Source organism: Pleurodeles waltl, chromosome 5 (genome assembly GCF_031143425.1).
Source record: "Pleurodeles waltl isolate 20211129_DDA chromosome 5, aPleWal1.hap1.20221129, whole genome shotgun sequence".
Lineage (NCBI taxonomy): Eukaryota > Metazoa > Chordata > Amphibia > Caudata > Salamandridae > Pleurodeles > Pleurodeles waltl.
In genome coordinates, this window is record NC_090444.1 from 1,621,430,322 (window position 1) to 1,621,502,410 (window position 72,089).

Genomic DNA, 72,089 nt, shown 5'->3' on the forward strand with positions numbered 1-72,089 from the left:
CCTAAATTAGGGGGTGAGGATGACATCTGCAACAATCCCCAGAAACAAGACAAAGGCCCCAGTACTCTCAGATGTCAATGCCCATAGTTGTCACAAACATCAACCAAAGTAAACAACAATAGGAGCGACACAGCACTAAGGACACACCCATGCTGCATATGTCAGGGTCCATCCTGTGCCTGGGTAACAAGGCAACATCCCAAATGTCATACTGCTCAGACAACAGCATTGAGGAGGGGACACATGTAACTGGTCACTGAAATTCACCTGCACAGTCAGAGGATGAAATAGGACACTCCCATGACTATCAGGGCAATCCAATGTAACACACATTACCCAACATCAGCAGGACCCACTAACAATGTCAACATCCATATCGGATCATAACATTGCCATGCATAGGATATGCCACATGCCAATCACATTTAAGTCTTAGTATTCCAGCGACCTCTTCCGACAGGTGGGTTGTGACCAGGTGCATGGGTGTGTCAGGAGTTAGGAAATGGGCTGACATGTGCATGGAATGTCACGTGCGCAATGCATGTCATATGTGTGGCACTTGTGCTGTCTATGTTCTGCTTCTATGGAACTCTAGTCACAGATATTCCTTGCAAATATTGGATGCAGTTGGACTAACTGCTGTCAAGGGTCTGGTCAGACATTCCTGTTAGTGATGACAAAGCACATTGACTGCCTCATGTATGAGGCTTGTTTTCCCCTTATTGAGTGATGGTGTCATAGTTGTGTGCCATATGCTGCGTTGGACCTTGCTTTCAACATGTATGTGTGAAATAGTTGTGGTCCTCTGCTATTGGCCTTCAAAGGAGATATGTACATGATATATGTCATTAAGAGTGTGTGTGTATGTGACCATTGTATATTAGGCATCACATTAGCTCTATGATGTTCCTTGTCCTACTCAGTATCTCAGCAATGCTCCATGAGGCAACACTCTTATTCTGATAAGTAGAGATGAAGGTGTGCAAAAAGGAATAGCCAGACCATGATATGGTGATTAGAATAGGTGTTTATTTAAATTAGTTAACTAAAGTGGTGAAGGTGATCATATTCAGAAGAAATTATTTACAATCTGTTGCCGCCTGCGTATACCAGCAGCTGTGTTCTGTAGTTCCCCCTCCTGTTGCAGGCCAGCTTCCTCCTCTTCCTCTGCTTCAGGCATGTGTGGCTCTGGTTCCAGGAGGGGAATGTTTCTTTTGATACAAATGTTGTGCAATATTTCACATGTGAGGATGATCCTACAGACCATCTCCGGGGAATATAGGAGGCTACCACCAGTGATGTCGAGGCATCGGAACCTTGACTTGAGGATGCCGAAGGTCCGCTCGACAATGCTGCGTGTCCTCCTATGGGCCTCGTTGCATGCACGCTCTGCAGCTGTACTTGGGTTGCCAAATGGTGTCATAATCCATGGCTGGATGCCATACCCCTGATCAGCTGCAAGATAAAATAAATGGGATCATGTTGATGTAGCTGGCACTATTGAAAAGACCTTTAATGGCAGTAGTTGTCTTGTGTTGTCTGTGACTCTTTTGTGTACTAATGTGACATCCTATGCTTGTAGGCTGTACCATCTGCATTATGTTGTTTCCTTGGCTGAACGAGTGTTTGTCTGCTAACCGTTTGTCAGCAGTATGTTTTGGGATTTGCAGTACAGTGTGCCATCCCTAGCATTGTGACTTGTGATACAGGTGTCCGTGTGTCTTCACTGGGGGTGAGATGATAGTTCCATGCAGAGTTAAAATTGAAAGTGTTGTTAACACGTTCATATCAAAGTACCCTGGACATCCCAAACCTTGAAACTTATGCAATGTATTAATGTAAAGGTTATTGGGACACTTACAATTTGCAAGGTGACATTTAGGCAACCACACTCATTGACGTCTTCACATTAGGCTGTATAGTAATGTCCAATGTGTGACAGGTTCAATGGTGACTTAAGAAACATGGCTATTGATGTCACGACCTTAGTGTGTTCCTGTTCACATGTTGCTGTTGTGGTGTATGTGTTGTGTGTCCTAGAGGGTTGCTATGCAGTGAGTATATAAGTAGGTTTTTGTACTTACCAACAAGTAGTCCATTGCCATACCGTCCATCCTGGAAGTGTTGATTGATGGTGCAGTGACGGAAGATTTATGAGTCATGTACACTCCCAGGATATTTAGCCACAATGTTGGTGATCAATCCCTGGTGATCGACTATGACCTGCACGTTGATGGAATGTGTGTGCTTCCTGTTGCGGTAGAGGTGTTCAGTTGCAGCAGGTGGCACAAGGCGTACATGTGTGCAGTCGATTGCACCAAGGACGTGTGGGAAACCACTGATTGCGTAGAACCCCTGTTTTGTTTCCTGCTGCTTCTGCAGTGTGTTAGGGAAGCAGATGTGGCGGGTGTCAGTCGAATGATGGCATCCAGTACTTTGGGCAAAAAGGCAGAGAATGATGGTTGTGATATTAAGCCAACCAGGGCACCAGTTGTTTGGAAAGAGCCACTTGCCAGCATGTGAAGTACGGCAAGCAGCTTTGTTTCTGTTGGGATGGTGCGGGGTGTCACCAAAGTGGGGGCCAACTGCTGTTCAATGTTGTGCAGCCGCTGCTGAATGGCCTGCCAGTTCAACCGGTACCTCTGTATGATGTCGTGTTTCCTGAGGCCCTGAAGGGTTGTTCTTGGGCGGAATATCCTCTCCTGCCTTCTGCGCTGCCTTTGGGGTCCCTGCTGGTGTTGTTGTAGCTGCTGTTGTTGCTGCTGGGCTCTGCGTCTGCGTACACGCTGGATTAGAATCACCTCCATGGCTCCCTGTTGCTGCTCTGCTGCTCTGCTGTTTGTTCTGTGTGTTCTGAATAAATACAGGTGTGTTTGCCCCATTTTAACGCCTGCCCTGACCCAGGCGTTATTTTTTGATGCAAATCGGGCTGTGCGTTATTTTCTAGCTCCGCCTCCTGGCCATGCGTCATTTTTGCCCGAAAACATAAATACGACGCATGGCCCTTTGAGCCATTTTTTGGACGGGAACGCCTACCTTGCATATAATCAACGCAAGGCGGGTTGCCACATCCAAAAAATGACACACACAGTGGAATTTTGTCGTCCGCGGGCTTGGGCGTCAAAGTTTAAATACGGGGCAACGTTTGCGCTGATTGTGCATCAAAACTTTTGAGTATAAATATGCCCCTAAATTTGCTTGAGCTAAGCATGCGTGTCCTCTTATCTTGTCATCTGAGAGAAATTTTATATGTGAAATCATTAATTATCCTTATGTTTCAGGGTCCTTCACCATGTCATCTTCATTTGAACATTTCAAAGTTGTGACATTTGAAGTAATATGTTGCTGCTGGACAGTTCAAAGTGAACATGTGTTGATCCTGATACAAACACTCATTTGGGATGGACAGACCTTGTACAGAGACATCTTACACTCTGATAGAATAGAAGTTCAGGAGATTATATCAGACCTGTTTTTAGTGTGATGGTGTCATCAATGCACTATGTGCCAATTAAGTTGATCAAACCACATTGTATGTCAAGCCCTGGCATACTGTTCTTCCTTCACATTGGCTAAATCTTCAAATTCTGCTCAGTGGAGGTAGTGAGGTCGTTGTTGATGTGTCTCCTCATAGGTGATAGCAATTTTATTAGCATACCACTGAATGGTGGTTGTGTAATAGCACCAAATACTGCCACAGTGTCCTGTAATTATCATGTGACCTTAAAGTTTGTTACTGTCATGATGTTGACTATTGGTGTTATTGATGCAGGATTCCTATTGTGAGGGCAGGATGTATGGCTCCATCTGAGGTCATGCCTATTTAATTTGATTCCATGCAATATTCCCTTTTTTCCATGATGTCAATGTCGTGGAACGTCCACACCTGAATGGCACAGACTATTAGAGTTATGCATGGTTTGTGAAACTCAGCTCAGATTTCTTCAAGCTTTGTTAGCTAAATAAGTATATTCACACGTTATGGATTGTTTCTGTTTTGTTTGAATGAAATGGGTAACACATTACCTCTTTGTCGTTTCTAATTTCCCTTAGCAACGTCAAATGTTTTGACAACATGATGGTGTAAGACAGACATGACAAATTAAATGCCACAATAAATCCAATGAGATTCTTGCAGTTTGTGTCTATATCATTTATTTAAATGAAACAAAAGAACACAAAGGTGGATCACAAAATTAGGAAATTAACAAAAAGGTTTGTCATGGTGGGTGAAAGTGTGGTAGTAGAGCCAAAAACAGTTTGGAGTCCAAAGTACAAAAGACATCTGTCCTCAGAATAAGGTAAATGTGTTCCTGAAATAATCCACAGAGTGAATGGTAGAGGAAATTAGGATCTGCGTCTCTTGGATGTGGAAGTGGTCATCTTGCCATCTGCTCCTGGTGGTCCGAATGACCATTCCCTCTGGGGAGAAGGGGGGCACAGGTGCAGGGACTGGGTTGGGAGGAGCTGGCTCCTCATGTGGCAGGGCCTCGCTGTCTGTGGCTAGCAGTGGTGTACTTGGCTCAGATGCAGAGGGGACACAGACAGGGGCAGATGGAATGGGAAAAGCCCTGCTCAGATGGTGGTATATATGTCAAACAGCACCCTAGTCAGGGAGCTTATATTTTTATTGTGATTGGGCATTTCAGAGATGAGCTCCCTCTGCAGCTCCTTGTTCTCTTGGAGCTCAGGTATTACCTGGCCCATCATGTCTTGAAACTGTTGTACTGCTCCCAAGACTTAGCCAGTGGTGGTCTGGCTGACAAAGACCCCAGTGGCCTCACTTTGCTGGTCCACAGATCCCTCCTATGAACCTGATCCCCACTACCCTGTGCCTTTGAGGAACTGTGCCACTGGGTCCTAGCAACACTGGAGGCAGGGTTGGTATTGTCTCAACAGAAGCCAGGTGTTAGAAAGTTAATTATTGGTAATGGTTAATAGGTACCTACACCCAGCAATAGGCCACAAATACACACTATGTCCATTCAAGGTCTCTAAATTTGACCTTACTCAACACTTGGAGGCATATTTATACTCTGCTTGCGCCGAATGTGCGTCAAAAATTTTGACTCACATTCGGCGCAAACCCTGCCCCATATTTTTACTTTGACACCCGACCCCGCGGACGTCAAAATCCCACCATGTACGTAATTTTTTGCAAGGGGGAACCTTCCTTGCGTTAATTATATGCAAGGTAGGCATTCCCTTCCAAAAAATGACATTAAGGCCTGTGCGCCTTATTTATTCTCTGGTGTCATTTTGACACACAGGAGGGGGCGGGCCTTAAAAAACAGCGCCCATTTTTTAACGCCTGGGTCAGGGCAGGCGTTAAGGGACCTGTGGGTTCGGAAGGAGCCCAGAGGTGCCCTCCCATGCCCCCATGGACTCTCCCTGCCACCCTTGCCAACCCCAGGAGGACACCCAAGGATGGAGGGACCCATCCCAGGGAAGGAAAGATAAGTTCTGGTAAGTATATTTTTTTACTTTTTTTAAGTGGCATGGGGGGCCTGATTTGGGCCCCCCTACATGCCACTATGCCCAATGACCATGCCCAGGGGACATAAGTCATGTCAATGGGGATTGTGCATTAAAAAAGATGGCGCACGTCAGGTGTGAGGCCTGATTTTTGCCTCAAACCTGACTTGCACCATTTTTTGACGCACAACCCCCATTTTCCCATACGCCGGCGCTGCCTGGTGCGAGTCATTTTTGTTGTACGCGTACCAGTCCGCAGCGCCGGCTAACGTCATTCCATAAATAAGGCGCCAGCATAACGCATTGGAATGGCGTTAACCAGCTGTAAAATTTTTGACGCAGTTGTGCATCAAAAAGTATAAATATGACTCTTGGTATCTTGGCCATGAGCAGTTATTCTCAATGTAGGAGACAGGTGTGTACAGCATTTAATATCAACACAACAGTAAATAAGTAGAACACTAAACACAAAAAAGATCCAACACCAATTTATAAAATTAGATTACATTTTTACCTTTAAAATGACACCAAAACAACAAAAAATCAATGTAGGGACCTGGAGATATGCATTTTTAAAGATTTAGGCCCTCATAAAGAACATGGCGGTTTGGACCGCCACGCTGGGGGTGGTGGTCATTGCTGCCAACGGCATGGCGGTCCAGACCTCCATATTCTGAATGTGGCTGAACCACCACGGTTGAAACGCCACCAACGCCAGGCTCCCGCTACCAGGCAGCCTGGTGGTGGCAGTGTTTCAGATCTGCCAGATGAGTGCAGTGACCAGGTGCAGGCCAGGGGTGCAGGAGGGCAGTCCTTCTACTTCTTGTCTTCTTCCAGTAGGAATCTGAAATGTGGGGTAGCCTGCAATATTTATCCTTGCTCCTGAGTTCGCAAGCAGTGGGCGCTCCCATCCATTCATGTGCAGGTCACCGTCCTCTTGAGTGACCAATTCCTGGAAAGTGTGGCAAAAAACAATCTCAGGGAGCAACAATCCTCCAAAATCCAAGCTGGCAAAAATTCAATCTTAGAGCTTAGATCCGGCTGAGTCCGCCCATTGGTGTGGCTGAATTTCCCTTAACAGAGCTCTTTCCAGCCCTCTCTTAATCTGGGGACACCTGTTTGTCTGGGGCTGTATAAAATGAGGGAGGCGTAGTTGCTGTTCCAAATGTTCTTCCCTCCTTTGAAGTCGAGTTTGGCTGCTTTTGCCCCATCCTGTTTTACCATCTGCTGGGGCAGTTCCCCTCCCATTAGATGCTTCATTTGTTCCAGCTCAGGCCACTCCACACCTCATCAAGGCAGCCTGGCGCAAGCTGCCAGAGTCTGACCGATCAGAGAAGGGCACTGCAGGGCTGAAGCTGGCACCATATAGCAACAATTCTAAAACTCTTTCTCTGTCCATGTTATAGCCCATTCAACAGTGACAAGTTGTTGGATTTATTATAACTTTTAATTTGAAATTACAATTTCTATAGTCAACTTCTTCCAATGGAAAGTAAGACTTTACTATTTTAAAACAAAGTCTCTTCATGTTAGCCTATGGAGCCATTTCACTACAATGGGGAAAATGAATCTGGCAATTTTTCCCACACCACAGCTTATAAAACAACTTTTACAAAGCCTCTGCTTAAGTCTCTGCTTATAGTTATACTGCATCCAACCCTGGGAGCACTTAGGGCATACCTCAGGGTGCTATGCGTAAAAATAAGGCAGCTTGGGAATTTGGAAGTACTTTTAATTCCAAAGTCAAATTTGGGGTTAATCATGACAGACTTTCTTTTAAAATGATACTGGGCACCACAGCAGTTTACTTATGGATGTACTACCTATGCCCCTAAACCTACTTGCCCTAAAATATACTAGGGACTTATAGGTAGGTTGGTTCAGCCAACTATAATTAGCCTAATTTGCATACAGTACATTTTAATCAGAGCACAGGCTCTGGGACTGTTTAGCAGTGCCCAGGGCACCATCAGAGGCAGGAAAACACCAGTATGAGAGACAAATGGGGGCAAAAAGTGAGGGGGCTTCTGCAATCATACCAGTTTTCCCACACAGGCCCCCAGCCAACACACCCAGGAGACTCAGCCCAACCCTGGGAGAGTCTGCCTTGCTTGTCAGGCAAGAAAGACAATGAGAAAAACTGGCTATACTTCTGCAGGGCCTACTCTACCATACATCCTCCTGTCAGGGTCACTCCCTCTGGGCAGTGAACCCATCCCAACAGTGAAGGGACCCATTCTAAACTGGAACCTCTCTCCAAGGGGTCTTCCTCCTCTCTCTCAGCCAGTTAGACTATCAAGGTGCCCAACTCCCCTATCACTAACTTTGCTAGGGTAACACCTATCTTACCCACAGAGATTATCCAGCACTTGAGCAATCCCACCATGACCAACAGGGCCAAGGAGCCTACTTTGCTTTTGACCATGGGGTCTGCCTCCCAGGCCAAGTGCAGTGCTGCAGCTGTCAGAACCCAGAACCATGCTCTAAGCTCTCCACTCACAGGTTGGTGAGCTGCTTTAGGGGCAACTGTGGGATCCTAGTGCATCTCATGCTATTTATAGTGGGGGGATTATCACATCCTGAGGCAGACACCCGTCCTCCACTCTCTCTTCTGTCAGTGCAGGAGTAATACCCTGCAGCTGGACAGCAGCCTGACTACTCAGGTCTTCCTTGGAGTCAGGTGGGGCCTTAACAGTGCCATCTCTGAGCTCCCCCTACTGGGGCAGGCCTTTGGCTCACTGGACCTCTTTTTAAGAGTGGCCTACCCTTCCTTTTCTTTTTCCCTTTTCTTGGGGACCCCTCCCTCCAACCTGTAGGGGCTGGCTCCCCAGGAACTTTAGTTGGTGGGGTGCCATGGGCGACCACTCCCTCTGGGACCAGACCAACGTCTGGGAAGTCATTGCCCAGGATGCAATCTAAGGGGAGTCCAACTCTGACTACCACCTTAAACCAGTTTAGGGTACCCTCCCTCTCAAGGGGCACTAAGGCTATAGGTTTGGTTGTGACCTCACCTGTGGCTACCCTAACTCTCTTTTGTCTCCCCTGGGATATACATATCTGGGGACACAACCGGTCACTCACCATGGTGTGGTTGGCACATGTGTCTCATAGGCCCGTGGTAGGGACCCCATTCACCTGTCTCCCAGCACAATGCTATGAGGGCTTCTTCATCTGAGGAATCCTCCTCTATGGCTACACTGGACAGCCCAGTACTAAACACCTTCTTGAAACATGCTGCATCACGAGTGAAGTGACAAGTCTTCTTATAGTCAAAGCAGGCGCTGATATCCAGGAGGTTTTTAACCCTGGGTCCCTCTGCCTCTGCTTATCAGAGTAGGGGTGGGATTTACTCTCCTGCTTTTTAGTATTCTGGGGTACAGAGGGAATCTCCGAGGTAGGCTTACCACCCCGTACCTTAGGCTTTTGTGGACCTGACGTCCCCTTTTTAGAGTCTCCCCCTGAGACTTGGTAATAACTCTGATCCTTAACCACTCATCAGCTGCCTCCCCCAGCTCTCTGGGTCTGGATAGTTTAGGGTCCACTAGATACTGGTGTGACTTCTCTGAGATACAGTTGGTCAAGATGTGCTCTTTCGTGATCAAATTGTGTAGCCCCTCATAAGTACTTACTTTGTTACCCTGTATCCAGCCCTCTAGTGCCTCAAGTGAGGTATCTACAAAGTCAACCCAAGACTGGGTATTGACATTCTGGGTGCCCCTAAGCTTTTTCCTGTACTGCTCTGGGGTGGGACCAAACTTCTGAATGAGGCACTTCTTCATATTGTGATAGGACTGAGATGTCTCATCCTCCTCTAGGGTCAGATACTGGGACCAGCTCCCATAGGAATGAACCCCAGCACTGAGGTCTAACCTTCCTCATCCTGAGAGCCCTCTCAAAGGCTGTCATCCACTTGTCTATATTATCACCCTCCTGGTAGTTAGGGACAATCCCCCTGGATAGTCTGGGGCACCACACACCACCCCTGGTCACCTCAACATCTATATCACTGCTGCCATTTCTTCAACAAATCTTTGCCCAATTATTCTTCTATAGGGCCAACTTCTCGGCTTCCAAATCTATGAAGGCTAACTGGGCCTCAAGTTCCCTCTCCCTGAGGACCAGTTCTGCTTCTTCTTTGGCAGATACCTCATACTCTCCCCTCCCACTAGCTCTGGACGGAACCCTAGCCTCTGAAGCAAATGACAGGTGATTATCATCCTCCTCCTGGAGGTTGGAGAGGACATCTTACTCTCCCTTCCTATCTCTGAAGCTTCCTCTAGCTCCACTTGCCCTACCCAGGTTTCAAGGAACTGAATCATCGTGGCCTTCCTCAGGATCTTAGCAGTAGGCAATCCCCTCTTTCTGCACAACACCCTAAGCTCAGCTGCAGTGAGTGTGTGTAGGCAAGCCAGATCAAGCTCCATGGTATCACTAGTTTCGGGTCACTAAAACCTTTGGCACCAATTGACCAGAAAAATGAAGTAATAAAAAAATAATGAGTCCAAATTTGAAAAATCTAAAATAACTTTGCTCTAGGTCAATTTAGAGGAATTTTAAGTTTGCTTCACTCAAAACTGTATTGTAATATTAAACTGGATCCAATCACTGTGCACCAAAAATGTTGGAAATTAGATTACTGGTAAGGGCAGATAGGTAACTACACTTAGCAATAGGCTACAAACCCACACTAGGTCCAGTCAAGGTATCAGTAAATTAATCCTTGCTCAACCCTTGGTAGCTTGGCATGAGCAGTGAGGCTTAACTTAGGACACAGGTGTGTAAAGCATGTAATATCAACACAACAGTAAATAAGTAAAACACAAATAGTGATGCTATTTTGTTTTTATATATAAATATATAATTGTGCACATCAACGTCAACTTTTTCAAAATTAACATCCCCCCCTCTAATTGAATTTTCAACGACATTATCTAACCCATACTTGAAGACAGTCACATTATTGGGGGTGTTTTGTTCTTGAGTTTTGATGATCACTACTTCCCTTCTTCAGTTTTGACTATCACTGCTTCCCTAGTTACTGATATTTTACTCAATTTGAGGACTGCGTTTTTACACCTGGAAACCCCCACTTGCAAGACCCACATAAAACTATAATGATATGAAAATGGGCACAAAGACGTGCATAGACCGGCCAGCCACCGGGGGAGCCAGAAGAACCAGTTTGTGAACCGCTCCTGCTCAACGGCACATCCCTACTCATGAGTGCCTCCTTGTAAATGGTGCAATGCTTGGATGTCAAAAGTCAGAGTCTTGTTGTCCATGTAATTGCCTGGGAGAAATGTGCAGCTGTACGCACCGATCTTGGCACACATCCCCTCCTTCCATTGTGGTCATTAAGTCTAACACTTATTGATGATGCATCATCATGAGGCGGATGGCTCTCAGTTCTTCCTTCATTGAATTAAGGCCAACCTCAGAGCTGTTCATCATCATGAGCGTTTCCAACCTGCTTTTTTGTAACCAGTGGGCCCTTGCTTTCATCTGCATAGTGAAGAATGGTATGAACCCTCCCCCTGACATTTGCGCATCAGAGAACAGTCTGAATTCTTCTGGAATGCCCTTGTACTGATTCCAGCCAAAATAATCAGCAGTTCATTTTTCTCAAGCCCGATACAACAGAGTTGTCTTTTTCTTTAGCAGGTGTTGGTACAACTCTGACAGATCTTCTTTGGGAAGGGTCAGGATGTGTATGGTGATGAGCGTCCAGAGATCAGGCCATACGGGGATGAACTGAGTGTAGGCAAAGTAGCTGCATTGCCACTGATTATCCATCAGCATGGAGGTACCTCATTGCATGCTGGGAGGGTGTAGGATTGTGCCACAGTTTTCATTTGTTCCTAGTGGAATTGTTCCTTTAACTCTGAAACACAAGGAATACAGTGTAAGTTTCTGTACAATCAGGGGTTTCCCCTTCCTTTCTAACCATATATACCTATCTACCTCAGTATACTAAATTTTCTGACATGGGGTATCTATGTTGATATTCAGCCCTCCCCTATGAGACTCATTTCTAATAATATCATCGAGGTGAATGGCCTTACATTGGAACTCCATGTCTGGGGTCAGCGAAGAGACATAACATGACCTGGCTGATGCCTTGGAACCCATGGCAGTTATGTGCTGATATCATGTGTTGTGTAACAGGGCACTCTGTAGCATGTGTGGAAGGGTTAGAAGTGACATTGGAGAGGTCCCTATGCAAGTGTTATGACAATTTCTGTGTGGACTCCATTTGATTAGGCAGTTTTTTGGCAATGACTGGGTACTGCAGCACCCATAATAAACATAGGGTATATGAATGTGTAGTCCTCTTTTGATGGGGGATTTCTTAGTTTTAATAATTTAAGGAAAAGGGTTCACAGTGTAGTTCGCAGTTCTTGATCATGTTGGAATTATTGATGTGGTCGCTGAAAAGTTGATGGTCTGGTGTAAAGCTGGTGCACTTGGAGGCTCAGTTGCAGACCTGTTGTATAAGAGCTATGTTTGGTTTGTTATTTTAGAAAACATTGCATCCTTGTGTGTGTCATTGCCAATCATTTCTTAGGGTTTCTTGTGCTTTTCTTTAGGGAGTTTCTTCCGCACTTCATTCATGTAATTTTTGTGAGGCACTACAAGGTGGTGCCACTTGGGGTATTTTATTGGTTATGGATGCATTCGTTTTTGTGGGTTGATGGGCCCCCCTCGTCTCCATGACTGACTAGGTGTTGTTGTGTGACTGAACCACGCAGGCCTTTTTAATGCGTTATTTTTACAACATGGTTTAAATAACAATTGCATCTTTACCACACATTCCTGAACCATGCAGATCTTTACAATGACTTGCTTTAGGGGGCACTGGATTTTGGAACAGTATAATTTACTATTCCAATTCCAGTTTGTGCTACAGCAGAGAAGGTGTTGAACTCAAAATCCAACACCAGTCCAACGACGCGTTCCCTAAAACAAGTCATTGTAAAGACCTGCATGGTTCAGGAATGCATGGTAAAGACGCATTCGCTGTTGGGACTGCATTGTTAAGGAACTGCGTGGTTTCCATTGCGTAGTAAAGGCTGTTTCCTACTAGGTGTATGATGGTAAAGCATTTTTTATGGGTTGATCTTGTGAGCATGTCGGTGATTTCAGTTATTAACTAGCAGTCTGTAGGGGCTGCCAGCCCGCGAGCATCCTAGCCAGCCTAGTGTGTCCATGGGGGTGCCATTGACGCTGTCAGTGGCTTTCAAAACTACATGTATGCCAGACAATGTAGAAAGAGAAGGGTTGTCACAGGTGAACGTTGTTTCATGATTGCAACATGACCTGTGGTCATATGTATACCTGTCTAGTCCCGGCACGTTGCATGCAATGTGATCCTCCCTAGTAGTACCAGGTGTCTTGACTATGCCCTTTTTCTAGAGACTTCTTTTGGGCTAGTTTTGGGCTTCTTTTATTGGCCTTTGGGTGCTTCCCTAGTTATTCACATGATCTGTTATCTCCATTGTCGTTAACCGTACACGGGTGGGAGAATTGTTCCACGTCCCCCATAGACCTCTGAAATTGCATTGTCTGAGATTGGGATTATTGCTTCCTCCAGACGGTGTGTGTAAGGTCTTGCTAGACCTGATATGGGGGTGAGCTGTGTTGTATTCTTGCTTGGAGCTGTGATATGTCATTATGGACTCCCTTTTCTCTAGTAACCCCCTCTGCCTTGGAACACATCTTTTCCAGGCTGTAGCCAGGTACTTCTAACCGGTGACATGATTCTTTTGTTTTTTTGGAGGGGCATGATACGGCCAGCAGGCTTGGGTTACTTGTAAAAACTTTGGGCTTCATTTGCGCCACCACTGCATCATTTGTTTTTGACGCAGGGGTGGCACTAGCAGTGCACTGCACTGCTCTATATTTACAAACTGATGCAATGGGCCTAATGCATCAGTTTGTAAAGCCCTGCATCATGTTATACTTGTGCCAGGTATAATGTATGCAGGGTAGGCGTTCCCGCAAGAAAAGCCACGCAGAACTGATGCAGTAAAATTTACATTTCCTTGCGTCATTCTGCAACTTCACTGTGTCAAATTTTTACCAGGGGTAGGCGTTCCCACGGGAAAAGCCACACAGAACTGATTCAGTACAATTTACATTTCATTGCGTCATTCTGCAACTTCACTGTGTCACATTTTTACCACCTGCTCAGAGAAGGCGTAAAATTGACGCAGGAAGTTTTCCTATGGGAGACTCTGCGCATTGCTCGAGTTGTGTCAGTATAACAATGCTACTCCAGCAGTGCATGAGTTTAGTGCCAACAGATGTGTCAGAACATGAAAATGTGTGCCATGGACTCCTGCATTGTTAATACAGCTCATCCATGGCATCGTTAGGGGATGTGCGGGAAGCAGAAGAAATCTGACGCATCAATGACGATGTGTCAGATTCTTGTAAATGAGATCCTTTGAGGGAAAGGAGGTGGCAAAGTATTGCTGCATGGAGAGTCTGGTGCAAGGTCAAGAACTTGTCAAAATTTGCCAAAATGATAGTGATGGACTTGGATGGCTGGTTGTTCTACCCCCTACTGACTCAGTACAGTTGGAGCAGATATGCTAATATGAGAATATGCTAATGACTTGTGTATACATACTAATGAAAAGAATGATATTAATAAATGAAATAACGTGTAATGTGCAAATTGTGCCCACTGGGAGTGGTCACCATCTGTGCTAAAAGTACTAAACAGTGTGAAATGTTTAAAGTTGTATTATTATATCATAATTAACAATATAACCTATGTTTTGTAATGCCATATTTTCTTAGCTTAGCCAGAGGCCTAGTCAGCTCTAAGCCTTGCCTGCTTAAACATGGAGACGCTATGAGCTGCCGCAGATTGGAACTGGAGAGAAGAACCTTGAACTGTACGGAGTTCAATTACAAGCTCTGCTAAACGAAAAATGCAAACTCACCAGCGGACAGGAGACGATCAGAACAAATTGATACAATTATGTGTAGAGTAGGCTAATTGAAATTTCCCAGGACTTGAACAATTGAGCTACAGACTAAGGCCCTCATTCCGACCCTGGCGGTTTGAAACCGCCAGGGTGGAGGGCAGAGGAAGCACCGCCAACAGGCTGGCGGTGCTTCCTGGGCCATTCTGACCACGGCGGTAAAGCCGCGGTCAGAAAAGGGAAACCGGCGGTTTCCCGACGGTTTTCCCCTGGCCCAGGGAATCCTCCATGGGGGCGCTGCTTGCAGTGCCGCCATGTGGATTCCGACTCCCTTCCCGCCAGCCTGTTTCTGGCAGTTTACACTGCCAGAACCAGGCTGGCGGGAACGGGTGTCGTGGGGCCACTGGCATGGGCAGTGCAGGGGCCCCCTAACAGGGCCCCACAAAGATTTTCAGTGTCTGCTTTGCAGACACCTAAAATCGCGACGGGTGCCACTGCACCCGTCGCACCCCTGCAAATCCGCCGGCTCCATTCAGAGCCGGCTTCCTCTTTGCAGGGGCTTTCCCGCTGGGCCGGCGGGCGGCCTTTTGGTGATCGCCAGCCGGCCCAGCAGGAAAGTTAGAATGACCGTCATTTGACCGCGGTGTGGTCTTTTGGCGGCTTCCGCCCGGTGGGCGGCCCCCGCCGCCCGCCGGGGTCGGAATGACCCCCTAAGAGCTGGGAGCAACAATTTCATTACCTGAAGAACCGGATGATGTTCTCATCGACAGAAGAACCAATCATGTTAATGGAACTTGACTCTCAAAATAACATAGACAAGTGGTAAACAAAAATTATAGGTTAGAGTCATAACCCATGGTAAGGTTGACCAATGGGCAATTTGTGGGACGGACTGAGAGACCCTAATAAAAAGTCTATTACTCTAGATGAAGATCAGATGAAGGCTTTCACTGAATTGAGAGAATCTGTGCAGAGCTCCAGCATTGGCAATGCCTGATTCCACGAAGCCTTTCACATTGTTTTGGCATGAACATGATGCTTGTTCTTTGTCTGTCTTGACACAGGTCCATGGAGGTGCTTATCACCCAGTAGCTTATTTTTCATTTACCTTGGACCCAGTTGAAGCAGCTTTACCAGGTTGTCTGCAAGCAGTAGCCGCAGTTGGTCAAAGTCTTTCCCAATGTGAGGGGGTAATCATGGGATACCCAGTGACGGTAATGGTGCTGCATTCAGTTGAAATTTTGCTGACGAAAACAAAAACCCAACATTTGATGGGGGAACAACTGACAAGGTATGAGACGAGCATATTGGGAGCTCCAAATGTTACTTTGAAAAGATGTACTGTGTCAAATCCAGCAACACTACTGCCAAGTGATACTGTTGAAGTTGAAAAAGAAGAAGACATAGAGCATGATTGTCTTGAGGTGACAGACCCCTGCACAAAACCTAGACCTGATATTAGAGACACTCGACTGGAAGAAAATGATCAAATTGTTTTTGTTGATGGTTCATGCCTTAGAGATGGGACAGTTACATTGAGAGCAGGATATGCTGTGTGCACAGGAACACTGGAGGCATCTTGGCTTCCTGGTGTATATTCAGCACAAGTGTCAGAATTGGTGGCTCTCACTAGAGCATGTTATGTCTCTACCTGGCTGCGAGTGACAATATACACAGGTAGCCAATATGGATTCGGAATTGTGCATGATTTTGGTCAATTGTGGTTACAAAGAGGGTTTATGACCTCCTCTGGAACCCCAACACGAAATGGTGACAAGATAAAACAGTTGTTGTATGCAATACAGTTACCTGAAGAAATTGCTGCAGTAAAAGGCAGTGCACATCAGAAAACACCAGACTACATTTCCTTAGGAAATGGGTATGCGGATCAGGTAGCCAGATTTTGTGCCCTGAACTGTATATTGTTCATGGATAAGTGGGAACTAGTGCAAGAAGAATAGACAAGTTGTGCAAATTTTGCTTTAAAGGTAATCGACACTCTGGAGGAAATGAAAACATTGCAGGAAAATGTAGATAAGGAAGAGAAAAGGATATGGATCAAGTTGAAATGTGTACAAAGAGCAGATAAGATCTAGGTATCTGAGGAGAGTCAAATGGTGTTACTGAATTGTCTGATGTCTCAGATGGCTCGGTACTACCATGGGCAGGCACACATTGGAAGGGATGCCATGATTAGATTATTCAAGGTTGATTGGTTCAATTCAAAATTTAGACAAGCAGCTGAGGCAGTGTGTCATAGATGTGTAATCTGCCAGCAATTGAATGTGGGGAAGGGGACAGGGGTAAATTTGAGCCACATTGGAAGAGCAGCAGGACCATTTAGCAGAATGCAACTGGATTTCATTGAGATGCCTGCATGTGGCGGGTTAAAGTACGTGTTGGTGATTGTGTGTGTGTGTTCAGTCATTGGATTGAAGCAGACCCCACACGCAGGAATGACAGTCTCACAGTAGCAAAGTTATTGCTTAGGGAGATGATACCAAGATTTGGATTTCCGATCTCTTTAGAATCAGATAGGGGAACTCACTTCAATAACGAGGTGATCAAACTCCTTTGTGCAGCACTAAACATTGAACAGAAGCTACATTGCAGCAATTGACCAGAAGCATCAGGATTGGTAGAACAAATGAATGGTACCCTGAAGTCACATATTGCCAAAATGTGTGCAGCCACAAAATTGAAATGGCCAGATGCTTTACCTTTAGTGTTGATGTCAATGAGAAATGTACCTGACAAAAAGACAGGGTTATCCCCACACGATATTCTTATGGGAAGAGCAATGAGACTATTAGCTATACCAGCCAATGCTCTTGTCAATATCACAGATGATATGGTGTTGGACTCCTGCAAGGATCTAGCTGATGTGGTTCAATCTTTTTCTCAGCAGGTACAAGCTGTTACTCTGCCACCTATCCATGATCCAGGCCACAACTTGAGAGCCCGAGACTGGGTCCTGATCAAAAAGCATGTGCCAAAAACCTGCCTAGAACCACGTTGGAGAGGTCAGTACCAAGTTGTGTTGACAACTACCATAGCTGTAAAGTGCGCAGGATTGCCTAATCGGATACATGCAAGCCATACAACAAAGGTGGTGAGTTCTCAGGATCATGAAGAAGTGTTGCTGAGAACTCCAGCAGCAGCGAAACGAATACTTTTGCCTGAACCAGAGCCAGAACAAGTGGAGCCAGAGGTGGACCCAGAACTAACGGAAGAAGCACAACATACAGACAATGTAGAAAAAAGGTTAAAAGACCCATGTACAGGAGAAGTATAAACGCAAACTAAGTTGTCCGAAAAGCAAGAAGACACAGTGCCAGAACCTGAAGGGAAAAGAGTTGAGGCGGGTCAAAGAAAAGGTGACCTGACTCCTCCTGAACCCATTACCGGTCCATCAAGAGAAGGCACGCCAGACAAAATAAAGGAGAAAAGTCCTATCTTAAAATGATTAGTGACAGAAGGGATAAGAAAAGGGGATAATTGGTCTGACTCTCAGATAGGCAAGAAGAAAGACTTGGTAATAAATGAAACAATAGAGGAAGAACAAGACACCACAAGGAAAGATGAACTGAGTGATGGAGAATTGACAGGGGAAAGGAGGTTTAGAAGAAAAAGGGTGGCAAGTCGAAAATACGCAGGGCCAGAGTGGGCATACACTACAACAAGTGATTGGCAAAACTAATTTATGTCCTTTTGTTTCGACAGTGAAGTTCTGAATCAGTATTTTGATGCAACCTGAGGGAAAAGAAAAGATAAACTGTGTTGAATAAAATTACATACGGAAGAGACATTAATAGCCTGATATGACACTTAAAACTTGGAGTTGACCAGCTTCTAGCTGATTTTGACAAGGAAGAAGGGGTCTCATCGTGTGAAATTGAAAGTGTGAAGAACAGAAGTATATATATATATATTTTTTCATTTTTGATTTTTGTGTTGCATATTAATTAGGAGTAGAATATTCTGCTTCTGATTCTTTACAGATCATGACTAATTTAGATCATTTAGACATATTAGGTATTGTAGATATTTGAGTGTAGCTATGGCGATTGTGTGTGGAAAAATATTTGTAATAATGATTATGGTAATGACAGTTCATGAGATGAAGGAAATGAGAGATACATCTGTGAATGAAACTACTACAATAACAGCTATAGAAAGGTTCAAATTAGATGAACAATATTTGCATGATTATACTAACGTGAGAGAACAATTGTCTTATAATGTCTTTTATCATCTATTGAGTGAATATGTGGAAATGATGGATGCAAAGAATTGTCTTTGTGTGTACACAAATACCCTCATCCGTAGAAGAAAGAGCTACTTATCATAGTCTACCTTTGACCTATGGTATAACTTGTAGTTTGTTACTAACACACTTCTATAATCAGGAGTACATTCAATACTTTTATTCTAATTATGATATGGTATTCTCCTTCGTCCCTATAATTAGAAATTTGAGTAAGATAGCTAAGGATCACGATATAGTACTAGTTAGAGGTTTCTTTGAGCCTACACTAACATTTGGCACAGCTTATGAGCATCGTAATAATTTGACTTGCTTCTTAACCCCCATGGAAAAGAGCTTTATTGGGCATACTGACGATAGGAGAAAGAGCATTTAAAGGGAAATTAGAAAAAGGGTTAGAGAAAAGGACTTGATGCATTACACGTACGAAAGCTCTGTATATATAGGCCAAAGTCACGCATTGACACTTTATTCATGGGAACGAGTGAATGTAGGCATGTGTTTTTGTTTCAGAGTAAATGGACGTTCATGCTGAATGGTGCTGATCCTGTGATTCCTGGGATCTATTACATTTGTGGACTTAATGCTTCTTACCGTCACCCTAAAGGATGGTATGGGATATGTTATTTGGGGATAGTATTCCCTCAAATCTATCAAGTGGATGATTTGAAGAAAATACAGAAAATGACTGAGTTACACCAAATGAGACAAAGAAGAGAACCAGCCCCTGCAATAGTAGGGGATATATATGGAGCAGTAATTCCTTCAGTAGGAGTTATATTAAATGCAAACAAGATTGGAAAGTTGTCAACTATAGTGGATAATATGCTAACTAACTTTACAGGAGCTATATTATTACTAAACACTGAATTAGCTGCAGATAGAGCTAGGACGCTTCAAAAGAGGCTTGCTTTAGACATAATATTGGCGAAAGACGGAGGAGTCTGCAAAACGATTAATGAGAGGCATTGTTGTTCCTATATTCCTGCAAATGAGAAAGAAGTAAAAGAACTGCTTACTAACTTAACTAATGCAAGTAGGGATTTAAAAGTGTTGAAGGAACCAGGAGTTTGGGAAAAGGAAATTGGTTTAGTCAAATTTGGGGTGGGATATTGTGGAAAATCGTTCAAGGAATAATAATTGCGATTACTATTATATTAGATTATGGGGGACATGTAAATTATGGCACAAAATTCTGTTAAAAAGAGCTGAGAATAAACAAAGGAGGGAAAGACAGCCCAGAAGAAGAATCTATAGGGAAGATAGAAATGGAAGAAATCAAAATGTGACTGAAAGTAACTTGTAAATGCTCGATGGGAAAGGTGTGTTGACACATTTAGTCATCAGAGGAGGGACTGTTGGAGCAGATATGCTAATGACTTGCGAATACATACAAATGAAAAGAATGATATTAATAAATGAAATAACGTGTAATGTGCAAAATGTGCCCACGGGGAGTGGTCACCATCTGTGCTAAAAGTACTAAACACTGTGAAATGTTTAAAGTTGTATTCCTATATCATAATTAACGATATAACCTATGTTTTGTAATGCCATATGTTCTTAGCTTAGCCAGAGGCCTAGTCAGCTCTAGGCCCTGCCTGCTTAAACATGGAGACGCGATGAGTTGCCGCAGACTGGAGCTGGAGAGAAGACCCTTGAACTGTACGAGTTCAATTACAAGCTCTGCTAAGCGAAAAATGGAAACTCACCAGCAGACAGGAGACGATCAGAACAAATTGATACAATTATGTGTAGAGTAGGCTAAATGAACTTTCCCTGGACTTGAACAATGGAACTACAGACTAAGAGCTGGGAGCAACAATTTAGTTACCTGGAGAACCGGGTGATGTTCTCATCGACAGAAGAGCCAATCATGTTAATGGAACTTGACTCTCAAAATAACGTAGACAAGTGGTAAACAAAAAGTATAGGTTAGAGTCATAACCCCTGATAAGGTTGACCAATGGGCAATTTGTGGGACGGACTGAGAGACCCTAATAAAAAGTCATGATATGAAGGGAAAAATCAGAACGGAGAGGTGAAAGTTGATGACGTCAGGAGACGCTGTCCAAAGAGCTGAAAACTTGGGCTTGCTTCTGTGAGCCTGAGCCTTGCTGATGACTAATGACCTGGAGAAGAAGTCTGACTCGTTGCTGATCTATCTTGGATAGGTAGCGATAACCTGACTGACTAATGAATGCTTTTCTTTCTAGGTACCAACTGCGCTGTTTAAAACGTTTTCCTCTTTTAGATAGATTATTTCCAAATCAATGATTTTTGACTAAATTGTTTTATCATGAAGACCCACATGCTGATGCTAATTCGGAGATAGGTAGGCTGCCAAGGGGGACTTAGGGTGACTTAGACTCACTGACTTATATTGCTGAATCATTCAAAATATTATAAATTGCTATTTGCTTGTTTAACATTGATTGCATATTAAAAAGTGATGAGAATTTATGGCATATGTTGGTAATAAGGTAAATTGATAATCCTGATATGGTTGAATAAAAGTTTCATGAGTAGAGTTATAACTAATAGGGAAAAACAGAACTAACTTTTATATGAGTCATGGTGGTTTATTCCTGACTAGATATGTTCATTGATATTTGAGTTGATCACTTATTGAATTGTTGAAGTTATCCTTTGCTCGCTATACTTGACTCGGATACCCCATGCGATCCAAAAGATTCATCAACCTGTACGCGTCCCCTTGCAAGTTGACTTACTAAGGACAAGGCGCGTTGGCAGCACCATGCAGTGCTTTGCAATTTGTCGGACTTTGTGTGTGTGCTGTGGAGGTTATGGGGTCTTCATTATCCCAGGTGTACGGGAACCCCCCAACAATAGAGGACAGCTTTGTTTTGGAACTAAAAGAAGACTTTCATTTGGCTGGAGGTCACTAGCTTTCTTTTGGTGATACTAGAACCACACACCACAAAAGAACTGTGGTCCCGTGCTGGGTACCTGAGAATGGCACTTTCCGACCTAGCAACCAAACCCATTTTGATTGACCTATGGCTGCGGGGACCTGGATTCCGACTTTAAAGCACTGGTCAGGGAGTTGTCCTAACCCCCTCATCAGAATGCCCTCCCCTTGGGGTATGGCTAGCCAACCCTGCTCTGGGGGATCAGCAGCAGTGTTGGGCCTAGACTCCCACAGGCACCCTGAATTGTAGACTCTAGTAAGGATACCCAATCAACAAAACACGTACAGTAGCCCTGAGCTTCCCAAATGCAAGTAAACGCTTGAATTACTAACTTTGTCTCATTGGTCCTTCTTTTGAGTTTTGGTAGAGCAAATTTTGAGGTGTTAGTAAAAAAATGGATACTTTGCATTGGGGGTTTTAACCTACTATACATTTGGGTTCTGTGCTTGCGTGAAGGCATTACTTTCTCAAACAGTTACGCTTCCTTGCCGTGGTTGTGGCCCTGGTCCTTGTTGGGCTGGGTTCCCTGACCATGGATGCTGTTGCCATGTGTCTGTCTGACTTCCTGACACCTGTTGTGGTGGTGCTGCAGTGGACTGACTCCCATGCTGCTGAGTGCAAGGTGCATTCTGGTTTCCCTGGGCTTGGTTTTATGGATGGAGATTTTGTGGGGACTGTCCCGTGGTCCGTGATATGCTTTTAGCTGGTATCTGTTGGTCATGTGGCCCGTTCTGTGGCAATAGTAACATTCAGTAAGCTTTTGCTGCTGTCAACCTCCTTGATTTCTTCCGTTATAGCTAGGTTTTGTGGTGGAGCTCCCTCCAGAACAGGTGCCATTTGCACTTTTCAGCCAATGCTGCCCCCCTCAAGGGTGGTCATTTTCAATTTGTGTTGGACCAACTTAGCGTTGTCTCTCTGGGGTTGCTCCTCTCTTTTCCTGTACTTTTCTTGTTTTTTTGTGATTGTGTAACATTTGAGCATGTAACTCCCACCATGGTTTGGTGTCTAGCTCCACTACGCTGTCCAATCTGCTTTGTATTTAATTGGGCAGTCCCTTATGGAGGACACTGTAAAATAATGCAACCTGGGGGCCCATATTAGCCCATGGCTGTCCTGACTCTTGTCCCCATTGTTTCCTCATCGTCTTCTGAAAATCAGTTATGGTCTCGCAATGTTTCATAGTTTCTGCCATTAACCCTCCTACATCTGGGCAGTCAGGGAGCATTTCCCTCAGGGCCATCCATATTTGGTGCCTGTATGAAGTGAATGTTGCCCATCATGCTCAGTGTTTGTCAGCGTGATTGCTGTAATGTCGGAACATCATGTTAGTCTGCTCTCCATTAAGGTTACTTAGCAGACTTTTAAAATTGACTATCACTAGGATTATTTCTGGTGTTCTTCTCAAAACATGAGATTTATTTCTCCACCCCATCCAACAATGGTGGCAATTTGTACCTTTTCCCTTCTTTATCCATCTGAGCACATAGCATGTAGATGGTGCCTGACGTGCCTTTCTGTAGTAGTGTGTATATTTTGGCTTTGGGTAGCACAACTGTTTTTTCCCTAATATAGTGTTCCCATCTTCTTAGACAATTCTGCATGTAGGGGAAGTTCCACTTAGGATCTCCTCCTCCTTACTGGATGTAGTCTTCTGCAACGGCCAGGTCCTCTGGTTCAAAGGATCCCTCATCCTGCCAGCATCAATAATACTGGTCTCTTCCCCCAGCCCAGTGGTCTAACAGGTAACACAATGGCCACACAAAGATCTCTCCTTCCTCTCTGGCCATTATCTCTTTTGGGGTCAGTATGTCTGTCCTGCACGTTTGGTAGGAGGAGCAGACCGTGTCATCACTGCTCGCCTCATGCACATGCATAGGTGCCATCTTAGTTTTCCTGCGTCTAAGTTGAGTTTGCACTAGGCTACCTTGGTCTCCTATTTCCTGATCAGTCCCTCTCTTAATGTGATGTTCTGGTGAGGCTCAGATCCCAGTCAAATGTCTCTCCTCTAATTCTGCCTCAGACTCTTCCCTAAATGGTGCTCTGTACCTACCCCTCCTCTACTGAGGTGGAGGGAGCGCTGCTCTACTTTCTTGTTGTGCTTCCACAGTGCTCTCTCTCTCTCTCACTCTCTCTCCTTAGTTTGTGCCTTTTCTCTAAATACCACCTAGGTTGCCTACTGTGTTCTGAACTATGCGCTTTTCTTTTTCGTCAGGACTTGCCCTCAAACTGACATGCTGTTTCTTCAACTGCCTGAGCAAACCCTGTGGCTTCCACCTCGTCATCAGATCTCGGAGGACTGGGACCCCTTTCCTCATTCCCACTAGTTGTGTCACTGTCCAGAACCACTATGAATCTCCCTGTCATTTGAGCGTGTTCAGTGGGAGTGCATGTTCTCCGTGCTGCTGGGGTTCTCTGGGCTGAACACGATAGACAGGGGACCGAATTTCAGGGAGCACTAGAACTGGACTGGGGTGGTGCTGGGGTTGCCTGGGCCTGTTGGTCTGTTATTCTGCCATGTCTGGACCTAATAGTTCATTGTTCAGTAGAGCACCCTGCCCGTAGGGGACCCTCCAGCCCCCCTTGACCGGGGATTAGTATGCCCTAATGTGGAAATAGCAGGCATCGGGGACAGCACCCCCATTCCTGCATAGGGCAGGGGAGGTGTAGACTGTGGGATAGGATTATTGGTCTGGGCTTCCTTGAGATAGTCCATCGTTCTAATAGAGCTTCTCTTTGTCCTTCTTTTGCCCTATGTATTTGGTCCTTATTTGTGTCCTCATGTGTTTGATTAAATTAGTGCCAGGGAAATGTATGTGCCTTAGTGTGTGTGGGCTATTCGTGGCATAATGCACATAAAGGGTCACAACCTAGAAAAAAGTGCAATAGTTACTTCAAATGTCATGAAATCTAGCATCAAATAGCAAACTTTTACTTTTGTATTAAAAAGTGATTGTGAGAAATAGCAACTCCTTCATAAAAACACATTGAGTCTTTGACCCAAAACAATACTCAAGGCCAAATAGAGTTGGAATAATTCATCAGCATCATGACATCGAAGATACATCAAATTTCAACTATAATAAAGAAAAAACTGATGGAGAAAAAATGAAGACTTTTTCAAAAATACCTTAGCCAGCTCCTAGCACATGCTCTACTGTGACCAGGGGAATCTCTGCGTGGTACAGGGGACTAAATGAGCCTGATAGTCTGTTAATACTGGCTCCAGGGCAAAGATAATGATTTATGTAGAGAAAAGGAATAACTTGACAACCACAGGTCCTTCTTGGCTGAGCACAAGCTACTTTTAATCTCCCAGATCCAAATCATTTTCCCTAACGTTCAAATCACACACTATATCACACCCAGGGATCAGGCGTACCATCTCTGTGATGCTCAGCTGCCCAAGCAAACAACACCTCTTACTTCTTTCAGATATCAACAGTGTTAAGATACTGGTAGCACTGAGAAAACCCTTTTAAACTAAAAAATAAGAATGAGGTGCCGGCCCTCTTTCTCACCCATGGCCCTTGGGTACCATTTGTGTTTGGCCCAGTAGTCCAAGCGGTGAGGCCTCAACCCTGTATCACACCCAGGGGACAAAAATACCATCTGTGTGATGCTCAGCGGTCCAAGCGACAAACAACATTCACCTTTCCTGGTGTGCTGTCCATTGAAAAAAGGTAACCTCCGTGGGAAAGCCTCTAAGGCAGCCTTGTGACTACTCAGCTTGGACACATAAAATAGGTAACATGCCAGGTTTCTGTCGATGGCAAGACACTCAGATTACATTTTTATGCATTTTTCTATATTGCCTTACACCAAATGCTGGGACTAAGGCTCTGATGTAGTCTCTTACCCTCTGACGGCAGCTTAAGGATGGGCCGTTGCCCCTCGGATTCATCAGAACTTCCAATCAATTATGACATCTACTGACCTGCCTTGTTGCACAAATGTATATCTGTTCAAGCGGGGTCCCCTTTCTGCAGCTGCTCCTATCTGGCTTGCCAACTGTTGTTAAAATGTGAATTTAACTTGAAAAAGCAAAAGACCAGAAATGTTTGGCAAAACAGGAACAGTTGGTTTAATCAAACACTATGGCTGGTAGAACAGTTACAGAAACTGTGTCTGAGGACTGTCTCAAAGTACAATTGATCTAAGCAGTGTTTTCTACATTTTCTCTGGGCATCATAAAACAATTTCAGCATTCCTTTATAGGTAAAGAATGTGGGCCGCTGTCTTGGTGTAAAAAAAAATCAAATCAAAATGTATCTTTTATTTTGGATTAAAACTAATCAATTAGAAGCACACAAAAGACGATACATCATCATCTAAAAAATAATAGATAACAGCACATTATCCATTTGAAAGCAAAATACATCATCATCATCTAAAAGTAATAAATAAAATACACATTATAACTATTGTAAAACAAAAAATATAAAACATCAGGCATTTGGGCTTCACACACTGTAATGGGTTTACAATAATTTGAAAACTCCAATAAAAGCCATTTAATTCATGCATTAAAATACCTCCTAAATGTAAAACTAACTTGCTATATATCACATGGTCAGACACAACTTTACTTCCTAGCTTTGGCCTCGATTTTTCCAGAGTCGAAGAGCCCCTGCCAAACAACTGGCCTCATTATAACAAATTGATGCTTTCTGCAACATTTGAAAGTAAATCAGAGCAGGCTTACCTGGTACAAACCTTTCATCCTCAGCAATGGCAATATATATTGCTGTCTCAGGGAGATATAGTGGTCACAAAAAATATCAAATGCACAGTATCCTGTGTGGAATAATTATCACAGGAACATGGTCTCTGATAACAGCCAGGGCAGGAGATTTAATCTGAACCGTGTTAAAAGAAAACAGTGATAGGTAGAATTCACTACTCCCAAAAAAGGTGGCACGCCTATACCTTTGTTTGAGACAATGTATGAGCATACCCTCTTCTTTAGGAGCTCCTCTCCCTCTTTTAATGCTTTGGTTCTTACCATAGTTTGCTTCTTAACCTACTTAATATCCTTCTTTTTAATTTGTTCAGGGCCCTCAAAGAAGGCAGGACAGCTCAACTTCTCCAGACTGTGCCTAATATACCATAGCCACACAATACTAGCACCTCTCTCAAGCACAAGGCAGTCTCTAATATTTACCTGGTTCGGGACTAGCTCTGGGTTTGACCAAACTTTAAACCAACTGGCTACAGGGACTAAGGCCAGCAGATCTGAGATATAATCCAGCCCCAGTTCCTCATGGTCCGCAAAAGTGGCTGCTGACTGGGGGAGAAAGAGTCATCTTCACACTAAAGCATTCCCTACTCTCTGGATCTCACCACAGTCCTTTTAAACCCATATCCCGCTGCTGTTATTTACCTTGGCCACACACTTGGCTGCATACACCTTGAGCAGTGCCTGCAGCAGGTTGGACCCCAGTCTGGCTGCAAAATCAAAAAGTGAGGCCACGGCCCTAGCTGATGAGTTTCTTTTTATCATTCTCCGTGCTACCCATGAACCTTTCTCATCAAGATAATTCCAAGATATGAGAACGTTTACCCCTCAACATCTCCTTCCCTAAACATTTCTTGCAACCCTTCATTGTGTTCCCTATGCCCATACAGTGGTATTTTGAGTAATTTACTTTCATATCAAGGGAAGTCATAAAATCACTGAAGGAGTTAAGGAATCTTTGGAGCCCCACCTCAGTACTTGCCATCAGGACTGTATTGTGTTGTCTGCATATACCAGGGTTGGAATACCCAATGTCCCAACCCGGGGTATATCCTTAGTGGCAGAACTTAACACAGGGCACATGTTATTCATTTATAAAGTAAACAACAACGGGGCCAGAAAGCAGCTCTGTCTCACACCTTTTTGGATGTTTATCTGCTCTGTGAGAGAGCCTTTAGCTGCCTATCTCACTACAGCCGTTAGGTCCTGGTGAAAGTCATGTAGGAAGTTAACAAGAGTAAAATCCATCCCCATATAAACTAACATGGCCCACAACTTCACTCTATTAACCCGGTCAAATGCCAAAGCCAGTTCCAAAAAAGCCAAATAGAGGTTTTCATGTTTAGTCACTGCATATTTCCCCACTAGTAAATGTAAAATTAAGCAATGGTCAAGAGCACCCCTACCCTTCCTAAACACACATTGGAAACAAGAAATGATATTCCTTTTCTTTAGCTGTTCTGATAGTCTCACCAATATCACCCTGCCAGAAATCTTCACAGAGGAGTCAATTAAGGAAATAGGACTATAATGACTTGGGTTCAACTTATGCCCTTTTTTAAATACACGTATATTAACCAAGTGGAGGGAGGGCCTATTCTCCAAACTGCATTACATACAAGAGTGATGACATTTGTCCAAAGCTGTATTCCTAGGAAAAATAAATCAATGGGTACCCCACCGGGTCCCAGGGCTTTATTCTTAGACATCACTACTATAGCAGCCCCCACCTGAGGAGAACTAAAGATTATGATCACTGAAAACTAACCATTGCACTTCAAAACTATGAATAAATTGCATTATCAATACAGAAAGAAGAATATAGTCAATGATCGTATTCGCCCCTCTGCCTTTAAAAGTTGATATCACAGGCCCTTTAATCGTCTCTCTCGAGTGCACTAAAATAAAATCTGCCAGTATATCATCCTGACGTCTACCCTCCTCTAGTTAGAAGTCTACACTTCTCTTGGAGTCATAAATAAGGTCCTGATAAGAAATGCAGGTGGGCCTCGACTTTGTGTGGACACAGTGAGGGCCAGTGGGTACCATGTTGAGATGTCTGCCATGAGGGGCAGGTGATTGCTGCGTTTTACTGTGTGTGCTGTGTTCTGATTGGTTGAGTGTTCCTAACTTCATGTGGTGGCTGATTTTATGGTATTTTGGGCACGCACGCACCTCTTCAGCCATGTGTGCTTTAATGGGGCCAGTCTCTTTGGACCATTGTGGTGTCACTGTTCCTATCTGTGGAACTGATTTGAGTTTCCTCTTCTCGCATTTGTCTGCTGGCTACGTGCCACCCCACCTGTAACCCATCAATCAGTAACCTCAGGACTAGGTCTGCCTGACCATGTATTTCTAAGTCGGGTTTGATGGAGACTTCATGATGGGTAAATTTAATAATTGTGATGCTGTTTCGTTGTCATATGTGTGTTATATATATGTTATATATATAGGTGTGTGTGTGTTATATATATGTTATAATGCACACGTTTGTGAGATATGTGGACTTATGAAAGTAAAGGAAGGGGGAGCAACATTATATTGCAGTATTGTTTTGCAAATGCAAAAATAAGGCATCATGGTAGTTGTAGCATCTGTTGACACCATAGACAATAATTGTTTGGAAAGGTGAGTTATACACATCTGTTTTGTTGACTATAGTGGAGATGAACATTTGTAACATGTAGACACAAATGGGTATGATGTGAATAGGTGAAAATACCACTTACAAATAATATACCTTCCTCTGCAAATGGATGGACTTTTGGACCTGTTTCACACAATCTGACTAAACATATTGCACATTGTTAAAAAGGGAGATACAACCATGATGCTAGTAATTGTTATGAAACAAGATAATTGGTGGGGTCAAGTTTAGATATATTTGTTTTGCTGTGTTGAAGCATTCTAAACATCAAACATAAGGGCAGGACTCTCTTTGTGATTGTTGAGACATTTTTAAGTGCAACTTACCAAACTCCACTTCACCAGTGGTTCCAGTCATGCCTTCAAGATGTAGCATTTGAAAGACCTTCTCCTCACAGGGAAAGAGTTGTAAGGGAGGCTGGGAGAACCACCATGTGTCCTCTGGGCCTCCAGGTGACACTTGGAGGCCAGGGAACAGACTCTCCCCTGCAGGTGTTTCCACCTCTTCCTAATCTCCTCCTGTCTGCACAGATTGTTAGATACAACATTCATTCCACCAACTATTCTAGACCACATTTACCTCTTCTGGGATATGGTTGTATTTTGAACTACTGCTTCAAACAATTGTTGCTCTACTTTAATGATTTCAATCCACTGTGACAGACAGCTCTTCCTCTGTGTAATGTGGCTTTCTCCTCCCTGTCATTGTCAATAATTGTGAAAAAGATGAGTGCACAAAAAAATGAAGGATAATGCACAAACAATGTTAACAAAAGACACAATAGGAGAGAAACAGAGAGAAAAAAACACGTTCCTGTGTGGCAATTCTTGCATTCAAATGGTCTGCTGCAGTGTATTGGCAAATGATCATGGTCTGGAAAGGAGTGTGTTTTGGAGGTGTTTACCATTGTCCAACTTACAACAGGTGTGGGCTGCTAGAATCCAACCAATAGCCACAGCCATAGTATTATACTTAACGGGCCCTGCAATGGACTCCTGCTGTCATGGGCCCACTGCTAAAACTCTGTCAGCGTGACTGTGTGATCTAAACAGGCTCTGCAGGATCCAACCGTCAAGATGATGACGGAGGACCTGCTCATTCATTTTTGAGCCCGCCGCATCTGCTACCAGATGCAGCTTGCATGAATAAGTGAGCTCTGTCATGGCAGACTTTGGCTCAGCCACCATACATCTGAATATGGTAGGTGGGAGACCATTGACTTGATGGTCTTTTTGGGTCAGAGCTTGTGGAGCTTTGCGTTGCGACCACCAGGATCTAAATCAGGGCCTAAGTGTGGTATTCGGATGCTACAATTTGTTGAGGAGGAGGAACTACCTGCTATAAGAAGTGAGTCTCGTATGACAGGAGAACACCTGACTTCTAGCATCACAACAAACACAGCCAATTCTCTTGTTATTGCACACAAAGACGGAGAGTGAGTGCTGTCTGTGCAATGAAAGGCAATGGTGAACATTTTTATTTACACAGTGAGGAATGCTTGAAAGGAAGATAAATGGTGATTTCTCTCCATTGAAGTATCTCCTCGGCAAGTGTGAGAAAGTAGCCTCTTTCTAGCATGGTTACCCCCACTTTTGGCCTGTTTGTGAGCGTGTGTCAGTGTGTTTTTACTATGTCACTGGGATTCTGCTAGCCAGGATCCTAGTGCTCATAGATAAAAACCTATATGTCAGTGTGTTTTGCCTGTCTCACTGGGATCCTGCTAGCCAGGACCCCAGTGCTCATAGTTTGTGGCCTAATGTGTATGCCTGTGTAGTGTCTGTGTCACTGAGGCTCTGCTAACCAGAACCTCAGTGCTTATGCTCTCTCTGCTTTTAAATTTGTCACTGTAGGCCAGTGACTTCATTTACCAATTTTAATTGCCACACTGGACCCCCCCCTTATAAGTCCCTAGTATATGGTACCTAGGTACCCAGGGCATTGGGGTTTCAGGAGATCCATATGGGCTGCAGCATTTCTGTTGCCACCCATAGGGAGCTCAGACAAACCCTTACACAGGACTGCCACTACAGCCTGAGTGAAATAGTGCACACACTATTTCACAGCCATTTTCACTGCACTTAAGTAACTTATAAGTCACCTATATGTCTAACCTTCACTTGCTGAAGGTTACGTGCAAAGTTACTAAGTGTGAGGGCACCCTTGCACTAGCAAAGGTTTTCCCACATAGTTCAGGGCCATTTCTTTTGCATCCTGCAGCAACCCACTGGCATCTTCCTAGGGTGCAATTCTGCAGTCTTTGACTAACCATGGACTCTTCTTTTGAACCCTCTTCTGGTTTGGCAGGGGCTCCTGTCCTTCCTGGAACTTCTTTCAACTTCTGGACTTGGTCCCCTTCCTTTGAAGGTCTTCAGGTCCAATAATCCAGCAGTTGTTCTTTGCAGACTCGGTTGGCTGCTACACGATCCCAAAAACGAGGTGTAGTGTGTCCTGAGGAAACTTGCAGTAGTTAACTCCTGCTTTTCTGGGCTCTGGGGTAGGGTAATTTACTTACCTTTACTGTATTATTACTCTCCCAGTGATTCTGCATACACTACACTTATCTAGGAGGGAATTCGTGATTCATTCCACTTTTTAGTATATGATTTGTGTTGCCTCTAGACCTATTTTCTCCCATTGCATTCTATAGGATTTCCTACTGTTTGCATTGTTCTATCACTATTTACTTGTCTAAATTTGGTGTCTAGTGCATTTATTGTGTATAATACTTACCTCCAGAAGGAGTATTGTCTCTAAGATATTTTTGGTACTGTGTCACCCAAATAAATATCTTTATTTTTGGTAACACTGAGTATTGTCTTTACTTGTGTATAAGTACTGTGTAACTGTAAGTAGTATTGGAGTAGCTTTGCATGTCTCCTAGTTCAGCCTAAGCTGCTCTGCTGTAGCTACCTCTATCAGCGTACGCTGCCAGAACACCTCTAATCTACTAATAAGTGGACCTGGTATAAGGTGTAAGTACCCAAGGTACCCACTACAAACCAGGCCAGCCTCCTGCATTCCTCTGCAAGTGTGAGATATCGCAAGAATATTGAGGCAGCGTCCATCTTAAGGATCAGGATTTTCAGCAGGTCCTCTCACAATTAAATTGAATTGACATCCTAAGGTCAGGCATTTCTCCCTCCACCCTTTCCCAGCGAAAGTCATCGAGAAGATCGTCAACGCACAGCTCGCCCACTACCTAGAAGACAACTCCATCCTTGACCCCTCCCAATCTGGCTTCAGACGAAACCACAGCACAGAGACTGCACTCCGCGCCGCCACAGATGACATCAGACTACAAATGTACAATGGCGAAACCTCAGCCCTGATCCTCCTAGACCTATCAGCCGCCTTCGATACAGTCTGCCACCGCACCCTACTAACCCGCTTACACGAAGCCGGCATCCAAGAAAAGGCCCTCAAATGGATCTCCTCCTTTCTCTCCGGCAGAACCCACAGGGTCCGACTCTCACCTTTCCACTCCAATGCCACCAACCTCATCTGCGGCGTACCCCAAGGCTCCTCACTAAGCCCAACGCTGTTCAACGTCTACATGTCCCCCCTCGCACAACTGGCCCGCCAGCACAACCTCAGCATCCTCACCTACGCCGACGACACCCAACTCGTCCTCTCCCTGACCAAAGATCCTCTCACCGCCAAAGCCAACCTCCACGAGGGACTGAAATCCATGGGCGAGTGGATGAACAACAGCTGCCTGAAACTCAACTCCGACAAGACGGAAGTCCTCATCCTCGGGCGCACCCCCTCAGCCTGGAACGACTCATGGTGGCCCATCGCCCTGGGCCCCCCACCCACCCCAGCCAGCCACGCACGAAATCTCGGCTTCATCCTCGACTCCACCCTCACCATGTCCAAACAGGTCAACGCAGTCTCATCCTCCTGTTTTAACACCCTCCGAATGCTCCGCAGGATCTTCAAGTGGATTCCAACAGGAACCAGAAAGACAGTGACCCAAGCCCTCGTCAGTAGCAGACTCGACTACGGCAACGCACTCTACACAGGCATCCCAACAAAAGACATCAAACGACTCCAACGCATCCAGAACGCATCCGCCCGCCTGATCCTCAACATACCCCGCCGATGTCACATCTCCCCTCACCTGAAGGACCTCCACTGGCTCCCCGTGGACAAGAGGATCACCTTTAAACTCCTCACCCACGCACACAAGGCTCTACACGACACCGGACCCGCCTACCTGAACACCAAACTCAACTTCTACGTTCCCTCACGTCAACTACGCTCTGCCAACCTTGCCCTCGCCATCGTCCCCCGAATCCAGCTCAAGACCTCTGGCGGCAGATCCTTCTCCTACATCGCCGCCAAAACCTGGAACTCACTCCCGACCTCACTGCGCCAGACCCAGGACCTCCTCACCTTCAGGAGACTCCACAAGACATGGCTCTTCGAACGATAGCAGCACCCCCTCTCCCCCCTAGTGCCTCGAAACCCTAACGGGTACATTGCACGCTTTATAAATTATTGATTGATTGATTGATTGATTTCAGCAGTTCCTCACACAATTCAATGAAATTTACATCTTAAGGTCACACATTTCAACAGTTCCTCATACAATTCAGTGGGAGCAGCCATTCTAAAGTCAGGAGATTGGATAAAAAGCATGTAATGAAGCCATTTTGAAACCAGGGTTTTGAGCACTCTGTTAACAATTCAAATTATTTAGAAAAAGAAGTCATAATTGACAAACTAATATATATAAATCCAAGTCAGAAAGTAAAGAAATACGTTGAACAAATGTCACAAGGATGCAAAACTACATAGGAATAACAAAGATGGAACAAATGCATTTAATAGAAGAGGAAGAGAGTATTTCTAGCACAATTTCTCACCGAACAATGCTGTTTGACACAACAGAACAACAAGCTATTGTTCCAAGGTGGGAAAGAGAAAAAAGAAGATTTGAACCTTTTTTAAGAGCCACATGCAAAATATGAAAAACATGAAATATGTTCTGATGAGCAAGCAGTAGACTAAATAGAAGACCTAATTATGACATTCCCTGATCAGGAGACAAATGTTTGAAGGCCTCATAAAGGAGCTGATTTACATCCTGACAGAATTGGTCCTGTCGTTGGTTTTCTGTCAGATAATCCGTCCACCCACTAGTCAGTCCGCCCACTGTATTCAGATGCTGGTGGGCCAATAGATGAATGTCCATTGGCAAACCGCTGTCACCACCAGAATTTTAAACCTGTGTTGACTGTGCAATAGGCAAAAGTGGCTGGCAGCGGGACCACAGGCATTTTTACTGTCAGGCCAATAACGATGTGACTTCCTGCCAATGTAACTGTGGCGGCTTAACCTCCACACCTGATTCGGCAGATTGAAAGGGATATGAGCTTGAAACTTACCTTTTTCACTTCTTTCCTTTCCTACATAGACCTGATTGCACAAGACCTGCCTTTGCTGCTGATACTCGACCACAACGCAAATCAACCCCATTGTCTCTGAAGCCAAAGGTAAGAGACTGTATTGCCTGTTACCATCAGAACTTTTTCTGTACATTTGCTCGGGACTCGTGCATGTTTAAAAACGTCTTGCAAGCAATAGTACAATGATGTGCAATGCATATGTGTGTAATTTGGTAGTGTAAGAAACTTAAAGAAACACACCTCTATATGTTACTAACAATTAACATTTTGGTATTATCGGCTGTCATGCTAATGGACACATAACAAACGTCAGATTACTCCAAAGTCAAAATGTGTCTATGCAAGTGTGTTCAATCATTTTCCCTAAACTACCATATCAGATACATTAACAGTACACATTATTGAAACTACATAAATACAATATAATATAGTAATTGTACTACACAATGCAACAAGTGGTTAACACGAAATGTACCTCCAATGTCACCTCTAAACTTTAGACATGTCATAGATGTGTTAATGTCATTTCCCCTTGTCTTTTGCATTTTTTTACATTAGATTTCATTTAACTCAAAAGTTGTTTGTTTTCATGTGTAATGCATATTTGTTTAACATTAACACTTTTAATTTTAAGTAAACACACCTGTATTCACAATTTACAAAAATATGAACATATTGCTGTAGGTACCCATCATGATGATGAATGTTTGCACCAAAATAAACATGTCCATTTCAAATGTTTATCACTAATGTATGCACTATACAAATTAGTTAAAGATAAAGCCTGTTTTCTTCACTGTCATAAATTAAATTAGGTTCATGTTACTTACATTTTTACCAATAAGGTTGGCATCAACCAATAAGTTTTATTCAAAAAATGTCATGAAAAAAAGTGTGAAATAAAAAATGTGTATTCTCAAATGAGATATTGCTCTCAAAAAATAAATGTCCACTAATACATAGTTTTAGTTTTATGCCCAAAACTGTCCTCCTAATTTCACTACCAAGGGACAACATCCTTAGTAAGGAACATCTAGTGGGCAGAGTAGGCACCTCAATGATTTTTCTTGGGAGGGGGGATTGGATTTCTTTGGGGACTGGGCCAGGTAATCAGTAAAGGGGCTGGAGGAGAATGGGTGGGAGAGCATGGGGTTTGTGAGGTAGAGGCAGGTATAGTGGGTGCTGTGTGTGTCTTTGTGCTGTGTGGGCGCATGAGGGTCTGGTAAGTGTGGTGTATGTTTGAGTGTGTGTGTCTTGGGAGGTGTGTGGTGTTCAGGTGACTGTGTGTGTTTGCATTTGGTGGGTGTTGGTGTGTGTGTGCTTTTTTGTAGTAGATGCATGTGTATCTACTTAGGTTTAAATGCGTGTGGTTTTAAAGGCACACTATATTTAGGTGATTGTGAGCGTGTGCGTTTGGAAGATGTTTTGCTTATAGGTGTGTGTGTGTGTGACTGTATTTGGTGAGTGTGATGTAGAGGTGGATGTTGTGGTGCTTGTGGGTATGCTAGGGGTTGTGGGTGGCTGTGGGTGGTGGTGGTTGGGGTTGTTGTGGTGGTTTTGGTGGTGGTGCATTTGTCTGTGGTGGTGGGTATTATGGATGTGGATGTACTGGTTTTATGTCTGTGGTTGTAGGTAGTAGGGGCACTAGGTGGGGCTAGTTGGGGGGCTATGGTAAGTGCAGAGCCTATCTTTGCAAGTGATCTCTGCATGCCAGACATTGAACTGTGAATGGCATCCAGAAATTTAACAATCTGTTGCATTTTGGAACTAAGCCCCTGGATGGCATTTACAATTGTTGTCCGGCTCACAGAGATACTGCCTAAGAGATCACTAGCCTCTTCACTGAGGGGTGGGAGGGGAGGTGCCTGCAGCAAATGAGACACCAGCCCCTTTCACTGGGCAGGTTTGGCCAACTGGGGGAGCAAGAGGGAGGGTGGAGATGGAAATCTGCGTGGCGGACAAGGATGCAGATGGGGCAGGTCTTGTTGGGTCTACCACAACCAAGGATTGGTCTTCTGTGGAGGCCTCCAGAGAAGACTTAGAGCTGGTGGTCTCCGTGCCAGTCCCCTTACACTCTATGCCACTGTGTCCTTCAGTGTCTGATGTTTCCCCACCAGACACACAGTGGTCAGCTGCTTCTCCGGCTTTATGGCCAATGTTTCCTTCGCCTGCTGCTTCAGATGCTGAAAAGACACATACAACATTTTTATCACATCTGTGCAAATCAAAATAGTGTCACTGTTATCTAAAAAAACATTTCCTAATTTCAATGTTTCACCTGTTCAAAAGCTATAAAAGTATGCATAGTTTACCATTACTTCATGCATCCAACATATTTAGGACCCATTTGCTCACACTTTAGGTAATTACCATCATTTGTCCCATTTCATTTTAGATCATTTCACTTAAACACTTCAAATTCCTAATGGTATTGTATAACACCTCTGAATGCTACAGATTGGTTGATTTGAATTTTTCAATAACTCATGTGCTCCAGCATTGAATTATCATCTGGCCATAACAAAGGACACAAAAATGTTGTTTGGGGAACTTGTAATTCTGTCACCAATGTGTACGCAACACTGTCTGTTTCCATTAATAAAGTTTGCCTGCAAATTTCATGTTTGTTGAACTAACTTGAATCTTGCAGTTAAATTATAATTATCAAAGGTTTTTGCTAGGAAATGTTGCTTTGTACTCATGTTCCTACTAATATTGGATCAGAAGCTGAATATTGTTTGGTCATTATTCCACCTCACCAATGTGAATTCAGAAACATCCACTGTATTATAAGTGCAGTGTATGCCATATCACCTGTGAAATAGCCAACATTATCTCCTCACATTTCTGATGGAGCCTCACACCTGACAGAATCCACAATTGGGGCCTGTTTGGTACAAATGCCCATCATAACATAGACAAAATCCAGGTACCTCTTTTTTTAGGCAGGTATGTGACTGCTCAAGACAGTCCTTGGGATGTGATAAGGAAACTAGTGACAACCTTTAACATAAATCAATACACAAAATACATCATGATACACCGTATGCAAATGTACACCTTTTGGAAATCCTCTTGTGTGTTGGACGTCTGTAAATCTTTATGCTGATGCCATAAATCATTTTTGTAACACAATAGTTAACTAACAATAAGAACTCAAAAACGAACTTACACCCTTGATGCTGCTGTTGGGCTCTCAAGCGCCTATCAAGGTCCGCATAGTCCACCGCAAGTATGCAGGACACTAGAGAGTGTCAGTGTGCGATGCATGTACCTCCCATGTTGGGAGGACTGGCCGAGCTGGACTTTAGATAACTTGCTGGTCCAGCATTGTAGGTCCTCCCACCTTTTTTGGCAATGTATGCTGTGCCGCCTATGGACCACCAGTCTCTGCACCTTCCATATCACCTTCTTCTGATAGACGTTGTCCTGTATGGATAAGAATAAAGAGAGAAGAGTTAGACCACCGAACCCGCACCCCCGGCCATTACCCTCAACAACTGGACCCACATCAACACTGAAGAAACCAAATCCATCATGAACTCTATCCACTCCGGCGCCCCTTCGGACCCCTGCCCTCACTTCATCTTTAACAAAGCCGACGACATCATCGCCCCGCACCTCCAGACCGTCATCAACTCTTCTTTTTCTTCTGCTACCTTCCCCGAATGCTGGAAACACGCCGAAGTCAACGCCCTACTAAAGAAACCTACGGCTGACCCGAGCGACCTGAAAAACTTCCGCCCCATCTCTCTTCTGCCTTTCCCAGCCAAGGTAATAGAGAAGACCGTCAACAAACACCTGACCACCTTCCTGGAAAACAACAACCTGCTCGACCCTTCACAAACCGGATTCCGAACCAACCACAGCACGGAAACCGCCCTCATCTCAGTCACTGACGACTTCAGAACCCTGATGGACAACGGTGAAACAGTCGCCCTCATTCTCCTCGACCTCTCGGCTGCCTTCGACACCGTCTGTCACCGCACCCTAATCACCCGCCTCCGCTCCACCGGGATCCAAGGCCAGGCCCTGGACTGGATCGCCTCCTTCCTCTCAAACCGTTCCCAAAGAGTTTACCTCCCTCCGTTTCGCTCAGAACCCACCGAGATCATCTGCGGCGTACCTCAAGGCTCATCGCTCAGCCCAACACTCTTCAATGTCTACATGAGCCCCCTCGCCAACATCGTTCGCAAGCACGACATCATCATCACCTCCTAAGCCGACGACACCCAACTTATACTCTCCCTCACCAAGGACCCCGCCAGCGCCAAGACCAACCTACAAGAGGGTATGAAGGACGTCGCAGATTGGATGAGGCTCAGCCGCCTAAAGCTGAACTCTGAAAAAACAGAAGTCCTCATCCTCGGCAACACCCCGTCCGCCTGGGACGACTCCTGGTGGCCCATGGCCCTCGGCACCGCACCGACCCCCACAGACCACGCCCGCAACCTCGGCTTCATCTTGGACCCTCTTCTCACCATGACCAAGCAAGTCAACGCCGTGTCCTCCGCCTGCTTCCTCACCCTCCGCATGCTCCGCAAGATCTTCCGCTGGATCCCCGCCGACACTAGAAAAACAGTGACCCACGCCCTCGTCACGAGCCGCCTGGACTACGGCAACACCCTCTACGCCGGGACCACAGCCAAACTCCAAAATCGCCTGCAACGCATTCAAAACGCATCGGCACGCCTCATCCTCGACGTACCCCGCAACAGCCACATCTCCGCACACCTGAGACACCTGCATTGGCTCCCAGTCAGCAAAAGGATCACCTTTCGACTTCTCACCCACGCACACAAAGCCCTCCACAACAAGGGACCGGAATACCTCAACCGACGCCTCAGCTTCTACGTCCCCACCCGCCTCCTCCGTTCCTCTGGTCTCGCACTCGCTGCCGTCCCTCGCATCCGCCGCTCCACGGCGGGTGGGAGATCTTTTTCCTTCCTGGCGGCCAAGACCTGGAACTCCCTCCCCACTAGCCTCAGGGCCACCCAGGACCAACCCGCTTTCCGGAGACTCCTAAAAACCTGGCTATTCGAGCAGCAGTAACCCCCCCTTTCCCCTAGCGCCTTGAGACCCGCACGGGTGAGTAGCGCGCTTTATAAATGTTAATGATTTGATTTGATTTATTTTGAGGTTTTGTCTGTACTGCTGTGACACAAGTTTGTAAAATGTCTCACAAGCATTTCTAAAATGTTTGTATAGATTATTTACCAAAAAGTTATTTTTTTCCTAGGAAATAGTAATTTATAGTATACTGTTGAGTACCCTCATCACTTTTAATGCCCTCATTTTACAGATCAAGACCACAAACATAATCTAGAAAGAGGGTTCTGAAACATTTCCTATAGTGAGCGCTACGTGTGATCAGTACAAATCATTGTGAGCTACTAAAGGCTAAACAACTTTTACATTTATAGCACACACACAGCTTCATTGGCTTAATGCCTAATGCTTTAGAGTCAGATACTATGGTTATAATCACATACTATGACTAAGGGCAGTGTAGAAGGACTTCCATGTTTGGCAGTGAGAGCAAGGTTTCTGATGATATATGAACAAGCGTGTGTGGAATGGGAGATATTTGTATGGGTGGTTCGGAGCCTATGTTATACATCCTTGTAGCACAGAGTATACCTTTCCCCTTATGTGGCACTATTACATGGATAATACATACAGATACAGAAAATGGAATACAATTAAAGTGACAAGCCCATCATTTGAAAGACTTTTCTTGTATTTCACATTTCTATCATTTCAACATATAGCGGTAGTTTTTCATTTATACTTATGGTACAGTGTCTACTGGCCACTGGAATTAAGAGGCTGGCAGTTTTTAAGTTGAAATCTTGAATTGTGAGTAAACTGAATTTCAAAAGTCGCCTTATTCATTCACATGACTTTTCATATCAATTCACAGACATTTAAAAACATTGTTAAACATCATGTTCCGAGCCAAATTATTGAGTTGACAACACTCCAATCACAACACTTCACACAGGGACTAAAATGGACAAATGAGTCTGTGTTTAAAAAAAATAAAGTTACTTTGAACTACATTTTCCATTCAAACATGAACCTGCTCCTCTGGGTTCCCATACAGCTGGCTTTACAGTGACAGGACCTCCGTGGTGAGCAGTTCAAACTCCTCAGCAGAGAAGTTAGGGGCCCTGTCACCTGGTTTGTCTGACATAATGGCTCCCAGAGATCAATAACAGCAGCAAAAATGGAGGACGTGTTGTTGGCTGCAGTGTTAGCAGGCAAGTGAGCTTTTCTTCCTAACTCGCATACATGTACATGACGTACATAATCCTCGATGGAGACAGACACAGACATTGGCTTTTGTGCGTCGCCATCACACACATAGGGGGTTATTCCAACTTTGGAGGAGGTGGTAATCCGTCCCAAATGTGACGGATTTACCACCAGCAGTATTACGAGTTCCATAGGATATAATGGACTCGTAATACGGCTGGTGGTATATCCGTCACTTTACCGTCACTTTTGGGACGGATTACCACTTCCTCCAAAGTTGGAATAACCCCCATAGTATCCTATGGCTGTGTCCGTTGGGGAATGTTACACTTACTACGCGGTCAACTTCTGTTGACAGCCATAAGATTGCCAATGTCCTGACGACAAGGTCAGGCGGCCATCATTTTAGGATGTGAACCAGTATATTTTTAAATGTTAAGTGTGTCACCAAAACTCAATATGATGCCCAGTTTGTTTACCAATGTAAAATACATACAACACTGTTTTTTGTTAAATTTGCCACATTATAATGTAATGTGTTACTACAGTGGTTCCCAACCTTTTGATTTCTGTGGACCCCCACTTTAACATTAATGGAACCCAGGGACCCCCACTGAATCATCATTGGAATCCGGGGACCTCTGCCTGAGTCATTACTGGAAGCTGGGGACCTAATTTGTCAATATTTGTCAATATTTCTTTATTTCCTAGGCTCTCACGGACCCCCTGAGAAGGCTTTGCGGACCCCCAGGGGTCCCCGGACCACAGGTTGGGAACCACTGTGTTACTATGTTAAAAATCAATAGTGAGATGGTGTATTGTATACTTCTGTTGACTGAATTGTAGAAAAAAAATAAGGTGCATTAATACATTACAAATGTATTATTTACACATTATCCTTAACGGTAGCAGACAAGTAAAACATTGTTATTCTAAGTTGCAACATCACTGAAAATGATGTGTACATATATGCCATAAAAACATATGGAATGTTTCATAGACATAAGATGTGTGTTTCAAAGTATTGTTTGCCCATTTTAATTCATATTTCATTTTCTTAAATGCAGACATAAGAACTCATCGAGAGGTAGAAGATTGCAGCCTCCAGTTTCCAGATAATTTCCAGTACTTGCCACCATGGACGAAAAGTACATTATAAAACAAATGAGATTGTGGGCAAACTATTCATGATTTATGTAATCAGCTGTAGCCTTCTGCTTCACAATAGGAATCCCACAGCAATAACATCAATAGTGAAAATCATGGCAGCACTCATTTTTGGGGCCACAGGAACCTTCCAATACACCTGGGTAGTATCTGGAGGCATGCTACAACCAACTTTCAGTGGTGTGCTGAAGAAATCCTTTCTTCGATGATTTCAATGACAAGACACATCAACAGCTTCATCCAGTGCCCGTGACATGAGGATTTTGCAAATGCAAAAGGAGATTTTTCATGTTTTGGGTGGCATACCACATGTGGTTGGAGCAATTGAAGGCATGCGTACTGCCACCACACATCAAGGGACAGGTCTACAGCAATCAGAAGAACTTCCATTGAATCAATATGCAAGTTGTTTACTTACCAGACTTCTGCATCTCAAGCATGAGTGCCTGTTTCCCTGGGTCAACATGTGATTCCTTTGTACTACATAACAGCAGCATACCTCTGCAAATGTCACAACTTGGACCAGAGAGGGCCTGGCTTGTTGGTAAGTACAATTTGACAATATGATCATTTGTTTTATTTAAATTTCAGTAATGTACAATGAGAGGTGATATTTTTGATCAATATATTGTTTACTTTCATGTATGAGACTCAGCTTATCCTAACCGACCCTGGTTGTTACCACCACTGAGGAATCCAACTATTCCAGTGGAATTCTGCTTCATTGGAAGAACATAAAGGCCACTGGACCGGGCTTTTGGGCTCCTGAAGGCCAGATCTGGCTGTCTGGATAATACCGTGGAGCCTTCCTCTACTCACCTGTGTGCCAAATCACCATGGCCTGCTGCATGTTGCACAACATAGCCCTGTGATAGAGCATCACATAGATTGCAGAAGAAAGAAACCATGAAGAACCACCAGGTGAGGATGTAGAAAATGAATTGATGTACTTCAAGATGTTATTGATAATTCTTCACGAGTGTAGGTATACCTTTACATATTGTTAAATTAAATGTCAAAACAATTGTGACATAATGTGCATAGCAGTCTGTGCTGGGGATTTTTTAGGAATGGTTAGTCCAGGAAATTTCAGGGCAAAGATGTTTGTTTTTAAATGTTTTGAAATATTGACTACTGTTTTCATTGACATTGATTAGCTCTGATTGTTCTAAGTGTATGTGTCCTCAAAACATAATATTTGAGCCTATTTTGCCATGTAAAATATATTCTTTCTTCCTGTCTTTCTTTTTTAGGATCATTCACCATGTCATCTTCATTTGGACATTTCAAAGTTGTGACATTTGCAATTATATGCTGCTGTTGCAATGTACAAAGGGAACATGGGTTCATCCTGTAAAGACACACACTTTGTATGTACATATCATGTACAAAGGCAACTTGCACAGTGATTGAATAGATGTTTTTGAGATTACATTAGACCTGTTTTCTGTTAAATGTTGCCACCCAGGCAGTATGTGCTGCTTAACCATGTTAGTTGACCCAAAGAATACTAATATTCCTTTACCTTAACAAAATCCTCATTTTTTGGGGTTAAGTGTATGAAGCTGTTGTATCTCATCATAGTAGAAGGAACTTTTTGTCACACACCGCAGAAAGTTGGTTGTGACGTTCTACCAGATACAGCCACAGTGTATAGAAATGATCCTGTTGCCACAAAATGTAGTAGTACCATGATTTTCATTATTGGTGTTATTGATGTGGCTTTTCTATCGTGAAGAAGGATCTCTGGGTCTAGGTGATGACATGAATCAATGATAGTTTTCTTATTGAATCTATGTGTTAGGATGATATCTCATTCTTCCATGGTGTCAAGGTTTGAAACAGCAAAAATACAACTGACACAGACTATTTGGGGTATGCATTGGTTGTGATATTTTCAGATTATTTCTTATAGGTGTACATAATCAATACACTGAGATTTGTGTTTGGTATCATTTTCCTATTTTGAAAATGAAATACACATTGCATAATTGTAACATTTTTTAAATGAATTTTATTTATTGTTAGCTTTTTTTTCATAATGATGGAAGGAAGAAATAAAGAAAGGAAATACCATGAGAAATACAACACCAGTCTTTGACCTTGTGTTTTTTAAATGTATTAATCAAACAGAAATAAAGTTAAACATGTTGAAAACCAAAAGAAACATGAAAAACCCAAACAAAACAGTCAATCATGGTGGATGAAACTATGTTTATAGAGGTTAAATTACTTGAAGTCCAATCTACAAAATACAACTGTCCTCAAAAAAGCTAAATGTGTCCATAACATAGTCGACAGAGTGAATGGTAGTCACACACTGCAGGAAATTAGGTTCTATGTTTCTTGCTGGTGGCGGTGGAGATATTGCCATCCTCTCCTGGTTGTCTGGATGAATGTCTCACCCAGGGGGTGGGGGATCCACAGTTGCAGGGACTTGAGTGGGCATAGCCTCCTTGTCAGTGGCTGAGACTGTTGTACTTTGTCCAGATTTTAAAAGAACACAGACAGGGCAGATGGTACAGGTGAAGCCCTGCATATATGGTGATAAATGCCAACTTCTCCCCAGTCTGGGAGCACACATCTGAATTGAGATTCTGAATCTCTCCTTTATACTGCCTCTGCTCCTGCTTAATTTCCCGGATCTCTGATAGGACCTGGCCCATCATGTCTTGGGACTCATGTAAGGCTCCCAAAATGGTGGTCTGGGTGACAATGTACCCAGTGGCCTCACTTTGCTGGCCCACATATTCCCTCCCACGACCCTTACCCTCACTAGCCTGTGCCCTTGTGTGTCCAGGCTGGCTCCACTGGGTCCAGGCTGAACTAGAGGTGGTGGTGGTGTCAGCTTAACAGCAGCCAGGACTGAGACACAAGATGGTTGTTATATCCCTTTGAATACACAAAGTGAAGGTATCCTGCGGCTGGGGTATTGTTGCAGCTGGGAAGGAGGTGTAGGTGTGGGCTAAGTATGACTCACCGGTGCTGTCTGCCCAGACAGACCAGATGGACCTGCCAGCTCCTCATCATCCTGTGGTGTCCTCACTGAAGGCTTGATCCTGGTCTGGAGTGGAAGTGTCTTCAGTGGAAGACGGTGGTCCATTGGCTCTTGGTGTGGGATCTAATATGGATTTAAAAAAATCAGAAATTAAAAGTCTGGATTGTACAGCAAATGTGTCTTCAGCTACAATGAAGCAACCTAACAGTTAAAAAATGATTAATGGAATGATTATACCTTTCTGAGATTTTTTGTGAATTACACACTCATATTAATTTACACACATGCAAACTTCAGAAATACTGGTGAAGGGATGTCCTGAAAAGAAAAAGGATTTTAGAAAGTGTACTGTACATGCACCATACATCCAACTAAACACAGTAAGGAGGAAAACTGAGAACTAAACAATTTCAAGGCTCAGCAGACTAAAAATCAGACTGTTATTCAATTTAGGGGAATTAATGCCATTAGTCATCATATGAACATTCCAAAGTAAATTGTTTATCAATACTTATATTCAGCATACAACAGACATGATTGACAACTTTTAAGTCAACACACTATGATTTGTAAACCCAATTACATCCATTCCATCAAATGACAAGAAAGTGACAACATACTAGATATACTTCAACAATTAAATTTTCATTAAAAGCATAAAATGGTGATTGTCAAATGCATGACAGTTTGACATATGTGCATAAATGGAAGAAAAGAAAGACTGACCAACATCACATTGCAATATTATTTTTCAGAGACAAAAACAGGGCATCATGGTAGTTGTAGTCATTTCTATTCACCAATAACAACACTCCTAAAAATGTGTGTTTAGCATACCTAGTAAAAAACCTTCGGTGAAAATGAACACACATTTACAAAATACAGACACGTATGTGAATGATGTAAATAGGTGAGAAGGACACTTAAGTGCATTACTCCTTCATGTGGAAATAGATGAAGTTTAGAACCTGTTTTCTTGAATACATCACCATACATTTAAATAAACCTACAAATTAGGCAAGGGATGACCCATGGAGAACAACACACATTATGACAGCACATATTGATCAATGTTAAAAAGAGAAATACAACCATAATATTACTAATTTGTTGATAACAATCCATTTTGATAGTTTAAAATGTTATTTATATGTTTTATGGAGGGTCTAAAAACATTATTGACAGCTGACCTAAGGACAAAAACTATATTTCTGATTAGCGAGACATTCAAAAGTGTAACTTACCAGGCTCCACTACACCAGGGATTCCTGTCAAGCCTTTCGGATATATGACCTGCAAGACCTTCTTCTCCCAGGGAAAAGGTTGTAAGGGGGGCTGAGAGAACCACCACAAGTCCTCTGGGCCTCCAGGTGATGCTTGGAGGCCAGTGAATGCACCCTCCACCACAGGGCATTCAACCTCTTCCTAATTTTCTCTTGTATGTGCAGGTTGTTTGATACAGCATTCTGGCCCACATTTGCCTTTTCTGAGATATGGTTGTATTTTCTACTTGAGCACCAAACAATTGTGGCTCTACTCTGATGATTTCATCCACCATGACTGACAATTCTCCCTCTGTAAAACATGGATTTCTCCTCCCTGCATAGTGAGAAACTAAAAATAAGTGAAATAGTGGCCCACAAGTTGATGAAAAACTTTAAAAATGAAACAAATTAAAAATTAACAGAGGGAGTAAAAAAAGAAAATACCCTGACTCCTGAGTGGCAAATTAAGCTGCAAAATGGTGTTGTGCAGTGAAATGGCAAAGGATCATGGTGTGAAATGGAGTGAGATTTATAGTGTGGTTTTCAAGTGTTCATAGTTGGGCAATATATATCAGGGGTGTGCTGCTAGCATCCATTCAAGAGCCACAGTCATTGTACAATGTTGTCCAGGTCCCTCTAAGGATTCCCACTGTCAGGAATCCTCTGCCAGAATAACGCTAGCATAGCTGTGAAACCTGAATATGCTCGGTGTAATCCCAAAAACCTGGCAGCGACGGAGTGCTGGTAGCCGCATCGACAGAAGGGCACCACTTACATGGCAAACTCCACTCTGTCGACGTGGATGGGGGTTCAGACACCATAGATCTAAATACGGCTGTCATAACTCCATCAGCTTGACTGAGTACTTGGAACCGCCATCACAGTGGGATGGTGGAACTCCCGTCAAGATCTAAATCAGGCCCAAAATGTCCTGATGAAAGATTTGACCCACAAAGACATATAGATTTTGAAAGAAATACATCCAACATGACATGTCACAGTGAGGAAGAATCTATTGATGAGTATGTCACGAGGGTAAGGAAACTTGTAACATATTGTGAATTTGAAATGTTCAGTAAAGAAGAAGTAATAACAATTTGCCAAACATTCTTAAAATGGCTTGAATAGAAACAAGAGCAAAAACACATGCAGCTAATATGGAACAAGGGCAAAATAAAATAATAGAGCAAGTAAGGCAAATGTCAAAGATCAAAGAAAGTAAAACAAAAAATGTTGAGAGTGAGACGAAATGAAAGAAACAATGTTACACATGTAGATTGCAATTTCCACATTTGGGAATTTACCCAGCATCAAGGCAACAATATCAGAAATGCAGAAAATGTAATTGTTTTGTGACCGTGTGTAAAGCAAAATCAGAAAATTGAGAAAAAAGGAATGCTTGATAATGGAGAATCAGTGGAACAGTAGACATACGACAAATGGGAGATCATGAATATTAATTTGGACAGAAAGTGACAATGGAAGAAAACTCAATGTAATGGCAAGAAACACATGAAAATAGAGAGACTGGCCATATATGTATGATTCAATGGGATCACATAAAATAAAACTCCTATGATTCAAACAGACCATGTAAACAAATCCTACATTAGATATTCTTGTAGGTCAGTTTATAGTTCAATTTGTTCTAGATAGTGGTGCAACTTATAATATTATGTGTGTTTCAGAATATGAGAAAATGCCTCAAAAAACAACTCAGAAAATGTCAAATGTAAATGTTTTCTAATGAGGAGCCAGGTGTCCAGCAGCTAACATGGGAAAATTCAAAGAAATGTTTACATATGGATATGTAACTAGTGAAGAGGTAATGTTTGTTCTACACGGAGAAGTACCTGGACCTTATTTACTACGTCACGTTACAGCATAAGTAATAGATTTAATTGCAATTAATGTTCATGTAACAACACAGCATTTCATTTTAGGAAAGTATCCTGAGTTATTTTCAAGGACTGCGGAAATTCAAAAGGAATGTGATTACTCTTCATATAAGTGAATCAATTAAACCAGTAGCTCAGATGCATAAAAGATTTCTCATGCACGACCAAGAAACGTAGATGATGAGGTAAATTCCCTGATAAAGCAAGGTATTATAGAACCACCAACTGGCCCAACACCATGGGTTTCTCCAATAGTTGTGGACAATATTCATAAATGTGTACATATGACAATACCTACCTTAGGACCTGATTATGTGTTCGGCGGACGGTATGACCTGTCCACTGATCTTCCGATGGGGAGGTTACAGCCTTACTGGCTTCCTCCGCAATGGGCCCCTAATGACTTTCATGCTGGGGTAGTGCCAGTCAGCCCAGTGGGAAAGTAGGGGGGAATAGTTGATGGCTCATAATCGAGCCAGCGGCAATGCTGTCAGCAGACAATGAGCATTGCAAGGATGCTGGGCATGGGGGGGCAATGCACTACCCTACCAAGTGCATGGGCAATATAGGGGCCCCTCTCTGTCTCCCTACACCTGTTCTCTGCCTGCCTTTTCATGGTGAAACTGCCATGGAAACATTGGCGGAGAACCAGGTTGTAATCAGCAGGGTGGTGCTGAGCTCAGCCATGAGTGGCTGATTCCAATCTTGTTCCCGGAAGAGACGGGGATCGTTTGGCAGTCTGATTGCCAAACTCGTAAATTTGGTGGTCGGACCCACAAACTGGTGGTGGTCAGGTCTGCCATTGTGAGTCTGGTGGTCTAAGACCGCCAGACTCATAATCAGGCCCTAGTAATTGAAAGGGAGAGGCATCGAAGTCCTCACTTAGATGACATGATATACTGCCTCAATGGTTCAGTATTATTTTTGAAGTTGGATTTGCTTGAAGGTTATCACCAATTGGAAATTTTTGGGAAGAATAAAAAAGAACATTATCACGATAATGGAAGTATGCAAGCTATTAAGTGAAGCTGGTGGCATTTTCAATTCAAAAAAATGTGAAATTGATAAAAAAATAATTAAATTTCTATGGACATATAAGGTTTCAGCCAGTCAGCCCAGTGGAAAATGTGCGGCGGCATTGGACTCAACTCCACATGGACTTGTGTTCAATGCCGTAGATAGGGACCCACCCAGCACCCTGAGAATGTGCACTGTCTGCACAGCATACAGTGCACATTCCAACAGTGCTGGGGAAGGGGGCCCCTGCATTTGTTCTCTGCCAGGCTTTTCATAGTGGTTGAACCACCATAAAAAGTCTGGTGGAGAACATGGTTGTAATCAGCATGGTGGGGCTGACTTCAGCACCACTATGGCTGATTGCAACCACAACCCATGTCATCCCGTTTGGATCAGAGATGCTGGCGGAGATGGCAGTCTTTTGGCCACACCAAATGACAATCTTGTAATATGGCGGTCAGACCGCCACAGCTGGGGCAGTCTGACCTCCACCATAAGTCCAGCAGTCGTCAGACCACCAGAATTGTAATCATGCCCTGAGATTGGCAGTGAAAGCTCCTGAAACTCATGATGAGGTAATCAAACAAGATAAGCTGGCCAAAAAGAAGGTGAATCTTTATGCAGACAGACAAAGACAGGCTAGATCACATGAGAATGACATGGGTGATTTAGCTTTGGTCAGACATCAACAGCCAATAAAGTCTAAACCTCCATTTATTCAAGTACCTATGCCTATAACAGATGTAAACGATTCTATGGCTACAGCACAGAATGAAGAATGATCTAATTTTAAAGGCTTCAAACAACTGGAGTTTAAAGATAATAGTGATACTGCTGAGAAATATAAAGATGAAAGAAGGAGGGGACAGAAAGTTTAAGAAGGTGGTTTGCCTGAGACATTGGAGTGAGGTTCATCCTGATCTGACTGGAAATCAAAAGTAATGAGCAAACCTCAAAGACTGAATGAACATTGTTGATTGTAAAACAAATAAGTTCTTATTATCTACATTCAGCCTTAAGTATTTTTTTATATTTTTTTTTCTGTTTTATATTTTTTTGTTATTTTTTTTCATTTAAAAGGGAGGTAATGTGATATTGTAACAAGTCCCCTTTAATGATTAGAGCACAAGCATTGGGATTAGGATGTTTCTTTATGTATGTGGGACTCTGAAGTCAGGCAGTCAGTTGAAGTGCAATAAAATGGAGCCATGAAAGAACATACCTGCAAAATATACATGACCAAGGGCCAGATGTACGACGCTTTTTTCAAGTCGCAAATGGGCCGATTCAAAGAATCGGCCCATTTGCGACTTGAAAAATGCTTTTTGGTATGTACAAAGCCCAAACTGCGATTCAGTAACTTGTTACCGAATCTCAGTTTGGGTTTTGAGATTCGGTGTTTGGAAGGGGTGTGTCAAGGGCATCCCTTCCTAATACCGAATCCAAACGGTATGTATGATTGTTTTGTGATTGCGAATGCGGTCGCAAAACAATCGCAGTTAGCACCAGTTTCAAACTAGTGCTAACCCATTCGCAAACGGGAAGGGGTTCCCATGGGACCCCTTCCCCTTTGTGAATGGCAGCGAAAATATTTTTTCAGAGCAGGCAGTGGTCTCACAGACCACTGTCTGCTCTGAAAAAATTAAAAGAAAACTTTTCTTTTTTGTTTCTGAAATGCATCTCATTTTCCTTTAAGGAAAACGGGCTGCATTTAAAAAATTAAAAAAACTTTATTTGAAAGCAGTCACAGACATGGTGGTCTGCTGTCTCCATCAGGCCAACATCCCTGTGAGGGCTGCCATTCCCAAAGGGGTAGCAAATTGCGACCTACCTCATGAATATTCATGAGGTAGGTCATTTGCGACCCTATTGGGAATCGCAGACAGTGTAAAGTACACTGTTGTACATCCGATTTTGCGCCTCCAAATAGCGAGTCGTTAAGACTCATAGTTTGCGAGTCGCAAAACCGGATCTTTGTACATGTGGCCAAAAGTGTGGTGTTTGGTTGCTGCAAACTGCACTACAGGCTGCAGTTGCAGGCCTGAAACACATTTTACAGGGCTACTTTAGTTGGTGGCACAGTCAGTGCTGCAGGCCCAACAGTAGAATTTAATTTAAAGATCCTGAGTACAGGTAGTATCATTTACTTGGAACGTAGAAGCAAATTTAATGTCCTAAACTCGTGTACGCCAATTTTACCATGTTTGAAGGAGAGAGCACTTTAGAGACCTAATGTAAAAAAAAAACAAATTCAACAAAAGAGGAGCCAAAAATCTGGAGGTGACCCTGTAAAAAGGGCAAGGTCCAACAACCAGGTCTTTTACAGAGATGTGGAGAAACTGGTTAAGAAGGAATTATGAAATGTTGTTTAAATACAATGGTGGTCATTACAACCCTGGCAGACGGTGTTAAAGCGGCGGTAAAACCGCCAACAGGCCGGCGGTCAAAAAATTGGAATTATGACCGTGGGGGAAACCGTCAACAAAGACAGCCACTTTAACACTCCGACCGCCACAGCGGTACAGACAAACAGCGCGGTGGTCACCGCCAACAGACAGGCGGAGGACAATGTACCATCCACAGTATCGCAACCTACCAATCCGACACCTTTTCCGGGGCGGATTCACTGCGGATAAAAACACGGCGGAAACAGCCATTTCAAAGGGAAAACGCTCACCTCTACACACTCCACGAGGAAGGAGGCCACCATGGAGCCGGAACTCCATATTCTGCCAGCGATAGTCTTCCTGCTCCTATACGAGGATCATCAACGCCGGCGGCGAAGACCACGGTGAGTACTGCACCTACGACATAGGGGAGGGGGAGGCAAAAAACAGGGACACACACGCGCAACACCCGCTACCCCACCCTCACCCACTACAACACACATACCAATGCATATCCAAACATTACAGTAACACCCCCCAACCCCTCTGGAAGAATGCAAAGACAAAAGGAAATGAGTTGAACCATTGTAATATATCAAAATACAGTAACCAAATATATACATATATATAAACACATTAAACAAAATATACACCACGATTAGTAGTGCAGGTATTGCACCATTCATTGTCCGTGGACCACTGGGCCCAAAATGCATGGGCGAGGCCCACACAACATACCTGATCAAAATGGAGAGAGCACTGCAGGGGCATCAGATAGAAAAACAACAGGCACCTCAGCGGGAAGGGAAGGGGGGGCACCTCAGCCGGATGAGTGCACCACGCCAGATCCACGAGGTGGCTCCATGCCCATTGATGTATCCTGGGGAGTACAAAGCCACAGTCTCTCAAGTCTCTACAGTGGGTGGGTTGCCCACTGTACCATCCTGGGGAGTGCAAAGCCACAGTCTCTCAAGTCTCTCCAGTGGGTGGCAGTGGGTGGGTTGCCCACTGTAACATCCTGGGGAGTGCAAAGCCACAGTCTCTCAAGTCTCTCCAGTGGGTGGTTTGCCCACTGTAACATCCTGCGGAGTGCAAAGCCACAGTCTCTCAAGTCTCTGCAGTGGGTGGGTTGCCCACTGTAACACCCTGGGGAGTGCAAAGCCACAGTCTCTCAAGTCTCTGCAGTGGGTGGGTTTCCCACTGTACCATCCTCAGGAGTGCAAAGCCACAGTCTCTCAAGTCTCTGCAGGGGGTGGGTTGCCCACTGTACCATCCTGGGGAGTGCAAAGCCACAGTCTCTCAAGTGGATAACAGTCTCCACTGGTTCTGGAGGGGGACTGGTGCCCAGAGGGCAGCACACACCCCGTGACGGTCCCAGTTGCGTCACTGCCCCTTCCGCAAATGGGCTAGCGGTGCATTCCATGGCGGTCTTTGCCCTGTTAAGCGGTCCCTGGCCTGTTCAGCGGTGCTTGAGTTGCCAGTGTCAGACCTGTTCAGCGGTGCATTCCATGGCGGTCTTTGCCCTGTTCAGCGGTCCCTGGCCTGTTCAGCGGTGCTTTAGTCCCTGGCCTGTTCAGCGGTGCTTGAGTTGCCAGTGTCAGACCTGTTCAGCAGTGCATTCCATGGCGGTCGTTGCCCTGTTCAGCGGTCCCTGGCCTGTTCAGCGGTGCTTGAGTTGCCAGTGTCAGACCTGTTCAGCGGTGCATTCCATGGCGGTCTTTGCCCTGTTCAGCGGTTCCTGGCCTATTCAGCGGTGCTTGAGTTGCCAGTGTCAGACCCATTCAGTGGTGCATTCCAGGGTGGTCTTTGCCCTGTTCAGCGGTCCCTGGCCTGTTCAGCGGTGCTTGCCCAGGCGGTTCTTCATTGCCCAGCAGGGCTGTGGCTGGTGGTCCTTCATGGGTCAGCTGGGCTGTGGCTTGCGGGGCCCTCCTGGCCAGCTGGGCTGTGGCTGGCGGTGGCCCTTCTGGCCAGTGACTCTGGGGCTGGAGGTGGCCTCCTGGGCAGTGACTCTGGGGCTGGCCTGCTGGGTAGTGACTCTGGCATTGGCCTCCTGGCCAGTGACGATGGTGCTGGCCTCCTGGGCAGTGACTCTGGCGGTGGCCTCCTGGCCAGTGACAATGGGGCTGGCCTCCTGGCCAGTGACTCTGGTGGTGGCCTCCTGGGCAGTGACTCTGGCAGTGGCCTCCTGGCCAGTGACGATGGCGGTAGCCTCCTGGCCAGTGACGATGGGGCTGGCCTCCTGGGCAGTGACTCTGGCAGTGGCCTCCTGGGCAGTGACTCTGGTGGTGGCCTCCTGGCCAGTGACGATGGCGGTGGCCTCCTGGCCAGTGACGATGGGGCTGGCGGTGGCCTCCTGGGCAGCGGGGATGATGGCGGTCTTCTCCGCCGTGCTGCTCCTCCCAGACTTTGGAGATTTCTTCTGCCCCTTCCCCACCTTGGGAGGAGTCACAGCTGAGTCGACACTCCCCCCGGGACCCTTGTGAGCGGCTTTGCTGGCTGGAGTCTTCCCCCTCTCCCGCCGGGCACTGTCCAACTTCTGGTGCTTCACAGGGGGGGGGGGACTGGCTGTGCTGTGGCTCGTGCCACACTGGCTGTCCTGATGGCCGGTGCACTCCACATACCTGTAACAGGCACCACTAGTCCCGGAGATTTTTTGGCTGAGGTGCTAGTACGGGACCTATGAGTTGGACGGGGGTGGTGGGAAATAGGTTAGGGGGGGCCAGGAAAAGTTTTTGGGAGACACTGGGACGGGTAGATGGAGGGGGTTTGGGAGTGGAGGAAGAGATGGTGGTTGTAGGAGGTGTATCTTTTGTGGATTTGGGTGCAGGTGCATGGGCTGGAGGCTGTCGTGAGGTGGATGTATGTTGGGTGGGTGTGTGCCTGCGTTTGTGTATCTTCAGAGGGGGCATCACAGACACACTGGGAGAGGACACAGGGGACGTGTAAATGGGAGTGGGGTGGTGAGTGAACGTGAGCGGGGTGTAGTGGTGGGTGTGCTGGTGCGGTACGTAGTGGCTGTAGTGGTAGTGCATGCAGGTGTGAGTGTAGATGAGACTGGGAGGGAGGAGGGAGACGACGAGTAGGGGGACACAGTGGAGGCAGTGGATGTTGGTGTGTCTTTATGTGTGTGATGCTTGCGTGAGTGCCTGTGGGATGTGTGGTGCTTATGTTTGCCTGAGCTTCCCTTGTGTGGTGAGGTGTGTGCAGGCTGGTCTGATGGTGTGCTTGGTATAGGCTGGGGTACAGGGATTGGGTCTGGGTGGAGGAAGTTGGAGGGGGGAGGCTAGAGACAGGGACAATGGCTGCCATCAGTGCTGAGGCCAGAGTTTGCAGGGTTCGATGAAGGGCAGCCTGACCAGAATCAATGCCCTCCAGGAATGCATTTGTGTGTTGCAATTCCCTTTCTACACCCTGGATGGCATTCAAAATGGTAGACTGCCCAACAGTGAGGGACCTGAGGAGGTCAATGGCCTCCTCACTGAGGGCAGCAGAGGTGACAGGGGCAGGGGCTGAGGTGCCTGGGGCCAAGGTGATGCCCACCCTCCTGGGTGAGCGGGCACGGGGCACACGCTGAGGGGCTGCTGGAAGGGCGGTGCTGGTAGGGGGGGTGGCGGCTATACCTGTTGAAGTGCGGGCACAGATTTTGCCGCCACCACAAGGGAGCTCCCATCGGAGGACGAGTCCGGCTCGCTGATTGCAGATCCTGTGAAAGCTGTGGTGCTCCCCTCGCCCTCAGTCCCACTGGTGTATTCTGAGTCCGTGGTGTGGCCCTCCATGGCCATGTGGGATGCAGCTCCCTCGTGCTCCGGTGCCACTGTACCTCCGCCTGATGATGCTGATGCACACAAGAACAGGGAGATCACAAAAAGGGGGGGGGGGACAGAAGAAAGACAGGTTGAGGGCATGGCTTACCGCTACCGTTGGCGGACAATACAGACACAGCAGCCCCCTGCACTACGTCGCGCTGTTGGGCTCTACAGATGCACACATAGATGACACAGGGGCATGAATACCTGTACTTGGCACTCTGCAGAGGTGGGGTGGGGTGCCACATGGCCTGCATTACGGAGGGGCCTAGCCTACGGAATTCGCCATGGCCTAGGGAAACCCACAGCCCTCCTCCCCCACCCAGACACCTTCACTGCGCGCAAAGTCCGCTGACTGATGTTGTACTCACCCCCTTGTGTCTGCTGTGATGCCCTCAAGTGCCCATCCAACTCAGGGTAGGCCACCGCCAGGATCCGGAACATCAGGGGGGTCATGGTTCGACGGGCACCCCTCCCACGTTGGGAGGCCATCCCCAGCTGAGCCTCCGCCGTCTTCTTGCTCCAGCGGCGAATGTCCTCCCATCTTTTACGGCAGTGGGTGCTCCGTCTGTGGTGGACCCACAGGGTCCGGACGTCCTTAGCGATGGCACGCCAAATATCCTTCTTCTGGTGGGCGCTGACCTACATGACATGTACAGGGGAAGAAGAGAAGTCATTACCAACTGCACCGTCTAAGTGAGTGGCCCACATCCCTACCCTTGCCATGTGGCACATGCATTCACAGTCCTTCATGCACACAGAACTGTGCTCCCTTCATTCTTACAACCAGCCCTCTCCACACAGGCATGGCCCGGTGTACTTACCTGTTGGTCTGGAGGAGCGTAGAGTAGCGTGTACTGGGGGAGGACCCCGTCGACGAGCTTCTCCAACTCCTCTGCAGTGAAGGCAGGGGCCCTTTCCCCAGACGCACGAGCCAATGTCTCTTCCAGACCGAGGTCACAGCAGCACTTGCAGTGTAGGTCCTCACCTGTCGAAGATCAGGTATCGAGTGATTCAACAGTTAGAAAATGGCGGTCACGTCCACGGCAGTGCGTACCATCACCGCCGGTGAACATCGTCATTGGCTCCTGGGACCCATAGGGTCCAATGTTAACCAATGCAGCATTGCGCCGCGGTCTTCGACCGCCTACCGCGACGGTGTACAACGCCAGCGCAGTTACCTCACACCCCATTGTCCCAGTTCAGAGGTCAGGCAGCTGCCATTTCAGGGGCCCACATGGCCTAATTACCAACTGTGTCACACAGACCTAGGCCTTGTCGCACAACACAAATACAGGCCAGATTTTGTGTATGAATGGTGTTCTGTGTAGACTGTGGGTACATACCTCTGAGTTGTTTGACTTGTGTTGAGTTGTGGTCGCTGTTGTCATTCCTAGGCACCGTCCGCTGGGACATGTGAGGAGATGGCGGAATCCTACGGTGTACCGACTGCTGGTGGACCTGTCGACAATGGAGGAAAGACATTTGATCATCACCTACAGGTTTGACCGTGCCACAATCCAGGAACTGTGTGCCCAGTTGGAGCCAGACCTGATGTCAGCAATCTGCCATCCCACAGGGATCCCCCCTCAAGTGCAGGTGCTATCAGTGCTCCATTTCTGTGCAAGTGGGTCATTTCAAACAACAGTGGCCATGGCATCAGGGATGTCCCAGGCTATGTTTTCCAACGTGTTGTCCAGAGTGTTGTCTGCCCTGCTGAAACACATGCGGAGCTACATCGTTTTCCCTCAGGTGGAGGATTTGCCTACAGTTAAAGGTGACTTCTATGCCCTTGGACACATCCCCAACATCATAAGTGCCATTGATGGGACCCATGTAGCTCTGGTCCTCCCCCACAGGAGTAAACAGGTGTACAGGAACCGAAAGAGTTATCATTCGATGAATGTACAGATGGTATGTTTGGCAGACCAGTACATCTCCCAGGTAAATGCTATGTTCCCTGGCTCAGTGCATGACGCCTACATCCTGCGGAATAGCAGCATCCCTTATGTGATGGGTCAACTCCAGAGGCACCGGGTGTGGCCATTAGGGGACTCTGGTTACCCCAACCTGTCATGGCTACTGACGCCAGTGAGGAATCCCAGCACCAGGGCAGAGGAACGCTACAATGAGGCCCATGGGCGGACTAGGAGGGTGATCGAACGCACCTTCGGCCTCCTGAAGGCCAGGTTCAGGTGCCTCCATATGACAGGTGGATCCCTATTCTACTCACCAAAGAAGGTGTGCCAGATCATCGTGGCCTGCTGTATGCTTCACAACTTGGCTTTGAGATGACAGGTGCCTTTTCTGCAGGAGGATGGTCCAGATGACGGTGTTGTGGCAGCTGTGTAGCCTGTGGACAGTGATGAGGAGGAAGCAGAGGAAGAAGACATTGACAACAGGGACTCAGTTATCCAGCAATATTTCCAGTGACACACAGGTGAGAACACATTCCTGCCTACTACAAGTACTTTCACACTTCTACCTCTATCCTGTCTGTCGATTTCAACCACTATACGGTAACTGAGTTGTACATTTCCCTTACGGTTTCACAGGTGTGGTTTCCAACGTGTGTTATCTGATTAGATTCCTCATGGACTTGAGATGTGTGACATAGGTATGTTGACATTACATTTGAACACGCTTTTTGTCACTGTCATTGCTAATACACATTTTCGAAATCACAGATTGACTCCAGATTGTTTTGTGCTTCAAGGGTGTTTATTTAAGTGCGAAATATTGGAGGGGGGTTGTAAAATGGTGAGGGGTGATGGTGGAGGAATGTCCATGGCAGAGTCCAGTCTATTAGTCTCACAGGTGCATTGCCCATATGGACATAGGAAGTGGAGCTGGGGCAGTTCCAATATAGACAGGGTTACAAAGTGGGACAGTAGGATGACAATCAGGGTGGTCTCATTTCTTGGTGGGGGTCTTGGCATCGTGCTCTGTCTTGTTCCTGGATCTTAGGGACCGTTTGCAGGGTGGTTCTCCGTCTGGAGGGGGTGGGGTGCTGGTGTGGTGGTCCTGTGGCGGGGCGTCCTGTCCACTAGCGTCGGCGGAGGTGGGGGGCAGTTCATCCTCCATGCTAGTGTCAGGGGCCCCTTGTAGTGCCACAGTGTCCCTCCTGGTGTTAAGTATTTCCTCCAGCACCCCTACGATGGTGCCCAGGGCGGAGCTGATGGTTCTGAGTTCCTCCTTGAAGCCCAAATACTGTTCCTCCTGCATGCGCTGGGTCTCCTGAAACTTGGCCAGGACCGTTGCCATCGTCTCCTGGGAGTGGTGGTATGCTCCCATGATGGAGGAGAGGGCCTCGTGGAGAGTGGGTTCCCTAGGCCTGTCCGCCCCCTGTCGCACAGCAGCCCTCCCAGTTCCCCTGTGTTCCTGGGCCTCCGTCTCCTGGACCGTGAGGCCACTGCCCCAGGTCCCTGTTGTTGTTGGGGTGGTGGGTTATCCTGGGTTCCCTGTAGTGGTGGACACACAGCTGATTGACGTGTCCTGGGGACAGAGATATGGGCCCGCTGGGTGGGTGCTGTGCTGGTGTTACTAGAGGGTGGAAGGTCTGTGGTGGCCTGTGACTGGGTGTGGGGAACTGACTGTCCCGAGGCCCACGATGGTCCGGGCTGGTCATCTGGATCCAGTTGGACAGAGCTGCTGTCATCACTGTGGGCCTCTTCTGTGGGTGGGGTGGAGATGTCTGGACCCTCCTGTCTGGTGAAGTTGGGTAGTGGTCCTGCAGGGGTGTAAAAGCATGATTATTGCATATGTGTGTATCATGGTGTGCAATGGGTGGGTGACCGTGTACCCCAGTGCTAGCATTCCTGTGTGGGGGCTTGTGTGATGATGGTTGAGGGGGGTGTTATGGGTATGTGCAGTGGGCATGCTTTAGTGATGGGTGTCCATGCTTTGTTGTGTCATGCAGGGCTTGGTGTTGGGATGGGTGGTTTGTGTTATTAGTACATTTGTGAGGAGTTGGAGTGATTGGGGAGGGGGCGAGGGTGGGGGCCTGTGATAGCATGCAGGTAGGGTGGGGAATATGATAGTTACGATTTGACTTACCAGAGTCCATTCTTCCACCGACTCCTGCAAGGCCCTCAGGATGCAGAATAGTCAAGACCTGCTCCTCCCATGTTGTTAGTTGTGGGGGAGGAGGTGGGGGTCCGCCGCCAGTCCGCTGTACCGTGATGTGGTGTCTTGAGACCACGGAACGCACCTTCCCCCGTAGGTCGTTCCACCTCTTCCTGATGTCGTCCCGATTTCTTGGGTGCTGTCCCACTGCGTTGACCCTGTTGACTGTTCTTCGCCATAGCTCCATCTTCCTAGCTATGGAGGTGTGCTGCACCTGTGCTTCAAATAGCTGTGGCTCTACCCAGACGATTTCCTCCACCATGACCCTGAGCTCCTCCTCCGAGAACCTGGGGTGTCTTTGCCGTGCCATGGGGTGGTGTAGGTGATGTGTGGGGTGGTGTATGTGGTGATAAGTGTGGTGATATGTAGTGGTGTGTGGTGTTTTGTGCGTGGAAGTAGTGTGGGTGATGGTGTTGAGTGCCTGTGACTGCTAGTTTGTGGATGGTGGTGTCTCTCTCTGGAATTCTTTCGGAATTTTTGGTCGTAGGGGTTTGTGGGTGATGTGGGTGTGTGTTTTATATTGTATTGGGTGTGTGGGAGCGGTGTGTGTATGTGTATCAGGTGTGTGTATTTCGAATTGTCCAATGTGGTTGTGTTTTGTAAATGTGTGTGTATTTTGAGCGCGGCGGTGTGTACCGCCAATGGAATACCGCAGTTGAAAGACCGCTGCGTGGATTCGTGGGTCGTGATAGCGTGGGCGTATTTCTGTTGGCGTGACGGTGGAGGTTTTGTTTTCGCCAGTTTATCACTGACCTTTGGTGTTGGGGACTTGTGTGGGTGTCTGAATTTTGTTGGTTTCCGAGATGTGGGTCGTAATAGCTGTGGCGGAATTCCGCGGCCGCGGCGGTGTGTTGGCGGTCTTTTGTACGGCGTAAGCGGCTTTTACCGCCAATGTTGTAATGACCCCCAATGTTTTTACATATGTATGGGCAAGTCACTACTGATGTTGTGAAAGTATATCAATATTTTATGTACATTAATATGCACTTGTGGGAGTGTGCTAGAGTGCGGGCACCCAAGATGGCCGCACATTAGTGTGGCTCCTCCGACCTGGGGATGAAATCCCCCAAAATCTGTGGCATTTTGCACATACAACACTAGCAAAGAAGCCCGCTGAGGGACGCTGAGGTACTGCTGCTGGAGGCAATGCTATAGCTCCCAATGAGCAGCTGGAGACGAGACTCGAAGAGTGAGTCAGCAGCGCTGGACCTATTGAGAGCCTAAAATGGTGGCTGTGCAGTTCCCGAACTCTACCACTACTAATGAAAACACTAACTTATGGCGCTGTGCAGCTGCACCAAGGACAGACACATTACTCCTCAATCCTGCCAGGATGCAGTCTGACATTGGCGGTGAGAACGACGCTGCGGAGGGCCGTCAGAGAGGAACAAGAGCGGCAGTGGCATTGGACCAGAGCCACTGTGGCCCTAAAGATGGCGCTGGCTGTGACCCGTGCTGATCGTCCCCTGGGTCATGCTGGCAATCAATTCGGCGAGGGGCGGTGACTGCAGCAGGGGATTGTGGTGTGGGTGAGAGGAGGTGGACGTGTGAGCTGCGTGCTAGGAACAAGCTGCATTTCCCTCAGAGATCTAAGTGACAGAGACCCGGGGATCATCAAGCTGAGAGCTGGGCATGATCACCCACGTCAGGACCCATCATCGTTGCCTGGGCACGGCGACTCTGCATAATTATATTCAGTGTGAGACAGGGGCAGTCTCCCTATATATCTGCATACCTGTTACGACCGTCTCATAAGTAGCCTCTTATGAACTATTACCATGCACCCCTGAGACTGATCCTATGTTACTGGATGTTGGGCCCTAAGAATCTGAGTCCTTACAACGCTCTGCTTACCTACTTGTGAGGAGGGGCGGACCTCTGCAGATGAGATGTGTGGGACGTGTCGGCCTCTACTGCAACCCATGCTGCTAGAGGTGCGCAGCAGGCCTGAATCTTATTTCTTAGCAGAGGTGGCTGGACTGTCCTAGTCTGTCTTGCCGCTGCCCTGCTACCCCTGGGCGCGGGTAAAGCCCTTGCATGATACAGGCGATACGCCTGTAGTGCCAGGCTTTCTGCCAACGAGCTCACAGCGTTGCTGAGATCACACTGAGGTGGGCCGTGGACATGGGCAAGTCTGAGGGCAGACAATTCAATCTGCATCTTGAGCAGCAGAAGCAAATGAGGCTGACAAGTGACAACGCAGGGGCTTCTGAAGGAGAGGAGCGGCCTCCAGACTGCTCTCAAGATGATATAAATATGAAAACATTGCTGATTGCTATGAAGGGCAGCCTGTCTTCGAATGAAACCAAAATGGACAACATGTGCTCCAGGCTGGATACAATAGTGCACAAGCTTGAAAGGCATGATGGACAGCTGCAGGAAGTGGAGCAGTGGCTCCACACAAGTCAAAGACATAGAGGCCCACACACAAAAAGCAGCTCTCGAGCATGGAAAAAATTCTGAAACTTATAGCAGATAAAAATGAAGACCTGGAGTTGCCCTCAAGGCGCAATGATTTGCACATTTTGGGGGTGGCTAGGTAGACGAACTCTGGAAGGCTAGAGGCCTATGTGGAGAGACTGGTGTTCATGCTATTCGACACTAGTTCCTCTTGGTGGTCGAGAGGGCCAAAAGTAGAATTGATGGATGACATCTGGAAGGCATGCTGTGCACTTACTTACTGGTCGAGTCTCCTCCAGTAATCGCCTCTGGGTCACTCATTACAAATGTTTACACAGAGCTTACTACATACCGCATAGACTGTATCGATATGGGCTGAGGGAGGATGACAGATGTCAGAGATGCAACATGGAGGGTGCTGACTTTCCACATTTAGCTTGGGATTGTGGCTAAGTAAGAGGGTATTGGTGGGATATAGAACAAGCTTTGAGGGAAATGCAAGATCCAACATTTAAACTCGCACCCCTACTGGCCTTGCTGGGCTACTCACAACAAATTGAACCTAGATATATAAAGTTTGCAGCTTTGACGTTACTGCTGACGAAGCGTAGAATTGCTTGTCTCTGGGGGAGGGGCGGGCAGATGTCCCAAGGGTCCCGAAGCAGCCAGATGTGGCATGTTTATATCAGTAATATGACAGCTCTTTACAAAAGCGTCTTAGTCTGCCCTATTTCAGGTCACTCTATCTCTTTTTGCTGTTGCTCCCTTCCGTTTTTTAACTTAGTTTGATAAATCTGTTGAGCCGGTAGATGATGAAGAAGAGGTTAGAATAGTGCCCTGTTAACAGTCACCTTCAATCGTGTTAGTGTTAGTGGGGTGTCCTACTTTCGGCCTTATTAATTTGGGATCGAACCTGCCACAGAGTTTACATTGTTCTCAGGGGCGGCCCATCCTCTATGGCGGAGGAGCACTGCCCCCTGTGGAAAGGCAGCAGAAAAATAAAATGATAGTATTTCATTATCCTTTTATTTTTCTGCTTAAGCGGGGCCAGCATCCTCTGTATCCACAGGAAGGGGTTGGAGTCGGTGCACTCTAAGGCTCATATTTGTACTTTTTTGGCGATGCATTTGTGTCATTTTTTTACGCAAAAGCGGCACAAACTTACAGAATATAATTGTCTTTTGTAAGTTTGCGCCGCTTTTGTGTCAAAAAAATGACGCGAATGCAGCGCTAAAAAGGTGTACATATGGACCTAAGTGCGTATATCAGTATGCCAGCCATCTGAGGCCGACCAAACACACATGCACACTTAAAACTCTCCACCCGGGCTGTGTTGCACAGGCCGGGTGGAGACCAAGCACAGGCTCCCACTCCCTCAATGAGCAGCATTTCAGCCTGCTCAGGCCATTACCAGTGCTTCTCATCTGCTGTGTAACACAATAATGTTAGACTTCAGTTTCTTTGCAGTATCATTCTGCAAAATCAATGACTGCTTCCAGAAGAAGAGTGCATCAGTAACTGAGCTAAACCTGGGTGCAAGTCACCTTGGATAATCACCTTGGATAACTACATTTAATTACAAAACATTATACTAAACAAAACAGCATTAAAGCGATAAAGCCGAGACCATACAATAGTATATTCCTGTCAAGTGCAATTAATGTTCCTAGTGATGCAAACATTTCCATCAGCTATGCAGCACTGTAGGTATTTCTTATAGAGATCAAACCAATGTAACCTGATTTCTTTGCATTTTTATGGAAACAGATGTTCTTTATTCTGATGCAAAAATATTGGTATATGAATGCATACTCCTGGAATTCAGGAGTACTACAAGACCAAGTCACAACAAAACCTTTGTGAATTTGTCTCCATGTATACCTTTTGGAGAGTCTTGTATCAGCATTGTTTGGGTTATTAACTCAACAAACAGGCTGTTTCCACCAAGTAATATTAGGAACCTTAGACCATTAAAAGATGCAGTATTGTATAAGGCTTCCCACTACAATGCTATTCAGAAGTGATGGAATATGTTTTTTGGGGTCAAATAAAAATGATTTCTTCGAAAAAAGAACACATGTGGAATGCAATAATTTAAGTAGTTGCAGCTTATTTGTGGATGCACAAAAATAGCATTTTTACATAATGATATGATATGATTACAAAAGGTCCCATGGTTTGGTTAGATAACATTAAAGGGTTTTATCGTATTTTTATTCGCTCCAGACAGGATAACTCTGCCCCCTGTTAGAGAAACTGAACTTGGTGCCCAGTCATATGGACATTTATCATCACGAAGTCCTATGCAATGCATTCCAGTGAGATGTAGTTGAGAATCTAGCTACAAACTTGCTCCACAAGAAGACTATCAGAAGCTGGGTTTTTAATTTGAGAGGGGCTTCCCACTAGCAACCTAATAAACACAGGGGCATATTTAAGAGCCCCTAGCGCCACCAGAGCTTCACTTTTCGTAACAATTCAGTGGCGCAATGTCCTGTGCCATTTTTATAAGGTGGCGTTAAACCACTTTTTGTGGCTTGTAAATACGGCCCCTTCACACGCAGCACGGATGGGGCATGCAATGAGGGTTGCATTTTGACACTGCCTCAGATTTATGGGTTTTTCTAAACCTGAGGCAGCACCAAAATCTAACGCCACCCCAGGGGTGGTGTTAGCATGGCGCAACTAGGAGAAATGCTTTCCCCCTCGTTTTTTGCTCTTTCTATGTGTGCTGCATTCTGCATCACACATAGAAAGAGCAAAGAGCAAATCGCCATTTAAGATTGTTTTTGTGTGGGAAGACGCTCCATCCTGCACAAAAACAATCTTCCCCTCAGCGCAGCCATCCTTGCACTATGGTGCAAGGGTTGCTGCGTAGGCACACAGCAGCAAATGTAGCACTGGTGCAGGGAGAAACAAAGGGGTGCGCCGTCTTCTAATAAATATGGGGCATCCCTGCATTTTTAAAATGATGGTGCACAACGTTGTAAAATTTGGCTCAGCACCACGCACCATCATTTTCCATTAAATCTGGCCCATAGTCTCTTTAGGTCAGAACTATGTATCTCTTCTGAACCCTGGGAAGCTATGACACAAGCAGCAGGGAGCACCCAGAGCAGTGAATCGTAAGTGCAAATAGTGCCAACACTTTAAAAATAAAGAAGACAACAAAATACAAGTACCAGACCAAAATAGAAAACTAGAGTAAAACAAAACTATACTAATTAAATTAGAAAAGGTGAAAAGGAGATTTGATTTGTTTACGTTTTAAGTAAAAAGGAACATAGAAAAAAGCAAAGAACAAATCAAGAGTAGTAGTTTACAGCTGACCAGGACTGAGGCTCAATTTCAGGTGATTGTGATGGTGTGGAGGTAGAATACACAAAAGCGTGTTGTTCAGGTCCACATCAAAGTAGTTACCTTCATACCTGATTTAGAGTTTGGTGGATGAGTTACTCTGTCAGAAACTTGTCAGTCATACCATCCATCTTATTACAAGTATATGCTATCCTGTAGTACTTCTAATAAGGGGGTGGGATATCCATCATGTTTGTGGTGGAGTAACTTGTCCAACAAACTCTAAATCAGCCCCATTATCTCTGAAATGGAAGTCAAAATCTTCCAGCTGGGCAAGGTCCAAAGCTGTGGCCAGGAGGTTCCCTTAACGTAATTTGAACTCCAGCTGAAACCATTGGTTTAATGCCAAAAGCTTTCAGCTCCACAGAGCTCTATTTTGTGGCCAGAAAGGATGCTTCACCAGTCTAACCGATTATTTGTCTCACACTGGTCCACTGTTTTCTCTTGGGAATCAATCACTATTTGGAAGTCAAAATCATCCACTGGGCAAAACTGGGAGCCATAGCCAAACAAGGCTCCACAAGGCCGGATGCCTTTACTATGAGGTCCTACTTGTGCCTGTTTTCAGCAGAGTAAAAAGCTGTGGTGAATGATGTGACAATCCCGAGGGAAGCTGCAGCACCTTGACCTGGTCCTCTAGGGGAGAAAAAAATGACTAAGCACCTCTTTTCTCAAATGCTGGGAAAGTTTCTTCTCTTCAGTACTACTGTCCCTAGTGCCTTAAGGTAAGCTTCTAGGCTCATTGTGGCTCTCCAGACAGGTTTCTTGCAAGGTCTAGTCAGATATGGTCTTCTGGGCCCTCTTGGTATCAGGAGTACTTCTGCGTTTTGTGTCCTTAATCTGTAAAATAGGAGTCCAACAAAGAGTCTTCTTTCTTCTGGCCAGCAGGACATTCTTCTTCTGGTTAAGTCTTTCCATGTCCTTGAATGTTGTGAAAAGGTGGTGGGTGAGATGCCAGATTTATCATGTGCACCAGCCAGTGATTGGTGAGATATTGCAACTCTGTCTTAAATATCTTCTCAATGTTCCATCACCATCTTTTGTAACACAGCATTTTGTCCATAAATTGCCTGGGAGCTCCTGTTTTAATATTGCAGACCCCTCTGCAACTGGGCACAACTGTCTACAGCGCCTGAGCCTTTTAGATGAGCTCTAACCCCACCTGGAAAGGCCCAAATTGGTATTTTCTCTCACTGTAACTGGAGCCTGGATGTCCTGAAGTGCCCTGATAATGAATTGGAGAAGGCCTCCATGCCATTTCTGTAGGAAAGTGGTGTATTATGCAGTGATGCTGGTTACGCTTCACTATGTAATACTCTCACAATACCCCAAAGATAGATGTTTGGATTCACAATAATAAATCCTTAGCTCAGACCTGGTCGTGTGGCAAAGAACAGTCAGGCTTTACTACAGGAACATGTGTTAAGTATTTCACAGTACCAACATGGACGATAAGTAATTGAGTTGAGTTGAAAGAAATACAATGCCAATTTATAGAAATAAAGCAGATTTTTCAAATATTTTAGACATCAAACAAAGTAAATCAGATATGTATAACTGGGGATATAGATCTTAGAGTGGAAATAAAATCTGTACATGCACAAACTATCCAACTATACCATTGGGGTCAATGGAAAAAATCACTGTTGACACTCGGTTACTTGCGGGGTGAGATCAGAGGAACACACTTTAGTTAAGGTTATGTGGGTCCCATGACCAAGCTGCAACAGTCAGATCAAGTTTACTTGGCTATTGCGGCTTTGGTGCAGAGGTGTTCTGGCTGTCCTTGGTGCTGAACGTAGGAAAAAAGTACTTGTGACACTCAGGGGGTCATTCCGACCCCGGCGGGCGGAGACCGCCAGAAGACCGCACTGCGGTCAAATGACCGCGGCGGTCATTCTGACTTTCCCGCTGGGCCGGCGGGCGACCGTCAAAAGGCCGCCCGCCGGCCCAGCGGGAAAGACCCAGCAACGATGAAGCCGGCTCCGAATGGAGCCGGCGGAGTTGCTGGGGTGCGACGGGTGCAGGGGCACCCGTCGCGATTTTCAGTGTCTGCCAAGCAGACACTGAAAATCTTGCTGGGGCCCTGTTAGAGGGCCCCTGCACTTCCCATGCCAGTGGCATGGGCAGTGCAGGGGCCCCCAGGGGCCCCACGACACCCGTTCCCGCCAGCCACTTCCTGGCGGTGTAAACCGCCAGGAAGAGGCTGGCGGGAAGGGGGTCGGAATCCCCATGGCGGCACTACTTGCAGCGCCGCCATGGAGGATTCCTTTGGCAAGGGGAAAACCAGCGGGAAACCGCCGGTTTCCCTTTTCTGACCGCGGCTTTACCGCTGTGGTCAGAATTGGCCAGGAAGCACCGCCAGCCTGTTGGCGGTGCTTCCGTGGTCGTTGGCCCTGGCGGTCAATGACCGCCAGGGTCAGAATGACCCCCTCAGTCACTTGCAGGTCGAGTTCACGGGAGCTCCCTGGGGGTTAAACTTGCATGGGCCCATGGATTAGAAGTCACCAGACAGAGCAACTCCACCTAGCTCAGGCTTCTCGGGTGCAGAGGTATGATCGGCTATCCTTGGTGCTGAATGTGAGCGGTGGTTGCTGTTTTTACCACTGAGATGGTGTGGATGAGGAAACAGATGCAAAAACTTGACAATAGAGCTGCAGGTGATGTTGACTAAAAGTGTTGCATGGTGCCCTTGTGTTGAAGTGTCAAGTAAGGATAGTGATGACTGGACTGGCCATCAACAAGGTGTGGCAGTAGTAAGGTGGAGGAGAACCTATATCCACTACCAGAGGTCCAGTGGAAAATGGTAGCTGACTGTAACTTGGCAGGGAGCTGGCCTACTCTTCACAAAATGCAGTGAACCACCCCTCTTTGGGCAATCTCTCTGAGGGCCAGATGGGAAGCACTTCTTTGGATGAGGTAAGTACTTTCTACTAGCCATGGGCAGGAGACAAGTGCTTCTAGTTTAAAGGAGTCTGGTCTTGCCTTTGGCTGACAAAGAGTTTCCTTCTGCTGGGAGAAGCAATGTTTGGTCCAGGAAAAGCCACAGTCAAGCAGTTCCAGGAAGGTTGCCACAGGTTCATGGTATCACCTTTTGTTGCTGCAGGTTCCTGTTGTCATTGATGCAGGTCTTGTCTTGTCCTTTGTTTGCAAGTTGTCAAAGATCTGAGTTTCTGGTGCCAGGGGAGCCACTTAAATCCTAGTTTTGGGGGAATTAGTGGGTGGGTGCAAATAGCCAATGGGCTACTAGCCTCATTAACTAATTTGCCACTGAGGTGACCCCATATAGTTGGGTGTGCCACATTTTCCATCCAGAACCCTCTATTTTGCCACTTTTCAAGATGGCAGGCGTTTGCTTGTCTGTACAGACCAGTCTGCCCACCGTAGAGATGTGGCTCGTCTCCTGTGGGTGTACACCTCCTGACTAACTAATTTTCCCACCTGCTTGGGTGCAAATGAGCCCGGGGGCAGGCGGATGGCTTTTTCCTCTACTGATGGACATCCTGCTTGCATATAAGAGGCGGTATGCCTTTTGAAGCTCACCACCTTGATGTGCCACTTCACTAGCCTTCCTGGGAGGGAGGGAGGTGTGACCTCTTCCCATCCAGGCTAGTGTCCTGACTCCACGGAGTGTTCACACTATTGACCAGGGGGTTAGAATCCTCTCTTTGTGGCAGCAACTGCAGAAATGCTGGCAGCCAGAGCACAGGAAAACTAGGAGAACTCAATGGGCAACCTCTAAGGTTGCTTTTTAGGTCCATGCCGCCTTGCCCTCAACATGAAATTCATGTCAGGGGTAAGAAGGCATGTATTTTATATGAACATTCACCCATTTAGGTGGTAAAATAATTTAGCTGACGACCTTGTGTTTGCCCAGGTGCCAGCCCATGCTGTTATCCTATGGACAGTTGTTCACTTATAGTAGCTTTTTAATGAAATACCCACTATAGGGACTTATAAGCTTGCACTTATATGTCCTATTTCCACACCTTTAATATAGATCACCAAGCTGTTTGGGCTCAAGAGCCCTACCTCTGGAATGACTGACATATAATAAAGACAGTGCTGGGGCAGTGTCACACATAGTGTGGGCACAGTTGAGTTTGAGCAGTATGTAGTGCTCCTGCAGTCTGCAACGGCAAGCCTGCGATCAGTAGTTTACTTGAGTCACTCATGGTGGCATAAACAGTGTTTCAGTCCCTAGTTACCCCCTTTAGCACTCATGCACTGGGTACTACTGGTACCATATGGTAGGGATGTATAACGGGGTTAAAGTGCTTTTCAATTAAGGATACCAATTCACATTTACCAATGTAGGGAGAGAGTCCTGGCAGTGGGTCCTGGTTAGCAGGTTCCAATACACTTTCAGAGTCATAAGTAACAGCCTCTGGGGCAGAAGTGTGTGGGTGACCATCCAAAAAGTGCACTTTCCTATAAGTTCCAAGTGAAACGAGGTAGAGGTATGGCTACCCTTTGTTCTGTTCACAGTTCCTGTCCTCTCCCAGATAACTAAGCCCTGCAAAGTGGTCACCATTTAGCACTACCCTGTCCTTCCTATTCTCAGATGACAGCCATTGTATTCTGAGCCAGAGTCATAACCTCTCCCAACCAAGGACACATATTCCAGTTCAGAGTTTAATTGAGCTGGTGATTGCAGGTGGGGCTCATCAGCACTCTTTTTTGGGGAACAACACTCATTCTTAATCATCAGACATTGACTTAGACCATGAGAAAGAAAAGTAGCAAAGAGAGAAAGAAGAAAAAAGAGAAAGACAGATGAGATGGAACATACAAGTAAGTGATACATAGGTAGAGAGAATGTATTAGTAGATGAAAGAGGCATGGAATGAAATAAGGGCTAAACTGACTTGGTTATGAATCAACCCTGACATTCAGCAATGGCCCCAGTGGGAATCTTAGACATATTTGGGTCCTGGAACGTATTCTTTTACATATTGTCACTGTTCAACGTATGAAGGTATGATGATTGGCAGAACTGGTTTCATGCCAGTTCTCACTGAGGCAGCCTAAAGTACATTTTTCTAAAGTTACCTTTTAACTCAATTTATGAAAGATCTGATTTCACCCTGATTTTAGAAACTCAGTGGGAAATAGTTTTGAAGGGTGTTACTGCATTTTTCCAGACAGAAGGAGATATGCTATCAAATATTTTTATCACGGCCAGACCCTTCTTATGGAAAATATAACTCAAGTAACTTTCAGGTCTTAGGTCATTGTGAAGGGCCACTGTTGTATATATTAGGCACCCTGTTCTGTGTGCTCAAGATGTATATTATGAATGTGACAATAATATATTAATATGGAAAGATAGGTGTTCCTACAGCTCAAAAGCACTTTACCTTCCTCGTTTTTACTGCAGGGCCTTTAAACTGCAGCTTAGCCAGAGCACAGTGGTACTACTGGCAGATAGATATTTTTTTCATATATTTGTGGGTGGTATTAATACATGGTGCAGCCCAAATATGACAGTTAGCCATCCGTGCCATGGGTAGATTTTAGGCAGCATCTACAATGGACTTATAGGGAAATTAAATAGGCCCAACAATGAGTTCTAATGTGCAGCACATGTTTTGTGGAAGAACCACATATTCTTTACTACTGTTTAGTAGTAAAGTACAACTGATCTAAAGCCAGCAAAACCAGTCAGTACAGAAATGGGAGGAACACACAAAAATGATGTAATTCCTTAAAAGGATCAATAGCGATTACCATTTGAATGCAGGTCTTAATTCAATACAGTGATGTTCTGCTAGCCTCACCCAATAACAACTCTCCCCTTGTTCTGCTTGGCCTCTCAGCTGTCAGCTGCTTTAGGTGAGCTGTACGTATACAGAAACCAGTTGGTCTAGATTAGTACATTTATGTCAGTCACCATTTGTTCAACAGGTCATGTGCCAAGCACTACACAAGTCATTCAAACATGTACTTGAAGGCCTTGGGAGTCTTCGTAGTTCTCATGTACATAAGCATGCATCTGTATGTCATGACATCCCGCTCTGCTCAAATGTCTTTTCTCTCCACAACAGCTACAGGCTATATTCTACCTTAGACCTTCTTTTTACCATACAAAACTGAATATCGAAGTTTAACATGCAAAAACAGATCAAGAATGAATCATAAATCAAAATCTTGACAGATTCACTGCCATAGTGTATGACAGCGTCAACATGCATATTTAATAGAAAACAAAAGCTACATCTGAACAGTCGATCCGCTTCACTAAGTAGAGCTCTTTCTTATAGAATCTGTCATCAGCTATTCTGTCCCATCTTGAGTCAGGTAGTATTCTCCCTCTTACACTCCTGAAGAAAAGTAACTACATACAGCAGCATGGCTCAGAAACACATTTTAGAAATAGTGGAGAACAGCATGAAAATCCCATCTATATAAACTGCATCCCTTTACCCACCCACAGCAGATTCAAGACACATTGCACTTCATAGAATGATTGAAAATGAGCTACTTTGGAAGTTTTTATACACAAATGTACTTAATCTGCAGGGTAATTTTAGCCTTTTACCATTTACTTTTGTTTAGTTCTTAAATTGCTTCAAATAATGCAGAAGTTTCCTTAACTAATCCAGCAATCACAATCAGGGTGCTACACACCAATTGTGCATTGACAGGACAGTGGCCAGGTGCAGAAAGTGCGTGAAAATATCAGTGGTGAAATCTTAAATAGTTAAAACAACTGATATCGACTGGGGCGCTTTATGCAACTCAAAAGCCCACTATAAATCACATTTCACATATTTGAGTTGTGTACTTTTGAAAAAATTGAACTATTTTTCAGTGTTGTGACCCACTAATGCAATTTTCCGGGGTCCTTGTGAGGGCAAGGTCTAAAACAGTGCAAAGGGGGCACTTCCCATTACAAGCAAAAATGCAGCAGAGAGAAATGTAACACTGCAAAGGCTCCACTATAGGCAGCAACTGCAATGGAGTAGCATGGATAAAACATATGTTCCATCCTAAGAATAGTGCAGGAA